This window comes from Ambystoma mexicanum, chromosome 10, assembly GCF_040938575.1.
Source record: "Ambystoma mexicanum isolate Mex_15411 chromosome 10, UKY_AmexF1_1, whole genome shotgun sequence".
NCBI lineage: Eukaryota > Metazoa > Chordata > Amphibia > Caudata > Ambystomatidae > Ambystoma > Ambystoma mexicanum.
Window position 1 is genome coordinate 414,812,720 of NC_090932.1, and position 72,089 is coordinate 414,884,808.

The 72,089-nt window shown below is 44.3% G+C and overlaps 1 long non-coding RNA gene across 1 annotated transcript; it reads left to right on the top strand.

Moving 5' to 3' along the window:
- The first annotated feature begins 13,119 nt into the window (after positions 1-13,119).
- On the top strand, positions 13,120-28,577 carry LOC138491460 (uncharacterized). Its single transcript, XR_011276013.1, has 3 exons — positions 13,120-13,409; positions 16,801-16,908; positions 23,751-28,577. It is a non-coding gene; the product is annotated as an uncharacterized lncRNA (long non-coding RNA).
- The last annotated feature ends 43,512 nt before the right edge of the window (positions 28,578-72,089 follow it).

The following is a 72,089-nucleotide window of genomic DNA, read 5'->3' on the forward strand; positions in this document are numbered from 1 at the left end:
AGGTGGGGAGTTCCGGGGTCAGCAATGCCCCTTAACCTCTTGGCAAGGAAATGGAACAATGAGCTAGCCGGATTAGCAGGAGGTCGGATTGGTGAGAGGGACAGAGAATTTGCATCACGATCGAGTGCATTTGTCAGAGCAAGGAACAGACTTGCTCTTTGAAAATATGTTGGCTGTGATACGCACAGCACAAATGAGGGTAAGTGCCCCCGACCTGTTGGTCGAAGGTCCTGTGGCACGTGGGGGTGGACCATGTGGTCAATGAGTTGCCCCTCCTGAAGAGGCCTTGAGGCCGGTTAGGTGCAATGGCGAGGGCACGGTCTGCCTCTCACTGGGATGGCTTTCGCCCTGCAGTGGTGTCCAATGGGAAGGGTTGTTGGAGCCAGGATGCGCAAGGTGTCAAACAAGATAAGTGGGCCTCATGGGATCACCCTCCAACATAGGGTAGGGTAGGTAGGTCCGCGGCAGCGTTCGTGGGTACCTCACTGATAGACAACCCCATAAGGGGCTGAAGTTAGCAGTTCCACCTGGACTGCCTATCACAAGGAGGAGCCACTGTAAATATGTGTATATGATTTTTTAAATGTACCTGTTATGGTTATGCAGTTGATATTCTTAGGGTTACATTCACACTTGGATGTGTTGATTCTACTTAGTAACGTTAAAGGATTAAACGTGGCCATATATTTCCAAAAAAAAGGTGTCTGTGTTGTTTTGTCTGGTTTAACTGGCACTGCCTCCCTGCTGATCCCACTGTTTCGGTGAGGAGGATCAGCACTTCAATTCTGTGTTGAGAGTCAGTCTGTTCTTGCCCATCCAAGAGTCCACTTTGGTGAGACACCTCGTGAAGTGTGGCTGAGCATTCTGGTGTAGAATATAAACCAATGTGTTCTGTATGGGCATAGCTTCAGGTCATGACCCTTGATGAGGCACATGAGTAACATCAAGTACATGAGGAAGTCAAAAGGAAGGGCAAGAGACTCAACATTTGAGGGACTCCAAAGAGCTGGTCTGAATGAAATAGTGATAAAAAAGTGGTATGTTGTGATATATTTATGGGACACCCTTAAAATAGGGATTTAATTCCCTCCATAATCAAAAGCGCCACAGATAATATACCAATGATGTGATTCAACCTAGCCCTGTCTATGACTCATATAGAGCCACATCCATCATCAATCCCTCCCCCTGTGCCAAAAATAAGCCAAGAATTCAGAACGGTGCATAGAAAGAATATATATTTATTAGAAAATAGAAAACTTAATATTGATCATGCTACCTCACTCTCTGCCCCAAATGCTTTTCTTTCTTAATAATTCTTTTTTTTTTCACCCACATTGAAACACCAGTCAGTTCAGGATAATACAGATCATCAACTATTTCTAATCCCTTTTAATCCCACAACACGTACAGTCGAAATGCTTTGCAGGAGGGTCACTTTTAATATCATGTAGCACCTTGAAACAAAAAAGATCATAAACTAGACACTCTACTTTATATAAAGTGTTATTTAAATAATATGCCACACTTTTACTGAAGGCAAAAACAATTCCAAACATGCAGCGCTCTGTCTTTTTAATCTCCCTGCTCACTTGGAAATGCTAGCAGTTTGGTTTAATTTAATCGCATGTAAAAATAATTTGGCTCTTAGCAATGCTGGCAGTCTTGTAGCAGAACAACCTTTTCTGGACACACACTTTTAATTTATATTTGAAATGTTTTCTCTTTCACCACTATGCAAGGCCATACCTCCCTACTCTCAGGAGCCACTTCCTTACTTTCAGTAAAAGGTATGTTTTTTAGATCAGTGGGCCTCATTACAACCATGGAGGTCTGGGAACTACGGTACCGGTAAGCATGCCGGTAACGTAGTTCCCGGGCCGCCATACTACGGACTGTGCTCGCGGGAGCCTGACAGCCCGCCACCCACGAGTACAGCACGTTGGATGCACCGGCACAACTCTGCATGTGCCGGTGCATCCGACGTCCCCATCCCCATTCAGCCCATGGTGCAGAATGGGGATGAGGAGGCCCTTGATTCCAGCACGCGGAAATGGCGAAGTACCAGGTCCGCCTAACTCTGCATGACCCGGTTCTTGCCCATTCACGGGTGCTGGATAAAATGCAACTCCGGCGGCAGCCGTGCCATTTTTAACGGCACGGCTACTGCCAGAGTTGTAATGAGGCCCAAGTGACTCCACTATGTTTAACTTTCAGAAGATACTGTTCTGTCCCAGCACACAAAAGCCCAGGTATTCAGTTGATCATTTGGAACCCCTCTGCGTTGAGGCAGGGTGCAGGGGAATGGGAAACATTAAGGAATTTTGTTTTCAATGTAACCCTCCCTTTCGGGAGTTTTGAGGTTGGTAATCAGAAACAGGAGTATACAATTACTTTAAAGACTAGACTTTTATTCATACAAGGAGTGACATTGTTAATTTCAAAATTCAACAAAATCACTCTGTGTTAGTTGGCTATATGGAAATTAATGAAATTATTATTTACAAAAATGCTAAGGATTTATTGTAACAGGCCCAGCCAATCAATAAAGAGAAAAGTGCATCACATAGATTCCCACAAGACTTCGTTTGGGTTGTACAAGTTAATTACATAGAATCTGTGGGGTTTTTTTACGCTCAGGAAAAAGGACATCAGGCTCAGGTCATCTACGGGTATGGGAAAGGGACCATCAGAATACACCATCAGTTATGGATATTCTCTAGATTCAATCTGCCTATTTTGCCTCTTGTTGGTCATAGATCTCGAGCCTCTTTCCCCTCTATTGATTTTCTCCAGCATTCTCATCAGCAGTTCCAACCGAGGTAATTTCAAGCAGTTTCCCAGGCCAGGTTAAATTCTGCAATAATCTTTCAGTATTTCCAATCAGATGATTTTAGGCAGCTCTCCTGATTTCCATTGTGCGACACATTATATTGATTTAATCGCACTTCCCAATTATAAAAAGTAAGAGGTGCAAACTTATCAGTGCTTGATTCCGATTGTACGCCTATGGTCCTCTTTTCCCCCAAAGGCTTAGCCTTTCTCTGTGGATAGGCTCCTGCAGTTATCAATTCACCCACTGAGATTTACATTTTTACATGTCCGTTTTTACACTGGAAATGTCCTACATGACAACTTTCTTTAATTTACAAATAAACCTAAACATTTCTTTACATTACTCTCATCATGCCACATTTAATAAATGGCTCCCATTTTGGCAACAAAGTTGCAGGTTCGAAAAGTGGGTTTTCGTGATTTACAGACAGGTAATAAAAGTCACTGTAACCAAATTGTACATGCAGTTACATGATCCCCTAAGCTGCTACCTCCCCACATTTCTGCTTCAAGACATTTTCTGGGGCGCTAGAACCACATTTTAGGTTGTAATTTGGTTTCCAAAAGTCGAATTATGATGAGAGTTGTGGCAACAGAAAGGCTGTGTCCTCCGCTTTACAGTGATATGTAAATGATATCTGTGTGTTTTATGATTCCTGAGAAAATCAATACACTCTGATTCTGCATACGCTCATATAGCCACCTCTTAATTATTGCAAGTTATATGCATATTTTTACTTCAAGTACATTAGGTTTCATTTCTCAACTGAATAAGAGATCTGGGCTTCTCTGTCTCTGTTGACTCTGGCCTGGCGTAAAACCATTAATCATTCTTGCAAAGTCAGAGGACTGCAGCATGGACCATATATTTCAGCCAATATGGTATAACCTTTGCCATCTCAGCATCATAAAGCAATTCTGCAACATGTCATTTGTCATTCAAGTCCTGGGCCACACGCAAATTCAATTTAAATCCTTATTTTTTTTTTAAAGATGATGGTTCTTCCACTAATGGGTCTTAAAGCCTGCATCCTGGACCAATATCTGCTACGAATCTTGGCTCTTTGCGCTTCAAAAGGTCCGGGGAAGAGTTTCATCTTTGCATCTAGTGGGAGGGGGATGAAAATGTCTTTAAATAATCTCCTCTGAAAATGTCTTTTTGAGGTTAGCACAGCTCTTCTGGCAAAGAAAAACTCACACTTTGAATATTACATTTATATCACATGAGGCCTTTTAATATCTCACAACATGACATCAATGTCCCCTTCACCTTATAATATATATTTGAGTGATTGAGGCCAAGGAGTTTTAAATGGTAAACACTTCCCTTTCACGCATGCTGCATTTTAGAATCAGTCGCCATTAATGAAAAGTATGCCTTCCGTTCTATCAGCTCACAGTGAGTGTTCCAGGTTCTGCACTTTTTAGGCCCATTTAATTCTAATTCTTTAAAAACATCATTTTGATGTGACATTCATCCCTCTGTGGTACCAATGATCTGCATTTTAGGCCAAACATATCCAAATGCAGTTTCCTTTTTGTCTGGGGCTGGATTTGAACCCCACAGATACTGTATTTGTTCTACTCGTGAGGAGGGTCATCATCCAGCATAGTAGTATTATTTGTGTGAATATAATTTTCTTCAACCTTTCAATAAAGATGCTGTGATTGATTGCATCAAACACTGCAGATATGTCGTTTATGATGAGTGTGTAAGGTTTGGCTGTGTCTGTGTCTATGCTAGTCTTTTTGTCATCCGTGATCGATAGTAAGGATGATTTTGTTCCTGTGAATAGCTGGAACCCCACCTTAGCTTTATGCAGAATGTTGTTTGTTTTTATGTGCTTTGGGAATTGGCAGTAGACAGGTCTTCATCTATAATCAGTGTTTAAGCAAGGAGTATTTTTAGGTGGGTGAAAGACAAACCTGTTATTACACTGCAGTGTAACTGTGAAAACCTGGCCATCAGGTACTACATAAACACATATGCATATATTACCACATCATTTTGTCACAGTGATACCAAAATATCCCTTATGGAAATTCAGAGGGAATTAATACCTATATGTTCAGCAACAACACATAATGTATTATGATGGGGCAAGACAAAAAAAACATTAAATCAATACTCAACAAAGAACATGAAGCCACTTTTCCCCTGTGTCGCACTATACAAATGTACTGTAACACACATGTCACACAATGTATATACCAAAATTCAACACACAATGTGCATACCACCCAACACCTATGCCACACAAAACACATACCACAGTACAACCCAACACCCATATCAAATATTGCACATGCAATAAAATTCACATGCTACAAAATGCACATACCACAGCGCGTATTGCAAATACCACAGAGTGCACATAAAACAAGCACAGTGCACACACAACCCAATGCACATATTACAACAAAATACACATAACACAAAATGCATAAATGACAACACACATACCTCAAAGTCCATATCGCACAATTCACATACCACACAATGCATGTAGAACAATCCAATGCACATACCACAACAAAGCACACATACCACAATACCTAAACCTAAAGACTGTGCAAGTGTCAGATGTTCTGCTTCTAAATACTTTTCCTAATTTCTTTACTGAACCTAAGTCCATAAGGAGTTGGGCAGTGGTCTTTCCTGCCCTTCCTATTGTACCAGTGGGTCTAATAGCAGCCAAGCAAGAACGCATCCCTTGCTCGCGTTGCTCAACCCCTGAAGTCCACTGAAGCCCCCGGAACACCATGCATCTGCCATTATCCTATTCAGAATGTCTGTGCACTGGATGTAGAGAGGGCTGGCAGGCAGGACAAAGAACAACAAGGCAAGCCCCCAGTTACCTTGTAGACAGATTACACAGAAGAACATCTCTCAGACCCACGAGAGTTAGAAACGCAAACTGCCTCACTGTACCTAGATTCCGACTCACTAAGATTGGCGGCAATAGCTTTCCCGTGAAAGCATCCAAACTTTGGAACTCCCTGCCACACCAGCTCAGAGTAGATCAACCGTACTTACAACTTAGAAGTAGCTACATTAACATGCTCAACCTGACCAACTACTAGCCTTTACCACCGCAGCAGCCTCATATAGGCTGCCCTAGACCATCCACCCATCAGACTGTAATTTTGATTATGTGCCTATGTATCCTTCCTGTTCATAACCTGTTTAAATTGTAGATTTGTATATTTGTCCTTTGTGTACATACATGTAACTTTATGTAACTTTATATGCCTTTTTTTGCAACTATAATTGTAACCTTGTAAGCTTTGCATTTTCTTACCGCTGCACTCTGTTACCCCTAGGTCTGGTGCGCATTATAAATAAATAAACAAACAAGCAAGCAAGCTCTTGTGGGATTTACTGTAGTATGATTGTCATTGCATAGGAGTGACTAGGCTACTGAGCAATAAAGGACTTGTAGGCCTGGGTCAGAAATGGGGGTTAAAAAGTTAAGGGGATCTTTATCCAAACTATGGGGTTCTACCTAGGCTGGACAAAGCCACATTATATTTGGTTAAGCAGTGCCATAATATGTTGGTTGCGCTTTGTCGAATTTAGCAGGTTATGCCAAAAGGTTAGTCTTGTCATTAAAAACGTCTAATCGATGTTATGCAATGGCATGCAATTTCGTGGGATGCCAGGTCACCAGCTTTGGAATCAATGGGATGCCCTCATCCAGATTTCACACAGAAATCGCACAAGCACCCATACCTAAATGTCTTACTACCTGCTTAAAATTAGCTTATAAGAACGTGAGAAACTAATAGGATTTTAGGAACAATAATAAGAACTTTGTAAGAACTTACATGATAGTGAAATACTTAATGAATTAATTCTTATGAGTTTAAAGTAGGCTTTATGTAAGGTCTTACAAGATTCTGATAATATCCTTATAAGAAAATCCATAAGAAATTGCTATATGGGCAAGCCTAACAGCAGCACATTTCCGCTTCACACAGGGTCACAGCACTATTTAGACAGACATGTAGCTAGAACTATGGAGCTGATACAGCCAACTGCACACCATAACACAACCATGCACATTGTAACCCACGTTATTACTACGTGTGCAGGTACTAGTGAAGGGTAAACTGCTACTGTGTTCATTTGTGGTGACATTTCTATATGCAATGCTATACTAATGCCTCGGTTATCAAAGCATTTAATTGTTGCAATGCATACCAAACCGCAGTGTGTGTATGCACTACCAATTGTTTTGCAATGGCAGACTCCAGTTACCTGAAAAACAGAAATATGCATTACTGTACAATTGCACAAGCCATAGAGCTATACTACCGTGCCAAGGGCAGATAAATGCTGTGCAAATGTCATGTAATATAAGATTAAGAAAGACTTAACAGAGACTAATTTTGCAAATTTCTGTGGTATATTTAGTCTTCCGGTGATCAGGATGTTTAAAATGCCACACTAGCCCTGCGAGCTCAAACCGGATCCCTTGGATTGTCATCCAACTCCAGACTATAATTTGACAGGAGTCCCCTTGTCATTATTGCTGTACATAATCAGTCCTTGTTGATAAGCAAGCATTAGGGAAATATATAGTGCCTCCTCCGGGTTCTAAAACATGCCCCCACAAATTTGCATTATGTAAATAACTATTAAACCCTCCGTTTAAGAATACATGTAAGAATGTAGGGAATTCTACACAATATGGGGCATGGCCATTGTTATGTGGGACCGACTCAATGTGTACTGCCCTTTTAAGATGTGTCATGACTGCGTCATGACCCAACCTAATTAAAGGGAGCTCCTGCATGCACATGCTTTATAATGGCTGCAGACTCCAAGAATGGAACCACTGAGTCCATGGCCCTCATTACAAGTCAGGCGGTGGACCATGGTGCTATTAGCACCATGGTCCATGCCGGATTCCGCCATGGTGGATGGCGGAATTACTGCCCCATTCCAAGGTGAGTGGGGCGGTAATTCCCCATTTACCATTTGCCCTTCCCCATTCCCATTTTTGCCCCATAGGGCATAATGGGGATGGGGAAGGCGCTAATTACGGCACCGTAAATTACGGTGCCGTAATTAGCACCAAGGTCGCTTAGCGCCTTGGACTTTAACGCCTGCAAAAAGCAGGCGTTAAAGTGTGAATCAGGCATTAAGAGTTAACGGCGCTGACGGCGCCGTTAAACCCTTAACGCCTGACTTGTAATGAGGGCCCATGTCTCATTTCAGTCCTGCAGGCCCACAACATTTGAGTACGGGGCCTGAAGGCCATGGTGCCGGGCGGCCCTCTTTGCCAGCATGGTGGCCAGGGTCTACACAGGCCTGGCTTGGTCCGCCCTGCCTCTCCATAAGTCCAGGTGATCCCCTGCAACCAACACAGGTGCTGCTGTCCCCAGGACCCCAGGGGTCGGCTCGAGCGGCCTTGCTGGCCCCCACAACAATAGCAATGAAGAATGTGACCCTTGCGATATTGTGCGGCCGCCCGATTGCATGCTGTGCCCTGTTTTAGAGGATACAAAAATGAAGGAAAGCAGAAGCAGTGTGGCCAACGCCCCCACCCCGGAAAAAAAGAAGGAAGTCAGCTACCGCCTGAAAGAGGGAGATGGAGCACACAGTTCAAGAAGTTGCCTGCAAGGGAATGAGGAGGAAGTGGCATCCACCGCCATGGATAAAGGACGGAATGGATGCCCACAGCTCTGCCGGCGGATCCTCCATGGTTGTGGCCCTCTGTGAAGAGGTTGCTCGTGCCGCCAGGTTGAGGATGGGCCCGCAGCCCCGCAGTATCAGTTCATCAAGTGTTTGTGGGAGGGCACTATGCTGCAGCGCTGGCAGCACTGCCTCAATCACAAAATAAATCACCTGCCAGAGAGTTGCAGAAGGTAAGGTGCGGTCCAGCCCGGTGGCAGAGTGATGTAGGCTGCTGCACCGCAGGGGCCCCAGGAAAGATCCCTGGCCACCCAGCAGTGAGGAGTAAATATAACAGAAGACCCGCTGCTCCCTGGAAGCTCCCGGGCCCCTGGCAGTGAATGTGCGCTGCTCCGTCCTGCGGAGCTGAGGAAGAGAGTGAATAGGCCGATCCTGGCCCCGTAATTATATGAATACTTGCTGCTGGGGGGGAATTAAAGCCCTCACAATGATCCTGGGCTGCCGGGAGGTGATATGGAATGGGCTCTGGCGTCAGAGTACTTGAGGGCAGTTGCGTGTTGCTCAGGTAATAGCGGGGGCCCCAGGCAGTGAAGAACGTATGCTCCAGCTTGGATCGAGGGAAGAGAACCTCGAGTCTGGGAAGTGGACACCCATGGCACACAGCCTCCCCCTTGGGCTGGATCTGCAATAATGAATCCTTGCTGCTGTAGACTGTGGGGCGGCCACGTCTGCCCACTGAGCCAGAGCGCTCTCCACTGGTGCGCCCCTCATGCACTTCCCATGGCACAACTAGGCTGAATGAAAGGAATGCCTGCCAGCACTCAGCAGGGAGAAAACACCTGGTCAAAGAAGAGCGGGAAACAAGACTGGCATCACAGCAAGGTGAGGTGCCAGTGTGCTTATTAGAACAGTGAATACACTGTCACATTCCCTGGATGTGAGTTCTGCCCAACCATTGTCCTGCAGAAGAAATGGTGCAATAAAGCTTTCATCTGACACAGCGAGTACCGACCTCTAACAATCTACATGGCAAAGACAGTAAGAACTTGATCCTGGACTGGGCCAAAAGGAAGCCCTCAGGAGCAAACTGCATAAGTGCACACACACCTGTCTGCCACTTCCCGCTTTCAGGGGCTAGGAGTTTGCTCTCTGCCCCAGCATGTTCTGCCACATCTGACAACATGTGCTTCAGCAGAAACCCCAACACTACATCAAGGGGCCAAAGCACAGTGTCTTCAGGATACCCTGTAGGCTGTATTTGTCTCTGTCAAAAACTGTGCCAAGCCCCAGTGAAGAAGAAGCAACCTTCCTGTGCCAGTCCACATGCGCACCCAGACAGCAGTTTCAGAATGTAAGAACACAAATACAGCTACATGTGTTGTGACTCTCAATACACGCATGCTCCACTCAAACATCTGAACTCGGAGGCACTTAAGCACTGACCATCGGCAACATGAAATTCAGTACCAAGACATGTAGTTCATGCACCAGGTCCTACATAGGCTGGGGGTGCTCCTTGTAGCAACATGAACCACCATTCATTGAAATACAGCAGCACTCCTGCCACTAGCAGCCCGACCGGGCAACCCATGACCCTAACAGCAGGTAGCAGTCCGTAGAAAAGCGTCTCACGCAATGGGTCACAGACTGATGGAACACATCTGATGTGAAGCATAGTACAACAACTACTAGGAAGGCTGGCACTGAGCACCCTGACGGTAGTTGGTAGTATGGATGGGAAGGATATCATCAGGTCGAAACACTATCCAGGTCTAATGGTGTCCACAACACCTGGCCATCAAAACGAGGCGAGTACCCAGTTCAGGCAGAGGAGGTGTTTTGATCAAGTACCAGTTAATCTAGGTGAGCACCATGGCAGCCAAACAATACCACAGGCAAATAGGCAATGAGTTTGACACAAGGACTACCAAAACCAGAACGAACAGCAGACTATGTCTGCCGACACATCTCATGGAAAGAAAGCTCGTCGGAAGATGCCCAGTACTACAGAGATGTAATCGCTAGTGCACATCCTAGACACCCTGCCAACCGTGTCCCACCACCCCTACCTGCCACCAAGAGAAAGGTGAATCCTGCCTGAGGGGGATGAGGAGTGAACATTTCCCGCCTGTAGGAGGGAGAGACTGAGGGCGGCATCCTGCTGTCATGGGAAGGCATGTGACTGCTGCCTGAGGGAGTGTGGCCACACACACAATGCCACCAGCGTCTCATTGCCCAACACCCCAATGTGGCAAGGATGTGGCACCTGCTTGCTGTGCGATGCAGCCTTTCTGAAGCCAGCCCATCATCATGCCGGCCCCGACATTGGCGTGGCCCTCTACTTGGAGGGTGCTTGTGCAGCCGAGAAGGAGCAGTGAGTAACATGCTGCCACACCGTGCCCTGTCAACATCCAGAGGCATCCCCACCTGGGGGAGCTTGAACGTGGTGCAGTCCAGAAGCCCTGCTACCAACGTCTCACTGCCTGCCCCAACATCAAGGGACAAAGCTGACTGGGCCCCTTGTGCTCCCAGGTGCAGCGTTGCCGACCTCCGATCTGTGCCATTAACTGCCTTGACCTGTGGTACTGACTATTCTGAACGGACACTGATGGAAATTGAACTGGTCTCTTGCTGTGCTGCAAATGCTCAAAGAGGACTCAGTAGACATGTGTTTAGATGCTGTGAGCCTGCATGTAAATCATATGCTTAAAGTGGTCCCAGTTAAAATGGATGCAAAGCTGTGCTCCCGCAGTTTGTAGGCATGCTCTATATGGTGCCAGCAGCTAACAATGGCACCATTCAGTGGTTGAAGTTCCACTCAGTGCCGGACTGGACAAGAAATAGACCAGGACACTCAAAAAAAAAGTGGCCCACCCCTCGCCTAAAAAAAAGTGGCCCACCCCTCGCCTCATGACCCTTGACCTCTTGTGACATCACCGGAAGTGATTTCATTTGACCCCACCCCAAAGTGACATCCCGGGAAGTGATGAAACACGACCTTTCACCCCTTGACAAAACAGGAAGTGCATCAAATAGCATTGTTCCTAAATACACTATGAAAAATATGGTTATGATTTCACTAAAGTGATATACATTTCATACAAGAATGGATCACCATATGTATCATTAATATCTGTGTGTATAGATCCATATTGCACGTTGCAGGTGTTTTTTTTTCTCCCCAAAAAATAATTAAAGTTGCTTTTTTTTCTAAACCATGCCCAAGAGTGGCCAGAAACCGGCCACCACTCCCCAGAGCTGATTTTGTCCAAGCCACGGGCCGAAAGGCTGAGGGGCCAATCCGCCTCCCTGGATCCACTCACACCAGATTAATAAAGTCTCTTAAAATATGGTAGAACTGCCAAAATACCACCAGCAGTTCGCCCACCCCAACTGTCACCTGCTCAATATGTATAGAGTGGTCGATATGTGTTATATATTATGTCTGAAACTGCTGGCCTAAGTATTGTCATTTTGTAATGGGGAAATCAGTTCATATACTGTGATGTGTATGGCCCTTTTAAGATGGGTCACGCCTGGCAATGGAGACTCGCCGGGGCATTACAGTCCCTGAAGCCAGGTGTCGGAAAAAGTTACTCCCCATTCCCGTTTGAGTCCCATAGGACTCAATGTAAATGAGGAAGACAGTAGCACCGGCACCATTCACAATGACCGGGTCAGACCGGGCGGGCAGAAAGGCACCCGGCCGGCAAATTTGTACTCTGCCGGTCTGGTAACAACAGTGTTACCAGACCAGCAGGGTTGTAATGAAACCCATTGACTTTGGTAATAAAAAACATACATCACACAGCACTTGGAAGCGGCAAGAGTCTGCCATAAAGAGCTATATAAAAAAGGATATATTATTATTACTACTAATATTATCATTATGAGCAGCAACAAGAGTTACTCAATTGTCAGGGGAAGCGTCAAAAAAATTGAAATCCGCCAGGGAGTAAAACCGCCTTCCACCAAACCTGGCAGTAATATTGTTTCCTTGATTTCCTCTTTCTCCAACGTACAGGTCCATCACATTTGCTGAGAGTTGTGTTCTACCAATCCAAGCCGCGTGTCACGCCAGATGTTCTTGTTTGGGGTGGGGTTGGATAGAGTGTGGTAGATTAGGAACAATTCTGCCCCTAAAAAGTAGGTTGATAAATGCTTAAAAGAAGGATAATTTAACTGCAAAGGCCAAAACTATCATCTCCTTCCAAAACAAACTATTGCCCAAGCCTTGAATGTCTTTATTACAGCCTAAAACAAAATTGCTGGTGTGACTGGGGGCGGGGGGGGGGGGGAGATTTAAAACCAGACGTATTACCAGCGTTACAGTTCCTTTCCTCCTCCCCCACTGTGGCCCTCTGATCCTGGCCCAGTTGCCTCCTGGATACTGCCGTGCATTCTGCTCTGCAAAGCAGTGGTGTTGAGAACAACTGGGCGCAGCAGTGCGTAGCCTGTGTTTGTGCTTTAATCCCACTCCAGATGGCTGCAATCCAGTTCAGGATTTACAAGGCCCTGACCCTGAGCTGTCAAGAGGGAACAGGGAGATTAATGGGGTGGGCGGGTTCGTCTAATAATCGTTTGTTTGATGTGACAAGCCTGATAGGCGTTGATTTACTTACAGACTGATAGCCTTTTAATTGAGTACCTCTCTCCCAGCTCACATCAAAGGCAGGGAAGTTGACAAGAGGCCCCTTTTACGGAAAGCTCACAGTGACTGGCAGATACTGAATGCTAACTTTTTTTTTTCTTCCTCAATGTTTGGGCAAGCCGAGTTAAAAAAGCTCTTGTTCGGGAGGTGTGTCTGCTTTAATGCTATGCCCCGCAGCAGTGCGGAGGAAGACGGATTCCTGTTTCTCAGCCTTTCTTGCTCCGAGCGACAGCGAAGAAACCACACATCTGAACCAGTTCTCGGAACCCGGCAAATATACTGGTGGGTTCATTTTTAGTTTTGGATTTGGCGGGTATCCCACTCGTGTCTCGTGCTGTTTTGTTCCGTCTGCACATCTTAATTCATGATTTCGATTGCAAAATGTTTACACTTCCGGTATGCTCGCGAGTATTGTGCAATTGTTCAGAAACTGTGCAAACTCGTGGTTCAAAGTCCACCTCCTCCAAATTGCCACACCCCGTTGAGCATCATAAATACGCCGCAAATACAAAGACTAATTTTTCGCATTAATGATTATACATGATTATAAAAGAAAAACTACAAGTACCAAAATACATCCCGGACTGCATACCCTATTCACGCACCTCTTCAAGGACTTGCTCTTCCTCAACATCCTGCTACCTCTGCATACCACCACTGTACCCTCTTCTATACGAACACACACCCCAGAAAACTCCTGCTAATCGTAGTGCTAGCCCACTGTTGCCCGTATCTATGGATTGACACCCTTCATCAGGGGCATGGGGCGTGGGCATTTGGTTTACCCAAGGGTGGGGGTAGGCCAGCAGCAACCAAAAAAAACATCCTATTTGCACAGATGGCCTTTTGGGTGGGGGGGCACCGTGCCCCAGAGGACTCGCATGCTCAGGCCCCTGCCCTTCCCCCATTCACCACTCGGTCCAAAATCCTTTGCTATACCACTCGTTAATAATGCCTCCCTTCCATTTGACCTATTCTATGTAAAGTGTTCTGTTGCTTTCTGAACTAGGTTCAGGCTCAGTAAATACACAAATAATGTGGCGTTGGGGGTGAAAGGGGGTGGGTAACGGCTGGCAGCCCAAGTTATTAGCCCGAGTTAAGCAAGGGTGGATAACGAGGGCTCTGGGCCGTTATTCCCCGTTCCAACCCCTGGAATGGGGGATGAAGGCCATTAGCTCCCCGGGGTAGCCAAAGCAGTAACCCGGGGTGCTAAAAAAAGGATTTTCCTTCCTGCAGAGGGATGCACGCAACGGGACGCGTGTAGCGTCTTGCTGTAGCTAGGACAATCCTTTTTCTAGATGGCTGCCATGGAAAGGGAAGGCAGAGCTCCATACAGAGCAGGAGCCACCAAAATAAGGTAAGTAGGAGTGGTGGGGAGGGTAATGGGACAGAGGGTGGGTGGAAAATGGCAGCAGGGAGAGCCGGCTGTCAGGCGACTTGGAAGTGCTTGCTTGTACCGGTGGTTCAAGTCTGGGTTTCTAGCCACCTGATTGGCTCGCTACCCTGCCCAGTGTGCTAATAATAATCAAAGCATTGTTCAGAGGAGAATTGCCTAGTATTTCGGTGCTGGACTGCCCCTGGGCAGGACAAAGACTGATATGCAGGGACATTTCTTCTCTGTGAAAGGGACAGTGAGCTAAAGACTTGGTAGAGTTTCTCCCAGGGGTTATTCACCCAAGAACAGGTCATTTGGCTGTGTTTATGCTGGTAGAGAGATTCCCAGACCCCCCCTTGTTTTGCATAAATTAACTTTGGGTCTCACCCTAAGTTAACAGGGCGATCCAGACGTGGACCCCTTGCTCACTGTTCTTTGTTCTTAGAGAGACACAGCTTCACCTCACTGATGATGCCCAACAAGGCTGAAACAGGTGTATGGAGTTGCTGTTGGTACTCTTGCTCAGAGGAGAATTGCCTAGTATTCCGGTGCTGGACTGGCCCAGGGCAGGACAAAGACTGATATGCAGGGACATTTCTTCTCTGTGAAAGGGACAGTGAGCTAAAGACTTGGTAGAGTCTCTCCCAGGGGTTATTCACCCAAGAACAGGTCATTGGGCTGTGTTCATGCTGGTAGAGAGATTCCCAGACCCCCACCTTGTTTGGCCAGTGAAAGCTCACAGAACATTAGCAAAGCTCAAATACTGGGGTGAATGCATAGCATGCAGAGCTATGGGCTCAATTCCACATACTTTCTGCTCTTGTTAACAGCGTTATTGCACTAGCAGGTCATATTCCGCTCTTTTGATCTTAGGCCTTGTATGCAGAAGAAAGAACACACAGTGCCTTGGAACAAATCGGCCACATTTATTAACACACACAACAAAATATGCAGAAAAACATCCTTAATCCCCCGCAAATGTGACTTCAAAACTCCCACAAGCAAAATATATTTCATAAGCAGACCCCATATGCATCACCCCAATATACATTAAGCACCAGACAGGTGGTCCAGGTGAACCAAAACCCCCTCGGCCCCTGGGCGATGCATGGTGGTGAGCCCTATCCTCCCCGCCATTCCCTCTTTGGCATGCAATACCAGGAGGCACCCTTTTTGGCACTGGCAATAACCACCTCCTGACCCCACCCCCCAAATACCCCTTCCGGCTGGAACCCCCAACCGACCTGACACCCTGCCTCATGGGAGGCATACTGGCCAAGCCACAAGCTTACCGTGCTGGGAGCCCCCCGACAGCAGGAACTCCATGTTCATCTGGTCCACCCCCTCCAGCCACAAGGTCGAGGACCCCGGGGCTTGACCCTCCCCCCACAAGCCAATATTGTACGGGTGACTGCCAAAACGTTCTGAAGTAAATGTTCTGTACCCCTGTCAGAAAGGTGCAACCTGTCACAGTGAAAGTTCTCTGCACCTCTTACCAAACCATTGCGGACAATCCTCAAACACCCTTGGCAAGCTGCGAACTGTGCCAGCTCATTGTTTAGTTTCCACGCAGAAATGTGAGTTATGAAGGGGGGCGGAAGATCGTTTATGTTGCGCCCAACTCAATTGATCACATAGATTTTGATGGTTAGGAGAGTAGATTGTTAGAAAAATGTTTGTAAAGAATTTCTCTTGAAAGCTTTTGTCACTTTTGAAATGTCTTTAATTTCAATGGAAAAAATAAATTGTAATCCTCAGTTTCAATAGAAAAAATAAATTGTAATCCTCGACTCGTAGTTCTCTGTCAGATATTAACTGACAGTTCTTCAGGAGGAATGAGCCTCACATTCAGCATTTAGTATTTCAAAACAACTAAAATATAAAGCAAAGAAAGAAATATTTTAGAATTCACTAATTAGCTACTAGTTGTCAGCATTTTTAAACATTTGGACTGAACAGGAGCACATGTTTATTGCTTATTGTGTTAAGGACTTGCACACGAAAACAAGGGATTGATACTCACTTGTGTGTAGGACACATTTTTCTACATGTTGGAGTGCAAATATATTCCTTGTCTGCTCTCTTTGACTAGATTCGCTGTGGGTAATATTATTTGCCCAATTTGGAAGGTCAACCTGGATAGAAAGGCGAGATTGCTGTACTTAATATGGGGTGCGTTCCATCTTAGATCTTAGTCGTATGTTACCTAAATTCGAGTATTAGTCCAGACTGATGTTCTGCATATGGAGCTTGTAGCTGCCTCTTACCTTAAAATGCTTTCTCTGTATTTTTGAAAAGCTCCAGTGTTGCTCTCCAGGATCATGGCGTGATAATCAGCGGTCTCACTTGTGCAGTACTGGAAGTTTAAAATTGGCGGATTCGCGCTCTCGCGTACCCCGTTTTCACGTAAGTCCAAGTCTGCCATTTTGGATCCGGAACATTTTCATATTAGGATTTCTCGAACCAGTTTATAAATGTGCTCTTAATTTCAAACTCGTGTTTCGACCTATCGGTCCTTTTCAAGGCTTGTTGCTGGTATTAGTCTTAACCCATAGAGTGTGGATTAAGTCCTCTTAATAAGTTAAAGCCACTTCAATATTAACCACAATTTGATCCTTGAAATGTAATGATCAATACCGAATTATCTAAAGTAATCCAATCTTCCTGTGGATGTATGTGAGATGTGATCAAAATGGATCAAAGCCACAAATCAGTTGCGTAACTAATTATATTAATGTCCCCAATATGGTTCTTCATTACGTGTTGGTACAGATACCCATATCTCCGGCAACTAGCCTTGAAAAGGACCGATAGGTCAAAACACGTGTCAGCTGATCTAATAAAAGTGGATTTGTTGGATACATGAATAACTGTGGAAATGACTATTTAATTGTACTCAGGAACTGCATATTTACTTTGAGTCCTTGCGCGGCATTACAACCCAACCTATTTTCCAATCTCTAGCTTTCTTGACTCCAGTTGGGGGGGCCTTGTGTGTTGTTAGGCTGCGGCACTGGACACAGTATTTAATTTCATGGGGGACTAGCGCAATCCCATCTTGGTTACACCCCAAATACCCTAGAGAAATATTAATTTCAAACTCAATGGGCCTGATGTCATTAGCATATTGACTTTATGATAATTATTTTTTCGATTGTTATGGAATATAGGTTGTCCTCGCTTTCCCTGTGCGATTACATGATCGCTAGTCTTCCATCTTGGTATGGGTTGACTTTGGTGGAGGGCAGTGTTGTAAACAAATGTGTGTTGTATCTCATGTGTCTTATTGTCCTTAAATCAGTAGGCAATTGTACGAAATAAAATAAAGTTATACAGAATATAAGAGTTGAGAATCATACATCAAATCATTAGATGCAAAATACCCTGCATCCTGACATTGTTCTCGAGGACTGAGCAGCCTTATTATTAGTTCAATCATTCATTACAGAAAATGTATCATCTCTGCATCTGTATTCAAACCACTATGGCGAATGTCCAAAGTACATATCCAGAAAGCTGCTCTGGATCTCAGGATTTTTTCTTGGTTACCTCCTCTCGGTGGCTTTGTTATTTTTTCAATACCATAGAATTTCATCTTTCTTTTAGATTCATCTTTGTGTTCCATTAGATGATGGTACCCTAGAGGGTACCTTGCATCTTCTTTCATAAATGGCTCTAAAATGTTCTTGTATTCTGGTCTTGAGCATTCTTGTCGTACTGGCTACATACAGTTTGCTGCATGTGCACTCAATTGCATATATTACAAACTTGGTATTGCAATTGATAACGTCTTTTATTTTGTGAATTTTGCATTAGGTAATCTTATGTCTTGTTTTCCATTTGCAGAAAAAGTACAGCTCTTGCAGTTTCAGCATTTGTAATTGCCTTGTAGAGGTTTGGAATCCCACAGTTGTGGTAATCCTGTGCTTTGCTTTTTGTTGGTAAAGTGTGAGTGGTTCAGAATGTCCTGTAATCTTTTGGGTTTTCGGAAAGTGTTATTAACTTGTTCATCAAGGTATCCTGAGATATCTGAGTCCATTTTCAGAATGTGCCTATTTTTCTTTAGAATCTGTCTGATTTGTTTGGCATTTGATGAGTAGGTGGTAATGAACCTTAATTTTTTGTAGTGATCTGTTGTAGACATGGTAGAAATGGTCAACGGGTGAGCCGGACCCGACAAGCCCCAGTTTGTTCTTGGAATCATCTGGGACCATGCGATTATGGACCTTGGACAGAAACCCCCCATCCACAAGAAAAAAACACAAAAGGCCCTCCTCAACCGCTCTTCTATTGAAGCACCGGGTTGTTACCACTGGTGTGCAAGAACACATGGTGCTGCTCATGGAACCACCTACTTACTCTTCCTCTCCACCCAGTAGCAGGCCTTTTGGAGTCGCATGCCCCCTATCCCAATCCAATACAAACATGCCCCTCAGTCCTTTAGCAATGCCTGATGATCCTGCACCCTTTTCTCCATCCGCTGAATGAACAAATTACTGATCACACCTAGACGACCTTGTGAGGAATTTGACCATCGGCATGGTGGGTATGAGCTCGCCTGGGCTTTTTTGAACTTTTTAAATGATGGTAGATTAACCTCCAGAAAATGTGTGGGGCTAATCCGCAAACATTTTCCTATACTCACCGCTCGACATGCGCACAGACCTTTGTAATGTGGGTGGATACAGCCTACAGGCGCTGTCCACCCTGTCATATTTAGTTGGGGTATGACAGGAGGAGTACACAATACATCTCAAGATGGGGGGTGACCAAACCGTCCCCCTGTCATGGGCAGCCTGAGTAACTGACAAAGGCCCCATGGATCTGCCAAGTCCTTTTGTAGGGTCCTCCAGCTAGTGGCAGAGATTAACATACACATGGAATATACTTCAAACAGGCTGACATGGGGCCTTACTGTAGAGGCTACCAAAGGAGACAGGAAATCCCAACAACCTTTCATATGCAACTGTGTCAACCTGCCCTCAGTATCAATTGCCAGTTAGCTGTCATGTCTGGGACTGCATGTTTACAGTAGTTCACCCCGCAGAGGGGCCCCATTCATAAGGTAAGAGTATGTGGTTTGCAGGAGCCAGAGAGTCTGGTCTTGCCGCAGCTTCAAGAGAGACCTGCCGCTTTAATCGGGAACCACAGAGCTCCATTAACCAGAGAGACCCTTTGATCCACAACAGACAGGAAAATGGGTGGGACTTAGTATTACATGTTTTCACACCTTTAGCTTTTCTGTTGCAAAGCACTTTGGTCATGACCTCACACATACAGGAGATTGTTGGTGGGGACCCAGGAGTGGTTCATTAAGGAAGGCATAGCCTGCACCAATCACTGTGGCCCATTTGGCTTTAAAAGAGGGCTGAAACCCGCTATTGGTAGATCATCTGAAGACTTTGAAAGGAGTAGCAAGAAGAACTCATCATTGGACCCTGGCTGAAGGTATAGTCAGCCTTAATGTAGAAATTATGAATAAATGTAGGCACTTTGTGTAAAACATAGATTCTTTAATTAGCTGGCTGTGCACACGCATGAAGAACTGCTTGTATTGCAGTTCGCTTGTACACATGTATTCTTGGAACAGGCTCTAGGAGAAGAAATAGCCAGTTAACAGCTGCACCAATGAAAGCTGAAACTCTGGTCTGTGTCCACAATTATGCAATAAACAAGCAGGGTCCTGGGTGTCCCTCTGCCAGACATTAGTCCTGGTTATGAGAGCCTTACCCAGAGTCTTTAGCTCACACTCTTTCACAGAGGAGAAATATCCAAAACACATCAGTCTTTGAAATGCTAAGCAATTCTCCTCTGAACTAGAGTACCAATAGCAACCACAGACATGTGTTTTGGTCTGTTTGGACCTCATCAGTAGGGTGGAGCTGTGACCCTCTAAGAATAGTGAGCAAAGGGGCTACGTATGGATTCCTGTAGTAACTTAGGGTGAAACCCAAAGTTACTTAAATTATGCAAAAAACAAGGGGGTACTGGGAGTCCCTCTGCCGGACATTAGTCCCGGTTACGAGAGCCTTACCAATTAAGGTAATGTGAGTTAATGACCTGTCACGAAGTGTGTGTACCTAATGTATATAAGCTGTTTATTTTGAGAAGAATTTCAGATGTAGAACAAAGCTAGCAGCTGTCAGCTACTCTCGGCTTAAAGCACATTAAAATAAACTAAATGCTGTGCCTTGTAAAAATATCCTGTGCTGGTGTTTCATTTATGGAAATTATTATGGGTACAGGTGGTTGTCAATGTAATTATAGCCCCCAAATTACCCCCCGATGGAATCTCATTACAGTAAAGATTCAGTTAGACTACAGGCCATAGTCGGAGAGCAAGCAGAGGTTGGGAGTAGGTTGTGGAGCGCACTGCGGTTGTTTGGACAAGAGTTTTCCAGCAGCCACACCTTCACTCACCAGCTAGTCTCTTCGACACAAATGATCTCTGCAACTGAGGAACCCCCGTATGTGTGTGAAAAGAAGATTTACACTCCTGGTGAAACACCGGCACAGAAGACTGCAGAAGAAAGGGTAAGACCGTTTCATGCACACAGTGTGATGATTTAATGCAGAGTTTTGTGGTGCGGTCTGATGTTATGAATATGTAATGTTGTGTTCCCTATAGAAGCATACATATGTAATATGGTGTTCCCTATGGAGGTATACTGTTAATGAACCGTAGGGAAATGCACTTGAATATGTAATGATGTGTCTCTATGGAAGCATACTGTTAATGACCGATAGGGGAATGCACTTGAAAATGTAATTATGTTTTTCGAAGGGAGCATACTGTTAATGAACCATAGGCAAGTGCACTTGGTGTACACAAATTGAAACCATGGGATGGATGAATCATGAAATAAGCGTGTAGTTTGCATTGATTGTGGACGCACTGCATTAAGTGGGACATTATTAAAGCCTCTTTGTAATCACAAAGAAAATAGGAAATAAATGGGATTGCAATGTTGTAAGAGTCGACCGGGATTAGAAAAACATGTGCCTGCTCCCCTGGAAGGTACGCCAGGATGGTAGTTGATGATCAAAAAAGGCTTGTGGTAGTGTTGCTTTTGCTAAAATGGCATGAATATACTACCAACATCCCTGATTTACAGTTCCCAGTGCATGGGTCTTTTGACCTACAAATAATAGGATATTTAAGGGAAAGTTAGACGCTAAGGGTGACAGAGCCATTAAACCCCTTCACTGGGAAGTATATAAACAATGGGAAGATTTTGCTAGACAAAAATCTGAGGGAAGCACAGATTAAAAAACATAAACCACAATCTGAAAAAAGATAAAGCACACACATATGATCATAAAGAAACAAATTAAGGATTGTGAAGAGGGAGACTGTGAAGATATAAGGAGGATTAAGGGTGTGTATGTAGCTAATGCTTACCCCTCAGCCCAACAACCTGAATCAAAAGTGACCTTAGAGGATGAGACAGATCTGTTGTTAATTCTATCAACGGATCTGTCTCATCCTCTAAGGTCACTTTTGATTCAGGTTACCTTTTTTGGTGAAGGGCCTCCCCCATCCCTCTATCGGGTACCTGGTGATAAGGTGTTCTCCTCGCCACCTCGTTCCCACAGGCTTACAGCCCACAACACGAAAACCACGGAAAAGGTAGTGTTGGCATGGATCAAAAATCGGGCAGAAGAATTAAAACAAGCCAAACTGTATGTGCCCCAGCAACAAGATATACTTATATTTGCAATAGTACAAAGGCAATGCAAACAAATGCGACTATTACATAAAAAGGCGAATGAGAACGACGAAGTGTACCCCCTCCCGTGTGATTAGGAGGAAATAGACCAAGCAATACAAGAGTATAAGCTTGATTCAAACTTCCATGAGAAGTTCATGGGTTTGATACTGATAATACAACACACAGGTTCACGTTCCCTAGAATAGGATGGAGTTACTGTGTTTTACTAAAGATTATTTAGATATTAGTCAAAATCCAGAACAGTAGTACACCCATAAAGAAAGGGTATTTAAAACAGGTCAGCTCACATTGGGAGATATAGATCAGTTGTTTTAATGCATTCTGCCAGCAGATATATGGTGCCAATGCAGAATGCAAGACAGTTTATAACCTGTCATAAAATGGGATGAGATGACGGAGGCAGAGAACGAAAGGGGGAAGACTGGAGAATTTTCTGAAAAAAGAATATCTCTTCCAGCACTGCTGATAACACATATCCAGCAAGTGGTTGGTTCCCCGCAAGCAAAATTAATTGGAATAAATTGACTGCTTGCAGGTAGGAAGAAGGGGAGTCAGTTGAAAAATATTTTGCACGAAAGGAAGAAGCTTTTACCTCGTTTCGTGGCATGGACATCGCTATGCCAGAGGGACAGAAAGCCTTTTGTTCACACTTTGTAGAGGAATTGGTGCCTCGCCTAAAGAATGATATTCAAACATATGAGTCTACATTGCCAACCCAAATTGCTGCCCCCGATTTTGACTATGGCTATGTATTATGCCGATCGCCATACCAAAGATAAAGGGCAGAAAGGAAAGAAAATGAAGGAATTAAAAACAAGGGCGTAAATGCAACAGGCTTTTTCAGAAAGAGGCAGAGGTAATATGTGTATACAAAGGGGAAGAGTAATGTATAGAGGAGGAAGAAGTGGTAGTGCCCCGCCAAGTAATGGTGCAGATAAGATAGACAATGGGTTTCATTTTTGCAAAGCAAAAAGACCACTGGATAAGGGAGTGTCCGTAGCACTGGAGAGAGTGTGGTTGCTTTTATGGTTGAGGAATAACAAGAGAAACATTTATAAGGACCAAGCCCATGAGTAGTTTAATAACAAATGCTGGGAGACTAGAAGAGAATAATGAGCAACAGCATAATTAATTTGATCCTAGGCAAGGCCAGCAATATTCCGCTAGGAATTATTATGAAGATGACTATAGCACAATGGACTACACAGCATAGGGCTTCCCTGGAGTATGCATGTTTAGCAAATAGTTAGAAGCATTGTCATTGTTAAAATAGTTGTAAAGGAGTATTTACTCCGATTTGGCTGCCTTACACTGCGTGGAGCAATAGTAATGTGTATATTGTGAAATACTGCAATACAAATGAGTGCACTCAGGTGTTGGATTGTTTCTTTACAAAGTAGTAATGGGCCGCCCAGCAAACGTATGGGCTGTGCCAAATTTCAAAATATATGTCATATCCGCTGTTAATCGACTGTAAAGAGTTAGCTAAAACACTTGTCCAATCTCTGCAAACAGGTCACTGACAAATTGCCAAAATAACCATTGGAGGGGCCAGGTCACGGCATCCAGGAAGAAGCCTGGGCACCTATCAAGTATCAGGACTGCAGCTCAGGTGAAAAAGGGCTGTCGCCGGTATTGATCATTTTCTTTGTTACCCCCACCATTGTCTGCCGTGTCTTGTACTAAAAGCACCCCTTCTGCTGAGACATTGGACATTTGCATCATTTTCGTTGGGTTCCTAAGGATATTGCTGGACCAACAGGGGAACTACGACCTAACTTGGGACCTAGGAAATTGTGACCTACCGGCAACTGGACTACAAACTACAAAGAGGAATCCCTTTCTGTAAGGGACAGCTACCGGGGTGGCAAGCCCACCATCTCTAATGGACTACTTTAGGGGGTGAGGTAGTAAAAAAGAGACACTCCAAGGAGCTTCATGAAACTTGTCTTTTGGAATTTGGTTTTGCTTTTTCACTGTGCTCCATATGCAAGCTATGCCAAACCACATGTATTGCTATTTCATCCCAAAGACGATTCATGCATCTTTATGCTCCTATCAGAGAAAAAACAAAAAACAACTAAGGGGTTGTGCCAAGGGGTTTGTATAAGCCGTACTGTCTTGATTGAAGGTTTATGTGTTAAGTAGGTTATTATAACTGGAATGTTATGTAGCGCTATCCTTGCTTGGTATACTAATCCCACCCTGTCATATATCACAGGCAACTTCAAAATCCACCACAAATGTTTTATTATGCAAGAGAATGTTATTAGAGATATGCTGGCCATAGATGTAGCAAATTGGTTTACTTACTGAGATATGTATATAGTAAAGTATAGGACTGTGCTCTAAAGGACCGATTGTGGAAATTATGAATAAATGTAAGCACTTTGTGTAAAACATAGATTCTCTAATTAGCTGGCTGAGCACACAATTGAAGAACTGCTTGCATTGCAGTTAGCTTGTACACGTGTATTCTTGGAGCAGGCTCTAGGAGAAGAAATAGCCAGTTAACAACTGCACCAACACAAGCCGAGACTCTGGTCTGTGTCCACAATTAACCTGTGAGTTAATGACCTGTCACAAAGCTATGTTTACCTATTGTATATATGCTGTTTATTTTGAGAAGAACTTCAGACGTAGAACAAAGCTAGCAGCTGTTGGCTACTCTCTGCTTGAAGCCCTTTAGGAACGTGCATGTAATGGATGGGATTACACAGAATAACTCAGAGTCCAAAAAACCGAATCAAATCAGGAAGATGGCAAAGTACTGTTTTATTAACAATTATCTAAAACAGAGAGTTACAACGAACATCAATGGACGTACGCTCGATTTCTCTGTTATCTTTTCACAAAACGGAGGTTTTGTCAGAGGTGACATCATACTATGTGGCAAATAATGAAAAACCTACTAAAGGTCCAGATAGGCTTAAGGGGAACATCTAAGTATATCTTCTATAGGAACTAGGATTGTGATTGGTTGCCCACTGTCAGGTGGACAATATATGTCTACCTCTAAAACATGTAATCTCAGAAACATTAGCTACACTACAAAGATTTCTCATTGGTTTTCAAGCTATAAGGTCCTTTGTTATAGGGACCGCTACAATTGGTTGTCACGCTTGTGCCATGTCTGGAACATTCAGTTCACTTAGCAGCATGTAAGCCCAGACCCTGTGCAAAGATATGGAGCATGACTCTACATCCCCATACAATTATCCCAGCATCTCTCATTACCCATGCCATGAAGATTGTCTTTGAACTTGGCCTTGCAAAAGTATTCTTGTCTTCATAATACATGAGAGTGAGGGCTCTCACTATCGTGTTCTGGGACTCCAAGTCAGAACTCTATTTTCACCCTTGGCTCAGTTAACAGGAGACCATGATTTGGTCCATTTTGCAGGTTTTGAATGTCTTAAATTAATTAAACCTGGCACTCTTGGTTTTCCTTCTTTGCACCTTAACAATGGATGATTCATCCTCTGCACGTACGCTCCTTTCCAGAATAGATAGCTGACCTTGGCTGCTTCAGTCTTGCCTCCAGGCCAGACAACCTCACCATGCAGCTCCACGATTCAGCTTATTCTTGCTGCAACACAGTTTTTCCCTACCCTCTTCATGAGTCTTGGCTTACTAAATTCATGATACCGGTGTCCAGATTCTATACAATGGCATCTTCGCCTGCATTCTATTCACTACGTATAGCCAGCCTCTATGATGACTAAGTCTACTTGCGTTTCAGCGTCTGTACAATTGTTGAATGGTTGATTCTCTTCAGCACTTTGTTCCCGTGTAATCATCTTTTTCATATTTAAAGGTTGATACATTCAGCACAGTTGTCTCAATGGGTATCTTCTTTCAAACACACATTGCAGTATTGGCACAACTGCTGGTGTCAAACACGGCACGATCTCAGGTCTCCAACATATGGGAGGTAGGTGGGCAGGGTTTCCTGCAGAGGCATGCAGCTGCTCCTCTACATTCCCCCCTATGGTCGAGTCTTCGACCATTAATTGTTTCCACATCCCGATATTTTCTCTTGAAGAAGTGTTTCTTTGGTGTCCATACCTTCATACCCCCATCAGAATGCCTGCCGATTTGACATGTTCATCTACACTCCAAATCATGTAGTTACATTGTCCATTTGAGGTACAATAGACCCATCGTCCCACGTACCTCTTATAATTCTTTGGATACAGGAACTTTGTTCCTTCAGGTGCTATGATGCTGGCCTCTATGTATTTCCTGACAGTGTCATCAGTTTGTTTCCAGTTTGACATTGATCATGATCTTCATCCCTACCACCTCTTTGCCGTTTTATTGCATTGGGCAATCACCATCCTGACTACACAGAATCCAAACATTACTTAAACCAATATCACTCTAAGAACCTTAAAAATATATTGCTGTGACCATATCAAGGACAAATCGATTCTGGGGGGTCATCAGTCGTATGGCCCTCAGCTCTTCTTTAATGGCGTTGAATCCCTTAATGGTAGCATTGATTGCCCGCAAAATCTCCCATCTGGTGATTTGTAACCATTTGGCATTCGCTACTGTCTGAATTCCATGCATGAATATAGTTGGCATTATCATAGCCGTCTTGCTGAACAACCTGTGGAATCGTGTCATATACCGTTATTGATTTGGGTGAGAAACAATTTTCTCTTTTTATCCGTAAGAGTTCAAGTGATCTTCTTTTCTCAAGTCGGCATCCACTTTTGGAAATTCACCAATGTTCAGATTGCTCTGCGGAATCACTAATGCTGGAACATGGATGAGTACCAGGGAACATACTGCGCCCAACCTTTGGGCAACTTCATATAGGCTCTAGATCCTCCAGCCCAATATCGATCCATAAGGACGGCTGTTCCTTCCCCAATCCTGGGGACATCAATTGTGGTTGTGCATTCTTTGTTATATCCCACATGATTCTTTCCATGTCTTTGGAAGTATAGTGTCACATTAACCAATGGGATTACAACTACTGTGCCTGATTCATCATCTACCCATGTCAATAGTTTAGAGTGCTTGGCCCATGACTTTAGGCATCAATCATTCACTTTCTGCACTTCTTGCACGTAGTCCATCTTCAGAAGGTGTGCTGCACAGGTCACCATTCCTTCTTCCCATACTTTCTTGGTATGCACTAGCTCATAGATCAACATTGGAGTTTGTTCACAACATCCAGGTGATCCTACTATTTCCATCACATCAGTACAATTAATTCTCTTAATTTCTTCAATGATCGCATCATCCTGTTCTGCAACAGGATATACAAGCATCTTGCTCTTCCATCCAGGCTCCTTCTCCATTTGTGTGGTCTTGATATAGTCATCCTGGTAAGGAAACAACCATTTTGATCTCCATCGCAAGGTTTCCAAACTTCCTTGAAACTGTCCTTGAGTAGAACATGCTGCAAGATGCCTGAGGCATTCGCATTGTGTTTTAAAACATCCTTCAAAATAAAAGTCCTTACTGTATTCATGGCATATGGGATGAGAGAGCAGACATATCAACTCTCATCAGATGCTCTTTCCCCCACCCTTTTCATGTGTTGATACCACATGTTATTCCCCAGGTGAGCTGCATTATCTAGAAATGTATTTATCCCTTCATTATCTTCATCCTCATCTCTTTTATGCCTCCCAATATATTTATAGAGATGAAGGAATTTGTCAACTTTTTTTCATAGTGGGGAGAACCATAAGAGCTCTTTCTTTGGTAGAAACATTAAGATGATAGAGACTGTGAAAGATGAGGAACAGAAAGACAATGAAAACAATCATGCAAACATATGCATAAAAACCTGGGCAACCATTTCTTGCACCATCCTACTGCTTGCTGAATTTGCTCACTCTCTATGATCATGCCATCTTCTTCATTAATAATTTTTAATACAAACATCACATTTATTTTATGTCTGCATGTATAATTTGTTCAATTATAGCAATAAGGATTCTTCTTATCACTGGACCATTTTTAGGATCCTGTAAAAAAAGTGTGAATATTAACATCTCTTCTAACAAGAGCAGGGTAAGATTGATGTATGAACACAAAGACAGCAAGCTCAAGCCGATGGATGTCATTGTCGGCAGGTACCATGTGTTACTTAAAACAAATATTCTCCACAAAATGAATCTGTATACTGATCTCGTTTCCAATTTCTGATCAAGAAGTGATGTTTAGTTATAACTCTGATGCATTGTTCTCTGTTTCAATATATTTCTAAAAATACATTTTAAAATTCCTGGAATTCCCTGCAAATCCTTGCACTTCCTGCTAAAATATATATAAGGAGTGTCTATTGAATTCCAGTCCAAATAAAGTACATATTAATCACTCGTTGCTTTATCGTCCTTCTTCTTATCTCATCAATCGGGTCTACACACACGGAAATTGTTCTTCTTGTCTTGCTTCTGAATCAGCAACGGTGGGAGAGAGGTCTCACCTTTATAAATCTTCATGTCATTTAAGTGGAGCCAAGCTCTTCTTCCCTGTATCATAACTGCAGATGGGGATACTTCTTCAACACAGAATGGGCCATGCAAGCGAGGGTCATGCCACTTTGTGGTGAAATTCTTGATCAGGACTAGGTCCCCAAAATATAACTTAGGTGGTGGTAATAGTTCACTCGGATTAGTCATCGAATTATCTTCTTCCGTATAATTAGACCTTCCCCCCCTGATGCTTGACATGATCTGAAATGAAAGAAATACTGGTAGTCATACATGTCAAATAACCATGCATCTCCTCACATAAAGTTTTGGCTACACTCTGGGCATCACTCCAAATCCTAGATGGAGGTGTAAGGGGCGTTCTCATAACATCTTGTCACTTGTTCATGTGGGGTGAGGTGGTGGTCAGATCCTGGCTGATTCCGAAGGGCATATAAGGCCAAGCGTAGGCAATACAGCCATCCCTTTTTCAAAGTCAATTTAATCTTGGCAATCCTCTCTTTGAGGAACCATTTGAGTCTCTCACATTTTCCGTTCGCTTGCGGGTGATACGCAGAAGAGAACTTGTGCTTTATACTTAATAAAAGCCCTATTAGTTTGAGTAGCTCATTGACAAAATGTGGCCCGCTGTTGGATCTTAATACTTCACATGCACCCCACCTAGGAATACTTTGCGCACTATAAACTTTGCTGCACAAGTGACATCAGGGTGTGTACATGGACCCGCCTTGATACCTATATCCATTACATGTCTGCAGCTTATCATCATAGTCGATATGTAAATGCTGAAATGGACCATTCGGTCCAGGTATTACTCCTCTGATCGTTCTCAGTATATGCCCAGCAGTACATTTTTGACACATGATGCAATTCACCATAAATAGTGCAACATGTTCCAACAAATTTAGAATGAACCAGTCTTCTGAAATACTAGCAGCAAGACTCTAGTTACATGCACGGGGTACAGCAGCTGTTCAAGCGTGACTTTTAATAAAGTTACTGGCATCACTGGCTTTCCAGTGCTGTCCTGTCTTCTTAATGCATCTGTGGGGGATAAAGAACACCCCCTTTGTTTCCACAGTTCTTGTTCTTCCTGTGGTGTACTTCCTTGAATATCTATTAACTAGGTTATTGATAACTTATTAAATCCCTCTTGCACTAACATAGTTGTGACTACGTTCTCTTTAATACTCTCAGTATCAAAACTCGAAATTCCTGGAGAATATGCAACCCTTTTGGCATCTCCATCTGCGGCTTTGCTCCCACAAGAGATAAAATCTGTTTGTTAGGTATGTGCTGCTGATTTTACGACTGCTATGGCTACTGGGAGTTGTAGTGCCTTAATGAGTCTCTTCAATAAAGACATATGCTGCACTGGAGAGACATCTGCATGGAGGTAGCCCCTCCTCTTCCAACATGCCAATCTTGCTTGTACGGTTGACATCACATAGGTGGAGTCACTGTACACTGTCATTCCTGCACTTCATGTTTCTCGAGTGCGACAATAAGCTCTACTAATTCTGTTGCTTGTGCTGAAAAATGAGACCGTAGCCTTGCATGTGCTACTACTTCAAATTCTCCATTTAATCTGTGTCTTACTACTGCAGCGCCTGATTGCCTTTCCCCACTAGTCTGATCAATTTTCGAAGAACCATCAATAAAAATAATCTCTCCACCCGCTAAAGCATTCTCCTTCACATGGGTGTATCATCATAAAATTCAACATAATTAGCACAGTCATGCACATCATCACCTTCTTCTACGGGTTCAGCTATGAAAGTGGCAGGGTTCACTATTTTACATTTTATGATTTTAATATTTGGGTTAGAAATCATTACCTCGTAAGATGAAGCTCTTTGGGAAGTCAATGTGCCCTTGGGTTTCTCTACAAAGGCAAATAGAGTATGCTCCACTAAAAGGGTCATAGAGCAGCCCATGACAATACTTGTGGACTTCTCAATTGCAAATGTAGCAGCTGCCAAAGATTGTTCGCAAGGGAAGTGTCCTCTCATAACTGGGTCTTGAATCCCACTCTGATATGCCAAAGGTCTGTCCCCAATGTGGTTCTTTGTGTAGGCACTGCTGTCATTTCTGACCCATCTGTGTGTGAAAACAAGTAAAATCGCTCACCATAATTGGGAATTCCTAAAATTCAATCAGTACAAATAGCTTTTTTCAATTCTTCAAATCCTTCCTCCATTTCTTCGGTCCATTCTAGTTTTGTTTTACCAACTTGTGCTTTCTTTAATGCTAGAGGAACAGGAGAGTTGGGGCCTCATTACGACCCTGGCGGAACGGGTTAAACGGAGCCGTAAAAGGTGACGGCGTTGTTCAACCCATTCCGCCACATTACGAGGTCCCCTCGCGGGACACGGTAAGCACGCCTGGGAAAACCAGGCGTGCTTACCGGGTCCCGCGAGGGGAAGAGGGAGCAAACAACAGGCCATCTCGTTATGGCCCGTTGTTTGCTCCCTCTCCCATTCCCATTCAGCCCTATGGGGGCTGAAATGGGAATGGGGAAGGAACGTGTCCGGGTCCTTGAGGGAGGAATTACCGGGCCATCCGAACTCGGAATGGCCCGGTAAGTCCTCATTCTGAGGACCCGGACACGGATGCGATTTCGGCGGCAGCCATGCCGCAAATAGCGGCATGGCTACCGGCCAAACTCGTAATGAGGGCCTTAGTGTGTCGGAAGGGGCCTCCCCATTTGCGTGTCTCTGCGTGCTTCTGCATTGCTGAGCTGCGTTGCTGCTATTGTGGTGGAGGTGCGGCTTGACACGCCCACAGCTTTGCTCTTCGAGCTTCGAGTATCGTGCTTCGTTGGAAGCAGGCGTTTCGGCGAGTTGCCGCTCCTCGCTGCCTGCAGTTTGCAGCCTACGGTCCGTGGCTCCTAAACGAAGGGTTTCCCTCTGTTTATACTGAAACTTGGAGCCTCGGAATCCAAGATCATTGACGGCCGCCGCCCGACATCTTGGCCATTAATATAGCCCCGGAGTGGAGTGACAGTGCTAGTATGCCCGCCGCCGCCGCCTGCTGCTGCCACAAGATCCTTAGATCACAGTTGGTTAGAAGGGGGCCGAGTTTGGAGGCCTGTGCCATGAGTAGCTGACAGAGAGCGGTGCATGAACTGTGCTTGAGCTGCGCTGAGTGGCAACTGCTGATTGGGACTGCAGGGCTGATGATATTAATAATAACTTGACAGCAGCCCGCAGGGCCCTGGTGTCGAGCTGGGGGGCTCTTTACTGATTGTCTTGCCGTGGGCAATTATTGTGAGGTGTCAAACATCATCTCTGTGGTGGGCACTGGGTACCAATATGTGCTATTGATGCCCATTAGCTTCCATCCTGCTGTTTGCCCCCCTTTTTGTACTTGGTTGTGAGTGAGTGTATGTGCGTGCTCATGCACTTTTTGAACACTACTGAAGGTAGTGATTTGACTGTATAAAGCGGCAGGGTGCTACTTGGAGCAGCGGTCATCTAAATCCCCTCCCTTAATAAAGAGCTGACACGCAGTGAGCAGTTGTGGCCAGGGGACTGCTGGGAACTGTTCCCTTTGATCCTGACCACTGACATATTGAGGAGTCTGTGGGGATTTGTTCCTTTTTGATCTCGCATCCTGCCATAGACAGGTGATTGTGGCACTTACTCCCATTGATACTGACCTGCGATACAATCGAGGTGCGGAGGACCAGAGTTGGTGAAAACCCGAATGCCTCCAATGAAGAGATCCACACAGTTTAAGTATAAGCTTAGAAGAACTAAGGCAACCGAGAAAGCAAAGACCCTCCGAGTAATGATACAGAACGGGCAAAACACAGGAAGAAAGCCAGGAACGCCATACCTGCTGACCAGGGCATGTTTACTGAGTTTTTCCCACAAAACCCTCTCCCTGAAACCAACTCCACTACTATCGAGGAGGCTATTGCTCCAGTGCCACATAACGCTGGTTCTCTATGTGCCTCAAATTATGACGACATAGATAACAATTTTTTACTGGAACTATGCCTAAACATACAAAGAAATATGACACCTGTACCAGGATCACTGCCTATTAACATTGATAGTAGCTAAGCAAACAAGCAAGGAAATACTTCATATGATACTCCTACCCCAGTGGAATCAATGGGTAGATTATCAGTATCTCTGAACCTGGTGATGGCTTCTATGGAAGATAGCCCTGAAGTCGAAAGTGAATCTTTAGCTAATATCTACCCAGGGGCGGCTGAGATTGAAGAGATTCAGTCATCAGTTGCATCCCTGCAATTCGCCCTTAAAATCCTACTGAAAATGTCTGGGCGAATATTGGACAATTCCAACGCTTTAACCCTAGATATGGTCAAAAGGGAGAAAGCTGATGGAATTGCTGACGTTGACTGCTCAGCAAATTCCAACCTTTCGGAAGCTATACAACTGGTCGAAGAAATTGAAGAACAGCAAACTGAGGAACAACAAATTCCGGGGCTAGAGGTTGATAATGAAATCAATTAACCTTTCTTCTCGCGTAAGCAACGTAGAATGGTGAGGAGGGCGGCTGAGAATAAAAGAGCCAAAGCTATGGCTCTTTCCAGGCCTGATAAGGAATCCACTGGGCATCCCTCAAAGAAAGCCAAAAAAAGAGCAGCCAGAGCAAGGAAAAGGAGGAACAGTGGAGAGGGCAGCCTGACTAGCTGGTTAATATCTGAACGGGAAAAAATGAATGAACTTGATGAGGAGGATGGTAAACTGGAGGGAGACAACTTGAGCGATGAGGATGAGGCTTCGGAGGTGGAGTGCCCCGACAGAATAGCTGAGCCACTGGCTTCAACAACTAATATAACTCTACCGACTGAAACTAAAGCTGGCACAGAAGGAAAATCGAATATATTTGATAAAGAGCTTATACTTAAGTAAAGAGCCAAAATGGCTCTCTCGCTCAGAACTGTTAGCTAGACTGAGCTACGTACCGCAACTGAGGGTCCTTAAAGACGACTTCCAATTCGTGGAACCATTAAAAGGCCCAAATCACCAGGTCACAGCGCTCCATTGCAAGTTTCTATCAACCGCACAATTGCTAAGGAATTATAAGGTTGAATTGAAAGCTGTTGATGTGGAGGTTGATGCTGATTTGAATGACGTCGATGTAAGCTATCTGCCCAAAAAGGTAGATCTACCAGTTGAGACCAGTGCCTGTCCTAACCTCCCTCAAGGGAAGAATGTGGAAGTTTCGGACATCCAACAAGTATTAAAATGGCGGGCTGATTCGCTACCTGGAGTGTTGTTAAAACAATGAGATATTACAATTTTGTCATGGAACTGCAGGGGCTTTGCTCATTTGCTGTCAACAGAGGGCTCTACCGAAATCTTGGATAAACATAGTTGTTTTTGTCTTCAAGAAACCTGGGGGATGGATCCATTGATTTTTGATGGCTTTGCCACTTACCAAATGGCAGCAAAAAAGGGCGTAAAGGGTAGACCTTATGGTGGCCTTATCATGGGGGTAGCCAACACCTTTGGTTCAAAACTAGTAGAAACCCAATGTGCTAGTAACATGATGGCGGTTGAAGTCTACTACGACAATGAGGCAGGAAAGGATCACTTCCTACTAGTCAGCCTTTATAACCCCCCTGGTGCATTACTAAGAGAACAACTGCAGGAGGCTCTTCATGACCTATTGGCTACCTGGTTGTTAAAACTTGGAAACACTGGGGTAATAATGGTTGGCGATTTTAACTGCCACATGACCGGGATTAGAGGGAAGTCCCACAACCATAAGTTAAAATCTAATAGTCGCATGTAACATACTAAAAATAGTGATTCTGAAGGCAGAGGGTGGGAACATTTATTTTACTTATGGGACTTTGAAATGGTCAATGGTAAAACCATTAGTGATTATCCAGGTCGCCATACTTGGTCTAATGGAACCTCCTGCAGTACTTTAGATTACATCTTTGTTTGCCAAAGATTACATGACACGGTGGATGACCTGCAAGTAATCCCTAACGAGTGGAGTGACCATGCCACACTTATATGCAAACTGAAAACCAGGGTAATAGACCCCCCTGCCATCAACATGGGTAACATTAAGCTAAACAAAGCTGGTTCACGGATCAGTTGGTCGGATAAAAATGTGGCCCATGCCGTGGCAGCTTTGACTAATGATAACTTACTACGTCTACCGAATTTTGGGGAGATGTCGATTAATTCCATCGAAAATTGGATTTAATCTTTTGTTGAGACTCATGCAGTTTGTCGTATAGGGGCTATGAGCAGTTGGGGGGGAAAAAGCTCCTTTTGGTAGAATGATCAGAGGTGCCAAGAGAGAGTGTAGAGCAGAACTGAGGCTTGCTAAGAGACAAATATGTGATCCAGACCAGTATTATATTAAGGTAAGGAGTGTCAAAAATAGATACAGAGCCATTATCAAGGCCAAAAGGAAATCCGATAAAATCTTGTCTTGGCAAAGGCTAGTAAACACGATCTGTACCGGTAACACCCGTAATATATGGTCTTTACTGGGTGAAGCGCCGAGCACTGTACAAGGCCCATTAGTTAATCCTATTCAGGCCAAAACATGGATAGCATTCCTTGAAAATCGAAATACCAAGGAAGCTACGGAGGAATCTTGTCCATTGACCAATATGCCGTTAATTCCGCCTATTAACCCTTTTTATGAAATGGTGATAAATATGATTACGGAATTAAAATCCTCACGTGCCCCAGGCCCTAATGGACTAGCAAACATTGTGATGAAGTCTCAACCTGAATTTTGGGCATCATTACTAGTTATCATGTTCAAAAAGATCTTAAATGAGGGAATAATACCTCAGTCCTGGCAAACAGCGGTTCTTATAGGGCAATCGAGCGGACCCCAGCAACTATAGACTCCTTTCAATGTTAGATGCAACGGGGAAGATATTTGCCTCACTCTTATTAAAGGAGCTACAGCTCTGGGCAGAGCAAGCTGATATACTTTGCAAATTTCAGAGTGGATTTAGGCAGGGCTATTCCACGGCACATAACATCATGGTTATGGACCTCCTAAGGACACGAGCTAGATCAGGGGGGCAGCCCCCATTATATGCCCTCTACATAGACTTCTCTGCGGCATTTGATTCTATTCCCAGAGTTTGTCTTTGGCAGAAGTTAAAATCAATGGGCTGCCCTGAGGGCCTGACATATTACCTCAGATTGCTCCATCAGAATACCTCTGTAAAATTAAAATCGGACCAGGAAGGTCATATCACCAGAAGCATGCTCCAAAATAGGGGGGTCAAACAAGGTTGTGCTACGGCTCCCTTAATATATAATCTATACGTACATGACATCCCCGTGGCCATTAGGGCTGCGACCAACTGCCCACCCAAAATAGGAGATTCCATCTGTCCTGTTCTTGCCTACGCAGACGACCTAGTAATTCTTGATCACACCATCAGTGGGCTACGCAGGTCGGCCCTTGCCCTGTGGGAATATGCCGAGAGAAACGGCCTTAAAATTAACCTGGAAAAAACTAAGGCCATGAGATTCACCAAAAAGAATACCTCTCGTGTCCAGCTGAGAGTGGGCCTCGATAACATCACCTACATTCCTTATTATCGTTATTTAGGGGTTGAATTTGAGACCATCGGTGATTATGGAACATGCAAACAGTCGCGTATCTCAAGAGCGGCACAATTAACCGCCCTGTTCCATAGATTCACAGTAAATTGGGGAGGTTTCACTGTCTGGGGCACACGTCAACTTTATGTTCAAGTATTGTCCCCTATGATCATGTATGGTCTGGAAGCTCTCCTTAATACTGACTTGAAATGGTTACAGGTGATAGAAGGAAAATGTTGGCGCTCTATCCTGGGTCTACCACCAAGAATTTCCATGGCAATAATAAGATTAGAATTGGGATTGACCTCACTGAAAGCTCGAGTCTTAAAAAAGCGAGCCCTACTGTATCTGAGAATGAGTGGTGAAACAAATAATGGGCTGCTAAAGGACGTCTATCAAGAGATCTCTAAGGAGAATCCCCCGTGTCCCGTGAAGGAGCAAATGTCCAAATTGCTGACGGCCATTGGGTGGCAAACCCGGGTGGGTAGTGTTACAGAGGAAGTACAGGGAGCCATGGTTAAACGTACAGATCTCTGGGACTGGGTCGAGAACTATGCCCATCTCCAGAAACTGAAAAGCTATCAGTTTGTCCAGTACAGACTATACAACTTTAAAAAACCTCAGAGCTACCTCAATCTGTGCCCTGATCTGAGACTTAGACGCTTCATCTTACTTTTAAGGCTTGAACAACTACCCACATTAATGATCACCGGTAGAAGAGACAGGATCACTCCTGAACTGCGACTTTGCCGTTTATGTAAGGAACTGAATCAGCCAGAGACGGCCAGACATTTGTTGACTGAATGCCACCAGATGCTAAGTGCCATAAACCCCGGCTTGGGCAATTTTGTGCATAATCATGGATACATCAAAGAGGAACTATTCTGGTATCATTGCATTAATTCTAACAGCATGAGACTCCTGATGGCATTGTATAATATTTGGCTGAAGGTGGAAACAAGCCTTAATATAACCATATAGGACGACACAAAGATGAACTACTGAACAGTTACTGTCTAAGCCTAAGTGACCCCGCCATTTATCATGGGTGTGCATCTAAACAAAAACTACTATAATGGTAAACCATTATTGCCATGTTAACTAAATGTTGGAAGCTCGCCCTGAAGATTAGCCGTTATTATGAGGCACTGTATGCTTTTTTGCTAAAACCGAAACTATTGTTATCTAAAAGTTATGAGACATGATGGTTTGATTGTTTAGGGAATTTGATGTTTTTTTTTCTTTATTTATAACTTTTTAGCTAAATTGTTATGTATTCCCTTTTTACGATAATTTTTACTCTATGTATGTTTTCTTTTTCTTCTTACGTAAAAGCTATATCAATGTGTAAAGTTTCAATGTAAACTAAATCACAATAAATATTATTATTATTATTATTATTATTATTAATAATGCTTGCAGAAGTGGCCTTGTGTATGTACTATAATCAAACACCCAGGCTCTAACATAATTGAACAAACCCAAAAACTGTTGCATCTGTCTCACTGTGTTCGGTTTTTATGTTTTCATGATTGCCTCAGCTCTCTCTGGTGTCACTTTCTTTTCTTCATGCGATATCAACTGACCTATGTATAACACCTCTTCTTGACAGTACTGTTACTTATCTTTGTCCACCTTATATCCCTTGTCTGCTAGAATAGTCATTAATTGGATAGAGTCCTGTCTACACTCATCCTCTGTTTTACTGCAAATGAATATGTCATCTACGTATTGTATCACCACACTTTCAAGATTGATATTGCCTAGATCCATCTTTAGGACTCTGTTAAAGATTGATGCGGATTCATAGTATCCTTGAGGCAAACAAGTGTGTTAGTCTTTTTTGGTGAAACGTAAATGAAGGCAAGTCTTGGGAGTCATTATGCAATGGGATCGAGAAAAACACATTTTTCAAATCAATCACTGTGAAGTATCGAGCTTCTACTGGGATCCTACATACTATTGTCGCCGGATTAGGAACTAAAAGAAACTCAACTTCTACATTCTGGTTAAGAGATCTCAAATCCTGGATAAATCTCCACGACCCGCCTTTAGATTATTTAATAGGATAAACCATGGTATTACACGATGACTCTGATGGCACCAGAATCCCCTGATTCATCAGTGCTGAAATAGTCTAAAATATACCTTCATCAGCTTCTCGAGACATGGTTACTGTTTTCCTCAGGATAAAATTGCTCCTGGCTTAAGCTTTATTTTTACCTCCCCTATCCCCTTTAATAAAATTACGTCATAAGGGACTGTGTTCCATAGGGCACTTGGCACCTTTTTGCATTATCGCCATTCTCTGTGGAACTTCCCTTTTCTCTATCCTTATCCAGAATGTAATGCTCATGAAGAACACTACTTCATCATCGCTTCTGTCTTTTCCAAACATATCATCATCAGTTATATCAGTCAATCTGTACCCCTCCTCAAGAGATATCACAGCTCTCCATGGTCTACCCTCATCGTCTACTCCTTCGAGCATTGCCATTTCTTTTCGTACTATAGCTGCTTCCAACTCTATAGGAATAGTCTGCCCACACTCCTCATCCATAGGTGTTTGTGGTCTAAACAAAACTTGTGAGGTATCCGCACCATTTTTCCTACCAGTCCAGGTAGCCATGTTAGTAAAATGCTTACTCCATATAAAAAAATCTCTGGATTTACTTGAACGCCTCACAGAGCCACTTGCCCTGTGAACGCCAGTATGAGCTCTCCACGTTTAAATAATGTATTCCTGGAATGGAGCACACTGTTCCTTGGTCCGCAAATGAAATCGTTATGTTAAGTTTCATCATTAAATCTCTTCCTAAAAGTTTAACCGGTGACTGTCGTGAATATAACAGAGGAAGGACATGTCACATTCGCCACTTCCAATTGGACTCAGCTGGTGTACGGGTGATTAACTGCTGTGAGAGTCTGAGAGTTACTTCGCTTAGGCCCACATAATATCAGGCGCAGCTCTTCCTGGATCCGGGGAGTCATCTTCATATTTACGGCCGCCGGTTGAACGAGTTTTCGGACACTTCCGGGAGGAATTTTGGCATTTTTGCATTCCTTTGTATGCAGGAACCTCTGCTGAGACGCTGTTATTTAGTTCATACAAGTGGACCCAGCTTATAATTAAAGGAAGAAAGGTACAGCCTTCCATTGTGTGCATGAAGAATATACTTTTGTTACTCCTGATGAAGATGTCACTACACTAAAGTATATACGTCGAAACCGGTTGAGTTTGGACTAAGATGAGGTCGTGGTCAGAAACTTCTGGGACCCATATTAATTGCCTAGGCCACTGATGTTACCTATTGTGGCCCGTAAAACTGATTTCATATTCTTTCTATAAACTTTTCAGATGAATCAATTGTGATGAATGTTCTTATAGATTTTATATTGTACATTTATTGGTGTTTGGTATGAGTGGTTTGTCTAATGGATGGATGAGGTTGAATGCTTGGATGACTGAATAAGATGATTTATACTATATAGATGTGTTCTTTTTAAATAAAAGTTGTTTCCTGCTGTGTAAATTGTTTTTACAGGTGCAGATTTAATCATGATTTGTTTCATACATTAAATTAGTATCAGGTTTAATAAAATCCTTGATACCACATTTCTTGAGTTGTTTCCTGTGGATGTTTTTCCGTTATCTAATTTCAAAGTAATACTCCCATCCAAAGTGTGGGGTTCCCTGTGTCTTTCAGAGAATACACATTCTCCTATGGAGACTGGTAATTTATCTGTAAAAGGAACTCAACGCGTAGCTCCAGAGAACACTTGAGCATTCATGGCAATACCTGACAGTGAATATTTTCCCTCTCGTATACACTGGAGCAAGTGGAGTTGTTCCAATGTCTACAAGAAAATAATAGGATTTGCCTCCTATCGTCACATCGACCCTTGATTCCTCTTTGGGGTCTGGTGTCACAGATAGTACTGAACACATCAATTCTCCCTGTGAGCTATCCTATTGTGGATACAAGCTCATACCCATCCCTGTGAAAGGATTGCCTCCTACCACAGTGACACCTCTTATTCTAGGCATCAATACTTGTCCTGTATTTGCATACTGCTGTGTCTACATAGGGACTTGTTGCGACTGCCCGTGTGGCAGATTTATTTGTACTTGTCCCTACTGTTGCACCTGCAGCACTTGCAGTGCCTGTGCCTGATAAGATGTGTGATGTTGGTCAAAGCCCTCACTGGTATGTGTGCTGTACGGTGGAGGATAAGCTGTCCCCCCTCTGGAAAATATGCAATTTTTTACATTCCATTGGCTCGCATATATATGTGCAATATGTCATGTCATTCCACAAATTCAGCATATTGGGGGAACTCTCCTGTTAATCCCTCCTTGGTTATATCCTCCCTGAGCACTCTGATTCTCATTCTGTGTATTTTGAAACCCACCTTGATTATTCTGAAATCCACCTCCTCTTCCTCCATAACCCATACCTCTGCCATGTGGTGTAAACCCATATCCACCTTGGTCCATTGGGCACAAATTATTTGCCTTCGATGTACCTATTGCTTCCTGCATTTCCAATCCCTCTGTGCTTATCAATACCGCCGCTTCTATGGCAAAGTTTGACAACTTTTTCTGAACTAACATGGCTTCCTCGATCTTCAAATTCTCATCTTTCTTCTTGTTTTTCTCTTGTAATAACCAACAATGGTGCACTATCGTCAACTGTATCTCAGCCCATGGCTTTGCTTCCATCCCTACTTGATTTTCATCTGCCTCTGTACGACCTCAGGCAGCCCCTGACATAAAATGTGGTAAAATAATGCCACTGTCTATTCCTACGGCTCGCGGTTTTCAAGTTGCCATTTCTCCTGCATATCCTGAATGTAAGCAATAGGGTCTTCATCTTCCTTCATTTTATGTGTCATAATTGCACCCATATCTGATGTGTGAGGATATTGTACTCTGAGAGCCATCCAAACGTCTGCTCTACGATTATTAAATGGCGCTCCATCATGTGCTGTGTTTTGTCCAGTCACACTTGAATATCCTGCTCTCCTCCATATGTGATCAGCCCTCTCTCCAAGAATGTCCCCTGTGGCCAGCGTATTGCCCCCTGTCATTGTATCTAATTTGTATATCCATTTCCCAGCCCCAGAAGTCAAACTAGGGAGCTTGCATTTTATGTTATACTTGTCCATCTGTGGCCATGGAATGTATTGCAGTCTTGCTCCCCCCTTTTCTAACAAGGGGAACTGTGTGAACCCCCATCCCGTAGTTGGATCCCACTATTGGTCTATCCATGGCAGGGATAATCGCCCCTGTCTGTCTCCTTGTCAGTAATGACCTCAACCTGCCTACATATGGTGGAGACTCTCCCTTTTCACTATGTGATCGTCCTCGGGGGCGCTCAGCATATGCTATGGGATCTGGCATTTTATCTTTAGGTTGTTTCAAATCCAACCATCTCACTTCCTTATACATTTATGGACTTTCTTCAGGGGCGCACACGGTCCCTCCTTCTGTCCCAAGTCCTGACTCTCTTCGTCTGACATGTCTAGTCCCCAACTAGTGTGACTTTCATCCCCTTCACCCTTGTCTAAGTTCAGTCTGCTCAAAGACAATGCCCGATGTTCATCAATGAACAGGTTTCCCTCCTTACTTTGTGAATGAGGTGCTTGGGATTGATCATCGTTCCCCTGAGTTCCATACTCGCTACCTTGTCTTAACTGTTGATAGACCTTATCGATCCTTTTTCCAATGCTATCCGCCTAAAATCTTTCTTCTTCTTCTAGCGCTACTCTAGATACTGTTGGCTAATCTTCCTTTATTGGAAGAATGTCTTCCACTCTGTCCCATTGTATTTCTGGGCTCGGCCTCATTTATTCTCGACGAATGAGACTGGCATCAAAACCTTGCTGTCCCCTTTTTTTTGTTCTATTTCTTCATCTACTTCCCTTTGCTTTCTCACATCCCTTCTAATTCTTTCTTCCTCTTGCCTTTGCTCTTCTCCTCTCCTTAGTCCATCCCTCCTCTTCTTCTCTTCGTATCTGTAATCTTTTGTCCCTTAGTCTTTGTGCTTCTTCCTCCTCTCTCTTCCTTTCCTTTCTGTCCTTTTTTCTATTGCTCTTTGTCTATTGTCATACTTTCTTTGTTCTACTGCCCATTCTTCAATGTGTTCTTGCTCCTCCTGATATCTGTTCTCGTCGCTCCCTGCTTTTCCTTTTCTGCTCATCCTCTTTCAATCTTTTCTCTCGTTCCTCATCCTTCCTTTCTTGTTCATTCTTATCTTCTCTTTGTCTAACCTCCTCTATACTTTTCCCCATCTATCTGGAGTAATATCTGTACTCCCATCCATTCGTTTTGAATGAGCGCTACCTTGTCAGCCTTATCCTTTTCTCCTTTCCATCTTTTAATCTCCCTCTCTATTTCTGCTGACAAATTCGACCGTTCAATTTTTCTTCCTTATCTTGCATGAACTTTTAAATCTCTTCCTTTCTTTTATTCTCTTCCGGACTATCATTGCTACTGTAAGTGGGGGTTCATATATCGGATTACTGTACCCCATCGCTGCTCTTAATTCCTTTAAAGGTTACACTCTTATCTCTTCCGTAGCAACATTCCTTGCCTCTGGCAAGGTAAGGGGAGCTGAGGGCTTAACGCCTTCCCCCTTATGCTGATCAACCATCCACTCCTCAGGTGGCGGGTCTTCTCTTTCCTCTTGATACATCTCCCAAAGCTCTAAAAGCTCTAAAATCTCTAATTTCTTCCCTGTGTACGCAGCGTGCAAGTATGTGATCATCTGTTGCAATACCGCTCTTGACAATGATTCCCCCTTGTGGCCATGGCATCAACATTTTATCTGCTGTGACCTTTACCCATTCTGCACTGTACTGTTTGAGCTTGGGCTTATGTTTTGGCAGTGTTTTGCATAGGTGCATGAGAGAAGTATCCCCCATAATGACAAGTCTCAATTGACTGTCGTTAATTACCAGACCGTTAAATAAACCTTTTACCTTAGCTTAAATCACCACTTTTTCCATGTTTTAAAACAACAAATATGAGCAAGCGCCATCAATCGCTGCTCAAGCCTCTTGTTTCAATGGCCTATTGTTCTGATTGGCACCAATCGTTTTACTACACTTTATCTTTACTCACTGTTACTTTTTCAACTCTCCACAATTTCTATCGCTCCTCGATATTTTACTTAGCAGACAACATTTAGACATTTACACTTTGTAAAACTTTATAAAACACTGTGATCATCTCTTCCCTCACCGTTTTTACCCTGTACAGGGTTTGAGACATTACCTTACACAGTCCTGACTGTGCATTTTATATTTCACTCCACTCCAACTGGATTTTGAAATGTCTCCTTATAATTCCACTGAATTAGGAATCTTTAGACAGTCTCTCTTATCTCTTCAATTATTTCCTGTTACTCCAAATTATCACAATCCCGTCCCCTTATTTTGCCATTCCCCTTAGTCTACTCACCATTCATTAATCGACTCTAGACTTTCGGTATCGACTCCTTCTCCAATCCGACCACTTCGCCTTCTATCCACAGAGCTTCTGTGGAATCTGGGTAGAGATTTCTTTAAAGGGCTACCTGCCCACCATCTTGTTTCTTCTTGCAAGTTTATTTCTATTCGGCTGCTCTCCACAGGAAACTCTACAATCTTCAAGCTAATGGTGGAGGATGCCTGATCGTCCAAAACTCTGGACCTGAACTAGTTTGGATCTTTTGAACCCTCTGCCCCGCTACCACATGAGATTAGGGCCCTTTAGGAACATGCATGTAATGGATGGGATTACACAGAATAACTCTGAGTCCAAATAACCAAACCAACTCAGGAAGATGGCAAAGTACTGTTTTATTCAAAATGATCTAAAACAGGGGGCCTCATTAGGACCCAGGCGGTAAGGGGTTTACGGCGGCGTAAACAGCGCCGACCCTTGCCGCCTGATTCCGAGGTCCCTTAGCGCCATGGAGGTTTTAACACCTGCTTTTAGCAGGTGTTAAAATCCATGGCGCTAAGGGACCTTGTTGTTAATTATGCCACCTTAATTTACGGTGGCGTAATTAACGCCTTCCCCACTCCCATTATGCCCTATGGGGCAAAAATGGGAATGGGGAAGGGTAAATGGGTTAATGGGGACTTACCGCCCCACTCACCTCGGAATGGGGCGGTAAGTCTGCCAACCACCATGGCTTAAACGTAGTTTACGCCATGGTGGTAAAGGTACGACCCAGGCGGTAACTTACCGCCTGGGTCGTAATGAGGCCCAGGGAGTTACAAGGAACATCAACGGACGTATGCTCAATTTTCCACAGCAAAATTTTCACAAAACAGAGGTTATATATCAAAAATAAATCAGAGGACATGTCATACTACGTGGCAAATAATGAAACACCTACTAAAGGTCCAGATAGGTTTAATAGGTTTAAAGGCAACATATAAGTGTATCTTCAATAGGAGCTAGGATTGTGATTGGCTGCCCACTGTCAGGTGGACAATATATGCCTACTTCCAAAACATGTAATCTTCAGAAACATTAGATACACGGTTTCTCATTGGTTTTCAAACTATAAGGTCCTTCGTTATGTGGACCATTACAATTGGTTGGCACGCTTGTCCCATGTCTGGAACATTCGGTTCACTTAGCAGCAAGTAAGCCCAGACCCAGGTGCAAGGAGATTGGGCAAAACTCTACCTCCCCACCAAATTAGCCCAGCATCTCTCATCACTGATGCCATCTGCCATGAAGATTGTCTTTGAACTTGGCCTAGCAAAAGTATCCTTGTCTTCAGAATACATGGGAGGGTGGACTCTCATTATCGTTTTCTGGGACTCGAAGTCTGAACTCCATTTTCATCCTTGGCTCACTTGACAGGAGACCACGATTTGGTCCATTTTGCAGGTTTTAAATGTCTTAAATGAATTAAACTTGCCACTCTTAGTGTTCCTTCTTAGCAGTTCAACAAGGGATGATTCATCCTTCGCACTTTCGCTCTTTTCCAAAATAGATAGCTGACCTTAGCTGCTTCAGTCTTGTTTCCAGGCCAGACAACCTCACCATGCAGCTCCATGATTTAGCTTATTATTGCTGCAACACCGTTTTTCCCTTCCCTCTTCATGAGTCTTGGCTTACTAAATTCATGATACCGATGTCCAGCTTCTATACAATGGCGTCTTCACCTGCATTCTATTCACTACGTATAGCCAGCCTCTATGATGACTAAGTCCACTTGTGTTTCAGCGTCTGTACAATTGTTGAACAGTTGATTCTCTGCAGCAGTTTGTGCACGAGTGATCTTCTTTTTCATATTTAAAAGTTCACTTGATTATTTACTTTGTCATTAGTTTCTGTAGGATCCATACATCCTTTTCAGCCAGTATCTCGGGAAATCATATATGTATCTTGTGACGTCACTAGCTTCTTCCTTTACTCTTGTAGAGGAGGAGCCATGTACCCCACTCCAACTACCCCTCCTACATTACCTGAGAAGTATGAACCAAAGTATGTGACGTATACTACACCAATCAGAAAGCAGGAAGAAGAGCAACGACTCTGTGCAATACCCATAAGAATACGCATACCTAAGAGAATATGGGAAGTAAGGTACCCATTGAGGAAACCATACCTACATCCAAGACAATATGATGCCCATTTGAATGCGATTCCTGATGAAACAAAGAAACTGAATGACCAGGATGAATGGTGACGTCATACGTAACTAAATTGACTCCATATAGAAGATAACCAGACCAGAGAGGCAGACGATTTATGAAGAACAAAGAAGTACTAAGGATAAGTTACATCTTGGGATCAAGATATAGAGAAATATGCCATAAGCATGATGAAGATACTTAGTTTAAATGTGTACAGATACAATGAAACGCAAGCAGCCAAGCAATCATGAAGCTAGCCAAATGTTTATAGTAAATAGATTGCGGCAAGCGCCAATATATACATATATATACCTCATAGATTCATATGGCTTAAATAAGGAATGAATGTTCCACTACGTATATAGCAGTCTTAAACCACGAGGAAGGCCTCAATTCAGTGTTGCAGTTACAAAAGCAATTGAATTAAACAGAATATATGTCAGCTAAGGAGTTGGATGAGCCAAGAGAGACAAGGTCTTATCAGAACTTGAATTGGCTGACATTGGATACAATTAATGTGAAAGAACAGAAGCTGCTGTTCAAGAAGGTCAAGTGAAAACAAAAGGCATCAGAGGACTATTAGAGAATAAAATCAAATACACAAAAAGGCTCAAATTGTGGTGTCCAGTCACGTGATGGAAGAAAGTTAGATGCATGAGGAGATCACTGAAGCCAGACAGTACAGATAATCCTTAAAAAATCCCAGAGAACAGTACAGACTCAAGGCCAACTTCAAACACTAATTGACACTAAACCTTTGAGGTGATGATGGAGTGTACTTTTAATTGGTGGGAAGCGGGTATCAAGACAAGCTCAACCGCACCTGGTTGTTCAGTCTGCATGCTGCTCACGTAGGTGGAAAGTTATTGACGGGGGTTTGTAACCAACCAATTGTAGAGGACCACGTAGTTGGGGGTCCTATAGTTGTGTAGCCAATGAGACGTTGTACATTTAGTGACGTTCACAGTGGCCATTTTGAAGGGAGGGCTTAGTTGCCCCACCTGTTGATGACTATCCAATTATTTCTCTCTGTTACTCTATACAGATATTACACCTATACTTAGTAGTTCACTTAGAGCCAATCCCGCTTCCAGATAGGTTTCAGAAGTTTGCCACGCAGGATGACGTTGGTAATGACAGAGGTCAACATGTCAGCAATGACCAATTTAGGGTTTAAGATCCCAGTTTTTTATGAAATGATTGAGAGTTGAGTATCGAGCGATTGCTGATGTTCGTTGCACTCCCTGTTTTACTTACTTACATTAAAACAAACATACATTTTGCCAAGCTATTCGTGTCATCTGAATTATTGATGTTTGATTAAAATCTGCATCCACATCCATCTCCAGGGTAATGCTACTCATCTTAAAGGGCTGGAAGTCTCCAGTTCACTTGGTAGCAGAGGATGGTTAGATAAGATACCATCGGCCGTCGACATAAGTAAACTTTAGGGTCTCGGCAATATCGCACAACCTTTGCCATTCGGCTGACAGGACGTGAAGCTCCCCGTAGATCGTGGTTAGAAATAGGACAAAATCTTGCAAGAAGTTTGGGACGGGACCCCTACTTTTACATGGGAACCCCTCCGACATCTATGCAAAGCGGATCAGAAAACAGCTCGAAGAGGCGGTAACGAAGGCAGTGATCCTGAGGGTCCGAAGATGAAAACATGCTAACGGTGAGTGAATAAGACCAAAGAGAGTGACAAAAGGGATGCATACGTAGTAAATAATGGAGAGTAACGGAAGGAGGCATAATAAAATATAATGCAAGAGTAAGAGTCTTTTAGAGGAGGTCCCAAATAAAGCCTGCACTCCAATCATCCATTTTGAAGTTCCAGGAACGTTCACACAGAGATACGTGACGTATGATGAGCAAATAAACCAGCAGAGATTCGCATTAGGGCTCTGCCTAGTGCCTATCGGAAAAACAGCACCTATTGAAGTACCAGTACCAAGAAAACCATGGACAGTTAGATGTCCAGTGAGGAAACCCTACCAACAAATGAGACAAAATGATGATTGCCTAAGTACAGTCCCCGAAGAAACCAAAAAGATCTAAATGGAAGATGAATGCTGACGTCACAAGAACCCGGACTGACTCACAGATAGAAGAAATGATGACCCGAGAATGACACAGAGACAAAATGCCATGAATAAGGATATCGTGAACCTAAAGTGAAAGGCCAATGTTGAAATACAAGAAGTAAGCTGTAAGCAAGATGAAGATAGCAATCAGTTTACACTGTAAGAGGATTCAATCCAGCACTACAGCTAAGTCAATGCCTAGTCTGGGATACTGAATGGAAACCCTTATTGATATATCTTTATGTCCAGTTCATGAGTTCTGGATGACTACCCCTATATAACACCCCTCTCTTGGAATCCCCCTGACCCCACTAAGCCAAGAAGTAGTTCTATTTTGCAAGTTTAAACGGTTTATTTGAGAATGTAAACAATATATATATATCACACTTTATAATGAATTAATAATTGAATATCACACTTAATCTGAGCAGTAATCAATAATGGATAGTCTGGCACTAGCACACTTGTGAATAGGAACAGAAGAATAAGGTGGTAGAGAATGCGTTATATAAGTTCAGATGGATGCAATGTTGAATGAAAATGCAATACAGAAAATACTCAATATGATTTCAACAAAACAATGTAATCACTTTTCTCTGGCAATCCACTCCGCCCCTTATGCAATGTAAGGAAATGAAGAGTAGCACACAGTTCTCCGACATGCAATCAAATGTAATTCAGTTCACCCTAGTAAGCTTAGACTACGGATAGAAGTTGAAACACGGCAAAATGCTTTGAATATGGTGACAATGCAGCGAGAATATGCTGAAAATACTTTTAATTCCCTTCAGGAGGTTCAGGGTGAGTGGTATCTAGTTAATATGAGTTCAGGCTCACTCTAGCAATGATTCAGGGATGGTTCTTAAGAGGCAAACGAAATTTAGCAGTTCAGGGAAAAGCAGCTATCTTTTTACAAGTAAAGACATCGGCAAAAGTATAAGGAGTAGCAAGTCGGTTCTAAGCTTGTTAAAAAGCTGAGATTCCAAGCTTTCAGAGGAAAGTTAAACCAAGTTCCAGAGATACGGACGATTAAATAAAGGTAGTTTTTCGGATTTGAAATTTTAAAAGTTCAAAGCGACAGGTTACAGCTTGCAGCTAGAAAATGACAGGTGACAGTTAGGAGGCAGTTCTGGTTAGATTAAAATAGTTTGGATTAGATTATTTTAACTAAGAGATTGGTTCTGCACAGTTCTGCTAGGTACTCGCAATATATTTTTGAATTAGGCCTTGCAACGGATCTGGTCAGGTTTTGGACTGGACTCCGGTTCTGGTCTCGGCACTTCACAGTGATCTGGGTCAGCTCTCTGGTTCTGCTAACAGCGGTCTGGGTCACTCTGGATCTCTGGCCTCTGGTTCTGGATACTGCTCTGCTTTCTCTGGGTACAGCACTGCTTCTGGATCTTTCTGCACAGCTTTCTCTGGATTCTGGATACTGCTCTGCTTTCTGGGTACTGCTACAGGTCCTGGAGATTTATGGATTTGAAGTCTGGATCTCTGGATGTGAAGTTGTCGGTCAGCATGCTCTGCGGCAAATGGAATTGACTGTCCTCTCTAGCTTCCAGTGGTTCTTTTTATGTCTTTTGAAAGTGGGTGTGTGTGCAGCATCACTAGCCAGCCCCTCTTTCAACTTGTCATTGGCCCAATTCTCCCCTCTCCCATGATTGGGGAAGGAACTGTGAGTCAGAGTGATGCTGTAGGTTTTATGGGTCAGAGGATCCTCCCCTGGTCAGTTTGCCCACAAATCTATATTTGATCAAAATACACATTTCTCAAATACATAGTGGTTTGTCATTGCATATATATATTACCTATCGCATGAGGTATACTCTGTTCAAACTCTGCTCTTCCTGAGGGCTTGCATTAAAAAATGGAAACTTATTTTCGATTTTAGTGGGTTATGCAACCTTGGTTCTTCATTAAAAATTATACACATATACACGGCCTGTCCTTACATACTCCGGTAAATTCCCATGTCTCTAGCTTAAACACAGAGTCTGTAGTATCCATAAATAGCGGGGTTTTGCCCCAGAACATCACACAAATTCTCAACGCGTCTTAAAACGTGCACAGAAAATTCACAAGAATTATGGTATCATTTAAATAATTTTGACAAGTCCGCACTGTGAGTTATACATCTTTCTTAGAATCATATTCTGGCCAACAGGGGTGTGTCTTTTCAGGTCACATGGTGTAGAAACCAGTTTGTTTCTGCCAAGCTCAGAGACCCTGCCCCTCCCAGCTTCTTCCAAGAGGAAGCTATTTTACGGTCGCCCTAATAAACCATCTGCCTGGGCCCTGGAAGGCCCATTGTTCAAGAGGAAGCCATTTATGGCCTCTCCCCAATAAACCCTCTGCCTGGGTCCTTTGTTTAGTCTCTAGCAGTCCCTTGGTAATTCAATCAGAGAGGGGTAACTTCCCCTCAGAATGCAGCCAGGCCTGAGAACTGCTGTGGATCCAGTTTCACTCCAATTGGGGGGAAGTTGTCGGGCAGAATCCAGTTCCTTAAGCCAGGCCCCAGCTACTGTCACTTTTAGTTACCCAGTTTTCTGCATTCAAATAAAACTAACAATTTTTACACATGCAGCTGGAATGCTGATTCTAAGTTCAAAACTATGACATTTTAACAGTGACAAACTATGTGGCAGTCACAAGTCTGTCCCTCAGTTTATTTACACATTTCGATTTTTGGTAATTTAATTCCAGTTTCAGTTTAAGCCGCTGCAGACCTGCAGAGCTCAGCCAGTCTTGTTATAAACCTTCAAGTCACTTCAGAATATAACTTTACATTGTATCTACCTCTCAGTAAGTCTTTCTGCTTTGGGTTCATTTATTCAGTTTTACACAAATGTCTGGTGTTGTTTTAAAACGGCGGCTTTCTGATAGTGGTGAGTACTGGTAATGCAACCATTTTTGGGATTTAAGAAAATGAATTCCCCACAGTTCTAGTTTGCTTTTGGCAATCAGCATTGCCATTCCCAATGGTTTCAGGCTACTGTGTGGGTAGTCCAATGGTGGTTTTAGGCAGTGCCCTTCTGTGCCCATAACATCGGCAAAAATGGGTGGCAGCCTATTCTTCATGCATTTCCCAGGGCATTTTCTGGGAAGCTCTGGCCATCATGATGTTTTCAATGCCAGTAATGCACAAGTTTTTTTTTTGGTAGGGCTCGGATGCATGGGTAAAAACATCCCACAAGCCCCCCTCTTGCGGTGGCCATTCTGTTTCACTGATGGAACTCGCAAGATCTGGGATGTTCTCCTCATCTTCTTCCAATAGATGGCACATTTCAGCATCTTTTTCTCCATCCGGTCGGATCGATCGGTTCTCCTCGCCGGTCCTGATGGGAGGGTTGGGCGGTACCCTGGGCCCCTTGCGTCTCTGCTCCCGGTCTCCGGATCGTCCTGCCTGGCCAGTCTCAAGGTTTTCTTTCTCCTAGGACGACAAAGGAAGAGCGGCAATACCTATTCATAGACATTTTTCCCCCACCATTGATATAGTGGGGTGGCATATAAATTTATAGTCAAAACATATGAACATGCACATTTCTTTTTGCATTCAAAAACCAAAACACCCACATTGAGAAACTCAGAATTTGATAGGCGATATGTAGGATATTTTAAGTTAGAACTGAATTAATCTGAGACAGTACCCTCTAGGATTCCAGAGGATTCCTCCAGTTGTTGCAGAGTGTGCCTGGGATGGCAACACTTTAGCTGATTTATATGTACCCACTTGTCTTCCCCCTCTGCCAAACCGCCTTTGGGGATGCAGATCTTGTAGGCCACAGGGGAGATCTTGTCTATAATCTCAAAGGGTCCCTTCCATGTAGGCAAAAATTTTCGCTGTTTGGCCTGGTTCCTTTGGAAATTGTATAGATAGACCCGGTCCCCCAACTGATATTCCTTCCTGGAAGTTTTCAGGTCACAGTGGGTCTTCATACTCTCGGCTGATCTTTCTAGATTCCGCTGAGCATAGGCAAAAGCATGTTGAAGGTGTTTCCTTAAATTCTCCACATACTCATGAGTTGTGGAGGCATTTATCAACGTTTGCTCTTGGGTTCTGTAGAGCAAATGATGGGGAAGCACCATCTTGCGTCCAGTCATCAACTTGAATGGTGACATTTTGGTTGCAGATGAAGGGGTAGATCTGATAGCCATTAGGACCAGAGGTAATCGGATATCCCAACTTGGCCCAGAATCTGCCACAAACTTTTTTAATATGCTCACAATAGTTCCGTTGTATCTCTCCACTGCTCCAGAAGAAGCTGGCCTGTAAGCAATGTGTAGCTTTCTTTTAACCCCCAGTATCTCCCATTATGGCAGGGGTAGCCACTTCACCAGTCATTACTTCACTGGTGAAGTGGCTACCCCTGTCTGACTCAATCCTTTGAGGTAGACCGAAACAGGAAAAGATGTGGTTAATCATCAGGGCAGCTGCAGTTTCTGCCTTGCAATTTGGGGCTGGGAGACATTCCACCCACTTGGTAAACAAGCATGTAACGGTCAACATGTACTTGTTTCCTCTAGTCGAGCGAATCACAGGGCCTACAAAGTCGATTTGCAAATCTGACCATGGCAGTGTCATCCCCCTCTTTTGGAGAGGCGCACGGTGTATGACGGATGATGGCTGAAATTGTGCACACACAAGACACCCCTTCAAGTATTGGTCGAGGTCCTGCCCCATGTGTGGCCAGTATGCAACCTCTCTTAAGATTTCCAATGTTGTGTGAAACCCCCTATGACCGGCGGTGGCCGCATCATGGGCGTGACTTAGCATCAGGCTTCGGAATGAGGTAGGAACCACCCACTGATCGTGGCCAGCTTTGGATTTCCTTACCAACAAACCGTCTTGGATCCGGAACATTTTTCGACATTTCATCAACACTCTTAGGTCCTCTTTCCCAATGTAATCGGTATCCGTCAGGGGAAAGTTCTCAAGGGCCTCAAGGTGTTGGTAAAACTTACCAATAATTGGATCCCCCTTCTGAGCTGTAATCAAATCAGAATCAGGGGTCTCCTTGCTCCATTGGGCAGTTGAAAGATCATTGTGAGCATTTGTCTGGGACCTAGTGATAGCATTGACCTGGATTTCCCCCAACAGAGACTCTATTTCGATTAGATCCCCTTGGATGGCCCCGGTTTTGGCCAGCTGATCAGCTAAGTCATTTCCAGTTTTGTATGGTCCCTCTACTTTGGAATGACCCTTGATCTTCTTCCAATAGATGGTCACCCCCTTCGAGGTGACCAGATCATCAATGTTTTGGATTAACTTCCCATGTTTCAGGGGTTTGTTATTAGCACATAACATGCCTCTGGTTTTCCAATTAACCAGGTGCTCCACGAACCTGTTCCGTACATAATCCGAATCGGTGATTATGACCAGTTCGTGGAGTTGATGTTGGACAGCAGTGAGGATGGCCTGATGCACAGCCATCAATTCTGCCACCTGACTACTTCGGGGACCAATTTTGTATCCGGCGGAGGGTTCTGGGAACTCCTTCACCCATGCATTCCCTACGCCAGCCACCAGTTCTTTCTCCCCGTTGTTGTCAACATGGTAAGAGCATCCATCCACATAGACAGTGGGCATTCCCTCACACTTGTCCTCTTCAAAGACTTTGTGTGGGGAATTAAGGTATGCCTCCATGTTGTCCTTGATTTTTAGACTTTCGTCCTCGAGACAGTTTTCTCTGGCACAATCATGCAAGTCAGCCAGACCTTGCGCGAGGGGACTCTTCTTGTTTTGGCCATATCTGACCTCCACAGGAAAGCCTTGCATTGACAGAATCCAGGAAGTAATTTGGGAATTACTTACATTTCCGGCCCGGATTCTCTCACTTTGGAGATATTGCAGAGGCTGGTGTGGAGTCTCCACTATGATGTGTTCCCCCTGGATAAACGGGCGGTAATTCTTCAATGCCCACACCGTTGACAGGAGTGCCTTCTCACAATCGTTGAATTTTTCCTCCACAGAGGATAAAGTTTTGCTCGCATAGGAGATTACTTTATTGACCTTGTCATGCTTTTGGTATAATACTGCCGTCAAGCACGTATTAGAGAACCCCGTCTCCAGGAAGAACTCCTTGTTTCTGACAGGGTAATCTAGGCAAGGCGCTTGTGAGAGGCTTCTTTGAGTTGTTTTACTGCCTAGGCTTGTTCTGGACCCCATTCCCACTTGACCCTCCCCTTCAGGAGATGAATCAGGGGTCTGGTGATCTCTGCGTAGCCCTCAATGAACTTTCTGTTGTAATTAGTCAGTCCAAGGAGGCTCCTTAGTTCCCGCAGAGTTGTGGGGTCTTTCAGTTTCTGAAGTGCTTCCACTTTCTTTTCCTGGGGACAGAGACCCTGAGGAGTAATCTCATGCCCCAAGAAATTAACACGGGTTCTACACCACTGTGCTTTCTGAAAGGAAAGTTTTGCTCCGGCGGCCCTCAACTGGGTCAGAACATAACAGATCTCCGCTATGTGTTCCTCCACAGATGAACTTTTGATGAGGACATCATCTACATAAGCCAGGTTACCCCTTGCACCCAGGTCGGGCATGGCCTTGTGTGGGAAAATGTTGAATTCATTGCCGGAGTTGAGGTATCCGAAGGGAGTCCGGGTCCATGTGTACTGCTGGCCCCCAAAGGTAAAAGCCAGCTTGTATTGGTCCTCCCTACTGACAGGCACAGTCCAGTATCCATTGGTCAGGTCTATTGCAGTGAATACTTGTGACCCCTGGATCTGGGCCAGCCCTTGGTCAATGTAGGGCAGAGGCCATCGGGAAGTATGGACCCGTTTGTTGAGCTCCCTAAGGTCGGCGCAGAGTCTCCACTGGCCGTTTGGCTTCAGTATTCCCAGCACCGGATTATTGAAGGTGCTGTGAACTGGACGATTATTCCCCGGGACTCCAGGTTCTTAATTATTTCAGTAAGGGACTCCATTGATGCGAGAGGCAAGCGATATTGCTTCACAAACACTGGAGTCATTCCAGGGTCCGTGGGAATTGTTGTTGTGTGGATGTCGGTGCGACCACAGTCATATGAGTCTACCGCAAAGAGATCTTGGAAATCCAAGAAAACTTGTTTCAACTTTTGCTTTTGTTCCAGAGTCACACAGGCATCAGCTAGGTTGACTCTCTCTTCCACCATCTGCCTGAAGCCTGGAAAGACTTCTGGTTTGGCTATCTCAGCGGCCTCCTCCAGCTGGGTGGAGAAGTCCCTGGTCAGAGTGCTGATTTGGACTGGAGGCCTCAGGTGGGAAAGGCAACCCTCATGGACCTGGAAAATCACCTCATCCCTCCTGAAGTCACAAGTCACATCTTCCTTACCATAGGGGCAAGAAGTGTACACCAGGAAGTTCCCCCCATGCCGGGTAAAAATCCTGTCTGGTGTTGTATTGTCATCACTGTCACTGTCAAAACAGTCCTTGGGGATTGGTCCTAACAGTTAATTTCCTAAATCAATGGAAAAATGTCGGTCATCAACCGCCATTCCAATAATGGTGCCTGCGGCTAGAGTAATACTCTTTAAGTCGCTGTTATCCACCTCTATTGGAATGGTGTCATGTTCTATGTTGACTAATGGAGTTGGGTTTACCCCCAACCCTTGCTGTTGGACAGAAGCATTTAGATGTATATAAGCATCAGGGTTTTGCAAATATTGTCCTCTTTTAACTTTCACTTCCAGGGAGAATTGTCGGGTCCTTTCTGGGATGGTGACTTCCTCTTTGATCTGAATTTCAACTGCATAAGGTAGCAATTGAGCTGACCTAAATGCTTTTTCTGGATCATCAAAGCACATGGGATTATCCGCTAATCGGGACCAAGCTTTGAAGTTTATTAGGTCCAAACTAATGGCAAAGTGATTGAGAATGTCACTGCCTAAGTAAAAAGCGGCTGTGACGTCTCGCACGACCCAACAATTATGGACTATGCTCTTGTTGCCAATGGAGATTTTGAGCATACACCTGCTTGGCAGGAGATGTTTGGAATTAGGTGCTTCCATGTCCATTTCCCATTTGTCTATCAGTTTGAATGTGGGAATGGCTGGATCTTTTGGGAGTTGGCGGAACATGGCTTCGCTGATGAAGCTCTTACCGTTGTTCACACACTCTCGAGCGAGAACAGAGTCCTTCCCATCATTTAACTGAACAGGGATGAACAACTGCTCTCCAATTTGCTGAATATCAGCCAGGCTCTGAGCTGATTTCACATCTTTCTGGACTATAGGAGTGGGAGTTTCTGATTGTGGATTAGTAAAGAATTTCAGGGTGTTTCCTTCCAGTGCGGAATACCACCTTAAACTGGAAGGAAGGTTGATTTTCAGAAATAGAGAGGACCCCCCATCACCAGTCTGTTGTCCTACTGCTATTACTGTCACGTCTGGAATCTGGTTGTTCTGGAAGTGAAATTCTACTTGGTCAGATTTTTGTTCAACCATGTGGCAGGTGCCGTTTAAACTAACATGGTTGACACTCTGTTTTAATTTTATTGGTCGGCTAGTCTGGGTCCAGAGGACCTTGTTTACACAATCTATTAGGGGTGACAACCTTCTCAGGAGGTCATTCCCTAGTAAACAAGGGGTGCCCTCTGGAGTCACTACTATGACTGGGTGTTTCACCTTGTGTCGCCCAATTTTAATGTCCAAGGGCCTCATTACGACTCAGGCGGTAAGGGGTTTACGCCGGCGTAAACAGCGCCGACCCTTACCGCCTGAGTACGAGGTCCCTTAGCGCCATGGCGGATTTAACACCTGCTTTTAGCAGGTGTTAAAATCCATGGCGCTAAGGGACCATGGAGTTAATTACGCCACCGTAATTTACGGTGGCGTAATTAACGCCTTCCCCACTCCCATTATGCCATATAGGGAAAAAATGGGAATGGGGAAGGGTAAATGGGGATTGGGGACTTACCGCCCCACCAACCTCGGAATGGGGCGGTAAGTCCGCCAACCATCATGGCGTAAATGTAGTTTATGCCATGGTGGTAAAGTCATGGCCCAGGCGGTAACTTACCGCCTTGGTCGTAATGAGGCTTCAAGTCTGCAGTCCCCTCAACGGGAATTTCCTTCCCGTCAAAGTTCTGCAGTTGTCCAGGAAGAGAGGTGAGAGGAATATGGTAATTCTCCCCCCTTCCTGCATTTAGTTCATCAAAGGCCCTTTTGGACAGAAGGGTAGCTTGGGATCCAGTGTCCACCAGTGCCAAAATTGTACCCTGCCCCTGTACTTGTACCGGGGCATAGTATCTTCCCTCCTTCTCCTCAAGGGGGCACAGATAATGCACATTTTTGGACAACTGGTGGGCTAACTTTCTGGTTTTGGACATGGCGAGAGAAGAGATTTGGGCAGAATTCTGTGGAGAGCCTTGGGAATCTGAAAGAAAAAGTTGGCAACTGGAGATCAGAGCCATTGTGGGTTCCCCTGGTTTCGGTTCTGGGCCGCCCCGCCCTTTTTGGAGGCAGTCATCCGGATGGGTTTGAACTAGGGGATTTTGGTATTGTGGGTTCTGGGATGAGATGATGGGCGGCGGTAGCTCAGTCTCCATATCTCCCCAGTCTGAATTGGCATCCCTTGGGACCCATTTTTCCTTGGGAGGAGTTCCCCCATCTCTGAAGGAGAAGGTCCTTTCTCCAGGATCCTCTGAGGATCCCTCTCCCTCAAATTGGAAGACCTGTACCTCCTCCACAAAGTGGGTCTGTTTGGGTCCTTTGTTTCTCCTACCCCCCTCAGCTCCTTGGGAGGCGGGCTTTCAGGGGCAGGAGATTTTGTTTCCGGTTCCTGGTTTTCCAGGGGCTGTTTACAAGTTGGGAAGGAAGCTTCCTCCAAGGCTTTACACCCCCCTTCCCCTTGTGCCTCCTCCCTGGGAACCGGTGTCTTATCGGGGTGCTGCCCCCGTCATTGTTCTGGAGCACCAGGTCCAGAGTTTGGGGCATTCGGCGGTGGCATGCTCATCTGAGGGTTCTGTTGAGCCCTCAGTATGTGACCCAGATCCCGTGCCATATTTTGGACCTGGCGCTCTAACTGGGAAACCCGCTCAGGCTGATACGGGGCTCTATTTTCTCCCCTGGGCTGATCCCGGGAAGGGTAGCTATCCCTTCTCTGGTAGTACCCCTGGTTGGGAAGATTTTGGTACCCCTCCACCCTTGGCCTCCCTTCTCCCGGATTAGGTTGTCTGGGCTCAGGGAATTGGGGAAAGAAGGATGGATGATTTTGGGGCTGGAAATTGGGTGGATACCTGGGGAAAAAGTTCTGCCCAGGATTTGGAGAATTTCTGCCCTCCTGGGGGAAGTTGGGAGGGAAGTTCCCTAGGTTAGGTGCTTGGCTGGATCCCCCCCCCTTGGGCTGGAGGAGTCCACACATAACCCAGGATTGGTCTGTTTCCCTTGTAACGAGGACTTACATAGTCGGGAGAGCGAGGGACCCCATTTGTGGGACTGCCTCTTTCACTCCCTGTCTGTGACTGGCCCGAGGACCTTCTGGGCCTAGCATTATTAGGTGCAGGTAGGTTTTTAGGCCCCCCCATCTCCAAATCCAAAACGGGGTGACCTTTACCTCTGCCACCTTGGCAGCAGCAGGGGTGCTGTTGGTTTTGGGATTTTTCTGGGTATTGCTTTTATTTTCTATGGGCTTCTGCACCTCATAGATCCGGGTAGCCTGTTCAATGACCCAGTCTAAAGATCTTTTCTCATGAAAATCTCTCACGAGCTGGGTCATTATATATTTGGGCAGAGCATGGAAAAAGTATTGACAAACTCTTTGCTGTCTGTGCGCACCCTTTTCGTAGTCTGTGCAAAAGCACGCTTCAACTCCTGCACAAATTCTTGTGGGGCCTGATCCTCCCCACATTGCAAATTGTAGGCTGCCTTGCGAGCCTCTTGAGGATTTCTGTGAACAGAAAAATGTTTCAAGATGGCCGCCTTATAGATGGACCATCTTAAATGATTTTGGTCCTCCAGCCCCGCAAAGAAACTGGAGTATTCTGGTGAGAAAGTCCACTTTACATATTGAATACAGCTTTGGCTGTCCTTCAAATGGAAAGTCTCCATCATTTGCTCATAGAGCTCCAAGTGTTCCCAAACAGAGTACTTGGCGTTCTTATGATAAGGCGTGATGACACTCCTGATTGCCTTAATCTGTTTCAATGGGTCCTTAAGCAAGGCCCTTTTTACCTTATTGGCCTTTTTGGTTCGGGTAACCCTGGTCCATTCATCCTCTGACTCAGAGGCACTGCTCCCAGAGGTTCCTGTCTGATCTTCCAGGTTTTCCCGGATTCTGCGAGCCTGGGATTGGCTGGCAGAATGTGGGGACCTGGTCTCCTGTGTCCTGCGCCGTTCAGAGGAGTCTTCAGATTCCTCCTTGCTGCCAGGATTTGATGGGTACCCCCCCACTGACCTAACTGGGCAGAAGTTTTCAGGATGCCCTTAATGGGCCTATTCTCCTGGGGTTCCCCACTAAATTGCACTGTGCTTAGGTGCCCATACCCGGATGCCCGCCCACCCATTCCTGGGAGGTACTGGCCTATGAGCCCCATGCTTTTGGCTGGATAGTAATCTGCCATCCCTGTGGCCCGGTGCTCATGTGCGCCAGGGGACATGGGGGTGGCAGAGTCCAGGGACTGAGAGAGATAAAGGCCTCTGGTACTAGGGCTCCTGAGGTTATGCTCAGGAGTTTCCCTTTCCCAGCGAACCTGGTCTCTATCCGCCCCTGCTCCCTGTTGGAATGCAAGAGCCTGCGCTTTCAGTTCCTCAGTTAAGGCCTTACTCGACTCTATCAGTCTCTCCTGCATCGCTACCTGTTGCTGGAGCCTATCATTGTGCTGACAGAGAGCCTCATTTTCTCTATGTGCCTCCTGATTGGTCCTGGAGTACTGGGCCAGTCTCTGCTGCAGGAGGGTTACCTCCTGTGCTGTGTCCCTATTGGCCTGCTCCTTTCTTGCCAGAGCATCCTCCACCCTCCTGGTGTGCTCTAACAAGTTCTGGTGTTCTTTTTGGAGGTCACCCAGTCCCTGGAGGGCCAGGTGATTTTCTTCCATTTTCCGTTTTAAGTGGCAGACTTCCTGGCCTAAGGTATCCCTTTCCTGACTAAGAGCCTGCATCTGTGCCGCCAGGTCGTCCCTTTGCCTTTGGAAGGCACCAGTTTTCTGGCGCTCCTGGTCAAACTCTGCCTGGGTATCCAGGTCTTTCAAAATCAGTTTATTGCTCTCTGCCTTCTCCCTATCTAGGTGGCTTTGCAGGGTGACTACCTGCTCAGCACATGCCCTATTGAAGTCTAACTGTTGCTCCAGCTTTTTCTGGCTCTGCAGTAGGGAGTCCAAACCTTCTTGGTACTCCTTCTGCAAGGCCAGAAATCTGGTATCCTGGTCCGCCTTTTCCTGTTGCAGCACATCCATATCCTCCTTTATTTTAGTGATGTACCGTCTGCTGTCATTTTCTGACTCCTGGCTCCTGAGCAGCCTCTGCTCAGAAGAGTCCAGATCAGATTGGGCCTTCTGTAGTGCCAGCAGTTGCCTACTCGCCAGATCTTGGCCTTCAGCACATTTGTCCTGCATGGCTCCCATATGTAAATATAAATATGCCGCTACCCTGGCAATCTTGTGGTGCTCATCCTTGGCCTTAGGGGCCATATATAGTTCACTCAGGGCCACATGTAGGGGACCCTGATCTCCCCATATATCTGACCCTGTTTCAGTTACCTGTTGCGCGATTGCCTGCAACCAGACCGTTTGGTCCTGATGAGTCCACTCACCTCTCACAAATGGCTTATGTAAGAAGTGTTCTCTGGCTATTTTCATATCTACCAAGGTCGTCATTCTGGAATTTGAGTTCCTTCCTGACTTACAGAAGTTTGTATTTTATTTTTGCAAAACAGACCGTTTCCTTAGAGCGTTCCTTTGAGGAGTGCTTTACAGCGTAACACAGCGTGGTGATCTGACCGAATATATGTGCATCTGGTCAGCTGGCACACTGTATTAATCTGCACAAGTGATAGATCTAACCCAAACATCCCGGATGAGCCCCCACTTTGTAAGAGGATTCAATCCAGCACTACAGCTAAGTCAATGCCTAGTCTGGGATACTGAATGGAAACCCTTATTGATATATCTTTATGTCCAGTTCATGAGTTCTGGATGACTACCCCTATATAACACCCCTCTCTTGGAATCCCCCTGACCCCACTAAGCCAAGAAGTAGTTCTGTTTTGCAAGTTTAAACGGTTTATTTGAGAATGTAAACAATATATATATATATATCACACTTTATAATGAATTAATAATTGAATATCACACTTAATCTGAGCAGTAATCAATAATGGATAGTCTGGCACTAGCACACTTGTGAATAGGAACAGAAGAATAAGGTGGTAGAGAATGCTTTATATAAAATTAAATGGATGCAATGTTGAATGAAAATGCAATACAGAAAATATTCGATATGATTTCAACAAAACAATGTAATCACTTTTCTCTGGCAATCCACTCCCCCCCTTATGCAATGTAAGGAAATGAAGAGTAGCACACAGTTCTCCGACATGCAATCACATGTAATTCAGTTCACCCTACTAAGCTTAGACTACGGATAGAAGTTGAAACACGGCAAAATGCTTTGAATATGGTGACAATGCAGCGAGAATATGCTGAAAATACTTTTAATTCCCTTCAGGAGGTTCAGGGTGAGTGGTATCTAGTTAATATGAGTTCAGGCTCACTCTAGCAATGATTCAGGGATGGTTCTTAAGAGGTAAACGAAATTTAGCAGTTCAGGGAAAAGCAGCTATCTTTTTACAAGTAAAGAAATCGGCAAAAGTATAAGGAGTAGCAAGTCGGTTCTACGCTTGTTGAAAAGCTGAGATTCTAAGCTTTCAGAGGAGAAGTTTCTAGCACAAACGGTTCCAGAGATACGGACGATTAAATAAAGGTAGTTTTTCGGATTTGAAATTTTAAAAGTTCAAAGCGACAGGTTACAGCTTGCAGCTAGAAAATGACAGGTGACAGTAGGAGGCAGTTCTGGTTAGATTAAAATAGTTTGGATTAGATTATTTTAACTAAGAGATTGGTTCTGCACAGTTCTGCTAGGTACTCACAATATATTTTTGAATTAGGCCTCGCAACGGATCTGGTCAGGTTTTGGACTGGACTCCGGTTCTGGTCTCGGCACTTCACAGTGATCTGGGTCAGCTCTCTGGTTCTGCTAACAGCGTTCTGGGTCACTCTGGATCTCTGGCCTCTGGTTCTGGATACTGCTCTGCTTTCTCTGGGTACAGCACTGCTTCTGGATCTTTCTGCACAGCTTTCTCTGGATTCTGGATACTGCTCTGCTTTCTGGGTACTGCTACAGGTTCTGGAGATTGATGGATTTGTGTCTTGATCTCTGGATGTGAAGTTGTCGGTCAGCATGCTCTGCGGAAAATGGAATTGACTGTCCTCTCTAGCTTCCAGTGGCTCTTTTTATGTCTTTTGAAAGTGGGTGTGTGTGCAGCATCACTAGCCAGCCCCTCTTTCAACTTGTCATTGGCCCAATTCTCCCCTCTCCCATGATTGGGGAAGGAACTGTGAGTCAGAGTGATGCTGTAGGTTTTATGGGTCAGAGGATCCTCCACTGGTCATTTTGCCCACAAATCTATATTTGATCAAAATACACATTTCTCAAATACATAGTGGTTTGTCATTGCATGTACATAAACCTATCGCATGAGGTATACTCTGTTCAAACTCTGCTCTTCCTGAGGGCTTGCATTAAAAAATGGCAACTTATTTTCGATTTTAGTGGGTTATGCAACCTTGGTTCTTCATTAAAAATTATACACATATACACGGCCTGTCCTTACATACTTCGGTAAATTCCCATGTCTCTAGCTTAAACACAGAGTCTGTAGTATCCATAAATAGGGGGGTTTTGCCCCAGAACATCACACAAATTCCCAACGCGTCTTGAAACGTGCACAGAAAATTCACAAGAATTATGGTATCATTTAAATAATTTTGACAAGTCCGCACTGTGAGTTATACATCTTTCTTAGAATCATATTCTGGCCAACAGGGGTGTGTCTTTTCAGGTCACATGGTGTAGAAACCAGTTTATCCAGTTTCTGCCAAGCTCAGAGACCCTGCCCCTCCCAGCTTCTGCCAAGAGGAAGCTATTTTACAGTCCCCCTAATAAACCATCTGCCTGGGCCCTGGAAGGCCCATTGTTCAAGAGGAAGCCATTTATGGCCTCCCCCCAATAAACCCTCTGCCTGGGTCCTTTGTTTAGTCTCTAGCAGTCCCTTGGTAATTCAATCAGAGAGGGGTAACCTCCCCTCAGAATGCAGCCAGGCCTGAGAACTGCTGTGGATCCAGTTTCACTCCAATTGGGGGGAAGTTGTCGGGCAGAATCCAGTTCCTTAAACCAGGCCCCAGCTACTGTCACTTTTAGTTACACAGTTTTCTGCATTCAAATAAAACTAACAATTTTTACACATGCAGCTGGAATGCTGATTCTAAGTTCAAAACGATGACATTTTAACAGTGACAAACTATGTGGCAGTCACAAGTCTGTCCCTCAGTTTATTTACACATTTCGATTTTTGGTAATTTTAAATCCAGTTTCAGTTTAAGCCGCTGCAGACCTGCAGAGCTCAGCCAGTCTTGTTATAAACCTTCAAGTCACTTCAGAATATAACTTTACATTGTATCCACCTCTCAGTAAGTCTTTCTTTGGCCTGCTTTGGGTTCATTTATTCAGTTTTACACAAATGTCTGGTGTTGTTTTAAAACGCCGGCTTTCTGATAGTGGTGAGTACTGGTAATGCAACCATTTTTGGGATTTAAGAAAATGAATTCCCCACAGTTCTAGGTTGCTTTTTCTACTTTGCACAAGAAGCAGAATCAACCCAGGTTACTAAAGGCCAAACGAGAAAAGTTTCATATTCTAGCAAAACGAGAAGAGAAGGCTGAATCGAAACTCAGAAGAGGCAACTCGTGCCAGGGAAGTCAAGGTCATACCAATAGATGAGGCGAACAGTAGCTACATTTAACTGAAACTAAGAACAGAATATCCTGCCTCTGAAAGGTCTAGATAAGAAAACGTACGCAGGTGGCTGGCTAAATGAGAATCAAATACACAAATTGAGAGAAAAGAGACAAATTCCCAGTGTGGGAAGCACGTGACCAGCCGAGCAAGAAGAAGCTAGGGTTCACACCTACGCTTGGCACCGGACCAGGCGGAGATATCAGAACTTTTCCAGACAGAAGATGCAGTTTCGAGGCCAACCACAGTGAACTAATTGACACATAGCTACTAGAGAGATGATTGATTGTGACCATAATTGGAGAAAGGCCGGGTAACTAAAGGGCACCACACACCTGGCTGATCATTCTGCACGCTGCTAAGCAAATTGGAAAAGTATGCATGGGGTTGGTGCCAACCCAATTATAGTGGACCAAGTAATCTAGGGTCCTATAGTCAGTAGAGCCAATGAGACGTACTTTTAGTGACATCTACAGTAGTAATTTTTGAAGGAAGGGCTTAGACGCCCACCTGAGAGTGTTTACCCCATCCCCTCACTCCGTTACCATATACAGATATAGTACATATAGTAAAGTTATCTTTTCCTAACCAATAGAAGTGCTTATTAACTTTTCAGTGTTACAGGTCAATTATGACAAGTTTTTAGTATACATTTTAGAACTTGTATGAAGTTTGTTGGAGTTGAAGCGAGAAGGACGATCACATCACTGCTAATATTCATGACTCCCCGTTTTCTGTACTTGTCATTAAACGGACTCCCTTTGCCAAACCATTGAGTTGTCCTTATTGATTGGTGCTTGAGTAACAAATCTGCACCCTCATCCATCTCAAGGGTGCAGCTATCTCGTCTTAAAGTATTCCCGAGCAAAGCTTGGCTCTATGGGCCGGCCGGGGGTCTCGGGATACACTTGGTAGCAGAGATTGATGGTTTTTTGATTATCGATTATTGATCAGGATAAGACACCTATTGACCATTGACATAAAGTAACTCTAGGTCTTTGGCAATATCACAAATCCTTTGCCATTCGGCTGAGTAGACCGTGAAGCTCCCCGTAGACAGTGGTAGTGTAAGAAAAATCTGCAGACTAGGGTCTGAAGGGACCCGTGTTTCCCCACGCAACCCCTTCCCATTCCTACGGGCAGCTGAGCGGGTGAAAAGCCGAAGTACACGGTAACAAAGGCGATGATCCCGAGGGTCCAGAGAGGAACCATGAGAATAGTGAGTGAAAAAGATTGAGTGTTTTGGCAAAAGTGCATGATTTAGAACAAGTAAAGGTAAAAGGTAACGTATGGAGGCGGGAAAGAAAAAACAAAACATAGTCAGAAGTGGAGAAGAATGTATATATCTAAGGGGAAGGGGATAATGACTCGAGAGTGATTAAGTAAACTGAGAAGATACCGGGGAGGACACCCGAAAAGTGAGAGGTTCCCAGGGGAGTCACCCGAGAAGTAAGAGGATTCACCTTATTCCTAAGCTTTTAATACAAGTGGCTAGAAGAAACGTGTACCCATAGTCCCAACTAAAGGGGGAACAAATAGACTACCACAGCGATTAAAGATGCTGTGAAAGGGGTACGTTTAAATTCCATGTCGGGGTAATATTTAGAGGCAGAAATATCTGTGACCAGCTGGTGTTCGTCTAGTCTGTTGAACGTCTGTCTTACATGTTATTTGTTGTGACGTCAAAACATTTTCATTGAAAAAACTGATTTTAATTTTACGCGATTGAATAGCCAAGATAATATTGCATGCGAATGGATGGTTTTTTGAGTAAAATAGAAGATATAAAATTTTGCGGAAAAAATTGAGATTGGAGCTTGCTGTGTTTGGTGATCGCTCATACTGTTGGAAGTTGTTTAAGTCAAGTGAAGCGTTGACAAGTGTTATATAAGGATAAAGAGAACAGATTTAAGCATGGAAGACATAACTCCATTAGCACACCTATGCAAACAGTTGCCGAAACATGCCTCCAAGCTACAAAAATATAGTACTACGGGAACTGCCCACAAGATGTTTATGCCATGGCCACAAGGTGGGTCCTTATCTAAAGCTGTTTTGCAACACATGACAACATATTTGCACACCACATACACAGGTAAGAAGTTAGACAAACGCCTAGCTGTTTTTGAGCTTTGGAAAATGTACTAACAGGGAAAGGAAGAGGAGCCGCCAATAGATTGGATACTTAATGTATGCACAGAGGGGGGTGAGACGCCTACCGTGCCACCCGCCCCGTCCGAAACAAAAGTTGATGACAATAAGGACGAAGGGTTATACACACTGAGAGAACTCAAAGCAGCTACAGGGTATAGCAACCGGGCATATGAGCCACCTACACAAAGTAATGATGAACATCAAGGTAAAGAAAAGGATAAGCATATCATCTCCATAATCCCAAGGGACAAGGAAAGACACGATGAGGAGAGACAGAACCAAGCACAGACAAATGCATCTCTCGACAAAGAGAGAGGGAAAACGATGGAAAGGAAGCGAAGATAGAACTGATGAGATAACGTTCGCAAAGAACGATTGAATGGGAGGGAACATTTTATTGAAACTAGATGGCAAAGGCATTGATGATGCGAAACAAAAAGGGAGGCTAGACAATGTACAGAGAAAGGAAAACAAGAAGGAATTGAGACGAAAGAATAGGGAAAAAAGATAGACAAATGCGAGAACAGCTATATCGCGAAGAGCAAGAAATACAGCTCGATCGCAAACAGAGGGCAGCCAATGATCACGACAGACAGAAACAGCAATGATTAGAGGAAGAGCAAAGAATACAAGAGAAGAGAATAAAGAGACGAAGGGATGAGGAGATCCAAAGAGCAGATGAACATAGAAATGAAAAGAAAAGGGAAGAAGCTAGGGTCAGAGAAGAGGCGAGGAAACGCAAAGAATTTGATGACGATGTAGAACGTAAGCAAAGACAGAGACCACTCAATCTCGAATACCTGGGGAGAGTGGTTAAAAAACCTGCTCCAGTAGTAGATTGGGAAGACATCGAGGAGTTCTTTCCTGCGTACGATTGTACCAGGCACGTCGAGGGCAAATATGGAAGATGACTTCGATACCAGAAGCATCGGATAAACAATCGATAGAATATATGATAAAATGGGACTAGAGCAAATACCTCAAGGGGAGGGGGAAGACGACCGCCTAGAGAGCACTCAGCTCTATGACACTGGGTATGTCTCCCCAAGTAGGGGAAATAGAGAACTATCGCTGGATAGACTAGAAATAAGTAGAGACACAGAAGACACAAGGAGTGGAACGGGTTGGGCACAGACGATGTCCGACTCAGAAGGGGAGGAACACGAGGAAAATGAGGAATAGAGAAGGAGTGAAAGACCACTCCCAAGAGAAAAAGGGATACGATGATCTGACACTAGTGAATCCGTGCCAAGGACATCAGAGTCAGCCACACATTCAGACCGACACGAAGAAGTATCTCACGGTCAGAGGGGGGTGTCGCCACCGCCCTATGTGAGCAGGCTTAGGACATTGCCAAGCAGGCAGCCATATGGGAATATTACCCCTGCAATAGACAGGAGAACAATGAGAGAAGAGAAAGGGAGCTATTCAACCCAATGTCCGTTACTCGAGAAAGGGGGGGCAAGACCACAATATATTCCATGGCCACACATGGATCGAGAAAATTTGAAAAACAAACTTCCAATGGATACACGAGTTAGAAAAAATGACAGGAGGAAACACGCTAGCTATAGACATTATTAAGGGTCTCCTAATCGCCATACCTGGTGAGAGAGCAGATGACGTGTGGACATGAGCAGGTTACCCTGGTGTGACCACAATTAATACTGCGCACGACGCAGCTCCATTTAACAACTGCAGAGTCGCAGTATGGAAGGAACTACAAGTGCTTTAACCAGACACTTCTCATATGGGAGCTATAATGACATGTAAAATAAACGAGTCTGAGGATCCGTTAATTTGCATACAGAATTTTCAAGACGCGTGGGTACTCGAGACTCATGATTCTTGGACAAAATCTATACCTGTGTTCTACCATATTTTGTGCCAAGGGCTGCCACAGTCAGTACAGAAACAGCTCAAGAAATCGGTAGGAGTAGAGGCGAAACCGTGGGCAGAAATACAGCTGACTATCGCACACTATTGCCGGCTACTGCAAGAAAAGAATCGCAAAAAAGGAAGCTACACAAAAAGGTGAGGAAGCGAAATTGGTGCAGAAGAAATTGTCAAAATTTGCCCTTGAGGGAGCCATGATAACTAGCACAGCTGAATCAAGCGTGCAACAGGTTAATAGTACAGAACAGAATAACCAGGGCAATATTGGGTTTTAACCCCAGGGGAAGAGGATTTAGAGGAAGGGGATGGCAAAGTAATCAGGGAGGTTTTCAGAATAATCAAGGAGGTTTCCAAAACATGCAAAATAGCAATCAAGATATGACAAACGGGCAAATGATCCGACTACCGCCAGTATGTTGGTTGTGTGGGATGACAAAGCATTTGGCGCGCACATGCAGAAATCAAGGCATGGTGCAGATCGGCCAAGGTATGGGAGCAGGCATGGTGAATCCACCTGCAACTTTACAACAGGGAGTTGCACAGAATCACACGGTTCAACAGCAAACTTCAGGAGTTCAGCAAAACCCACAGCCCCAACATGTGGTGAGTTTTCCACAAGGGCAGTCCCAACAATCACCGCTGCAATTGTCACAGACAGTGAGCACAGGACAGACCCTGAACCCTGGAATGGGAAGTACCAATGGGAATGGGGGAAATCCACAAGCACAAAGTGGGACAAAATTGTATATGGACTAGGACAGCTCACAGGGAGCCCTGACGTGTTCTATCCTATCACTGACACCAGACCCTAACCGGGAACCTAGGGTGGATGTCATTATAGGAACAAAAAGCCAATAAGAAGATTGCTTACTGTAATTGTCGAACAATTTCTCCTACTTCCAGAGTACAGCGAAAAGAAGCAAAATGACCCAAGCAGAGAAGGAAATAAATGAACTTATCAATACTTTGTTCTTTCGCATAATCCATGACTGCCCAAATCTTGTCGGAAGAATGACGGACACACTCATTTTTCTTCGAGATCCAGCAAATACAGAATATCTAAGCCACCTCCTAAATAAAATTATGATCCTAGTTGCACTCCACGCAAACGGTCAGTGCAGATATTGTTTACAATAAAGAGAAAGCATACAATCCTGAAGCTCAGCAAGACAGGACGGATGTCCCTGTCACTAGAAGACAGCAGGTTGGCTCACAATGTCCTCTTTCGTCTAGTCACTGACTTTCCAGAGCTAGTGGGGAGACCGATCGATGTTGATGTCCTCATATTCATCAGCGAGCCAGTTAATGTTGCACAGATGGGCATGCTCTTGCATGGGATCTTACTACAAATAGAACTCTCTAACCATCAACAGAACTATCTGAGGAGATTCTAAAAGCTTTCTGCCAAGGGACAGATCGAGGAAACAGTGTCAAGAGTTTCACATTATTCCATTTGTTGTTATTTTTCTCCATTTTGCATATTGACCAGGACACAGCATGTCTTCAGGACTGAAGCAGATCCGAGGCGTGGACTGGGAGCTGACCTACTTTGAACATGCACAGTAAAAGGACTTGCCAAAATGTTATTTGATTTGATTTTTTCCATAGTTTAGCAAAAGAACTGCATCCTGAGATAATAGACAATTCATTATTCACAAGAGGGGGGACAATTGTGTAACACCTGAAACTCACAACACAGAATCCGAGAGACTATATTGTTTAAAGAAATATAGTAAAAGGTAGACATTTTGGCGATCGATCGAGATGGGGATCCAGACCAGCAACCTTGTCCTCTTGCAGGAGGAAAGACATCCACGATTCTCTGGAAGTAAATGCTGCCGCCTGACATCCAGGGGCATAATGTAGTTATGTATTGTATTCATCATTGTTTTACTGTCATTAACAATCAGAACTGAATTTTTCATTGGTACACAAAGGGCCTCATTACACGGAATGCGGTAAGGGTTTACCGGTACCGGTAAGGGCACCGGTACTGGTAAACGCTTACCGCCTTACTACGAGGTCCCTTTGCGGAACCCGACCTCAATGGCTGGTTTTACCAGCTGTTAAGGAACGGGCCAGCAAAGGGACCTTGGTGCTAATTACGGTACCGCAATTTGCGGTACCGTAATTAGCTCCTTCCCCATTCCCATTGAGCCCTATGGGGGCAAAAATGGGAATAGGGAAGTGCCTTGGTGAATGGGGAATTACCGCCCATGCTCACCTTGGAGTAGGGCGGTAATTCCGCCATCCACCAAGGCGGACACGGTAAAATACCGGCGGCAACCATGGCGCTAGTAGCGCCATGGTTACCGCATACGGTGTAATGAGGCCCAAAGTGTTCCAATTCCAGTGCACCCACCTAATGATGAACGCATGAAGCCTACAAAGGCACCCAGACCTTACATAGTCATTCCAGTCCCTAGAAGATCTGATGGTGGAATGGATGAAATTGAAATGGATGTGATTAGCAATAACACACACACACACTTGTGGTAACAGATGAATCAAAATGCCGGAGACAGGGTTGGCAAAGTATGAATGTGACAAGATTATTGACAACCACACGCATGCAAACACAGAATGCACACGCAACAGGCCTAGTGTCAATGACTGCAGAACACCAACTCAAAGCCTCAGAGAGGAAAAAACTACATACTACAAGAAATCCTACTACATGCAAGGTGAAAAGACACACGGAAGAGACTGAACTTGTGGAAAAAAAAAAAGAAAGTGGAGGAGACGCCAACAGGAACAACACTAATGGACATTCCTGATCTAGCACTTGTGGAAATAAAGTTAAACCTGGAAAAGATTCTTGCACGAACACAACTGATAGCAGATTCATTTTGGCCATTCGTAACCAGAACACCAAAGGACAAGAGGAGTTAGAGAATAAACCCACAGAAACAGCATGGACAAACCCATATGTTCCAGTGAAAGAGACAAGTGCAAGTTCCACAGTACAGACACATACTAGACAAATGCCAGTATGGATACGAACATTCCTAGCCAGAAAGAAAAAGATAAATGAGGACCAGGCAAGAACTGCCAGAATTCGATCTACTCAAATGGCACAGATGAGGAAGCCTGGACTAGGATACCTGAGAACCCTCCAGTAAGAAGGAGCCATACAGATGCATTCAGGGATGTAGTTATAGCAAACTACAGGAAAACATTAAGAATCAAGCGAAGCATGTATGGAGATGACAGTGAACCAAACGATTACTTGGACAGCACAGCACATTTGGGTGTCATAAAGCACCAAAGTATTGACTGAAAAGGATACGGTACTCAAAAGGATACAGGTGGTAGGGTCTTCCGGATCCCTGTTCACACGATTTGATAGTTGTGAAGTCAAGTTTAGACCTTCCAAATTATACAACTCTCTGACTGGTGAAACAGGCAGAGAGATGGATCACTGGAAAGGGTGTGGGTAAAGAATAGGAAGTCAGCCTAGAACGAAATAAAGTATCATAAGAAACTGCCCCAATTCGACTCTCTATGATAGAACAGTATTTGGCATTAATTCACACACTGACCTTATGACTCGGGTAGAAGAATCCAGCAGAAGTCTCTTGAGGAAGAATCCAGAAATAGAACAAACGACAAGGAAGGGAAGATTAGTAAGGGAGACTTATCCCGAACGGCACGAGGCTCACGCTAGATACCGGGTTGGTGCACCACAGGATAGCGTCCAAAGTACTGTGCATTATCACCTTCCAACAGTCCTTGAAAAGCTTCCTTCCCACGTAGAGAAAAGTATAGAAATGAATAAATCCACCTGTTAATATCACAGGTGCCAGGAGTTGGAAATAGCGCCCTTTTGTGGAATAAACAAAGTACACGCGGTTCTGTACGGCCGCAAAGAAAATAGTGTGCGCGTGTGGAATTACACGCGAATAGAATTCACGCAGTCTTGGAAACAGGCTTGAAGACAACGTGTGCGTATGATATTACACGCGAACAGGATTCGCGCAGCCCAGGCCAGCAGCGCTTGAAGACAACGTGTGCGTGTGGAATTACATGCGAACAGGATTCACGCAGTCCAGGCCAG